The sequence below is a fragment of the Equus asinus genome, chromosome 4 (genome assembly GCF_041296235.1).
Source record: "Equus asinus isolate D_3611 breed Donkey chromosome 4, EquAss-T2T_v2, whole genome shotgun sequence".
NCBI lineage: Eukaryota > Metazoa > Chordata > Mammalia > Perissodactyla > Equidae > Equus > Equus asinus.
This window is the reverse complement of record NC_091793.1, coordinates 3,292,026-3,364,114: the sequence shown is the minus strand read 5'-3', so window position 1 is coordinate 3,364,114 and position 72,089 is coordinate 3,292,026.

Sequence of the window (72,089 nt, the reverse complement as noted above, 5' to 3'; positions counted from 1 at the left end):
TCCAATGACATTCTCTCCCTTCACCTCTTGCTGTAGAAGGATTATTAATTATGTGTTTTGACACCATATGTAAGGACGTTGGCTGAAAATTAGAACATTACAATTCTGTTTCAAGAAAAATAAAGAAGCCAGGGCTGAGGATGTAAGGCAAACAAAGTTCACTCCCTATAGAAATAAAGTAAGCCCGTATCTAGACGGAATCTAGGGGAACGTTCAAGGATCAGGAGTCAAGTTTGAAACTTCCCAAATCCAGAAAATGAGAGAAAAATATCTTCTCTGGAGAGAGGAATTCATATTTGTCTAATTTGTCTGGGAAACATTATGTTCATGAAGGGTGTTGGCCGGACCCCCGTGAAATTTGGAGTTTCTCATCTCAGGATGTCAAAAAAACCCAGATGACCACTTGTTTCTGGGCTTAGTTTGACCAAGGCTAGAATAGCAAAGATTCCTACGAGTGACCAGTGCAAATACAAAGACAACAACCAAGAATCACGAAAGGACTCACACCTCGCCCTAGAGAACATAAGGTGACTACAGAAATGCAAAATTAAAGACTTGGAATGAAGGAGAACCCACTGATAAGCATGTCTAAGGGAGATAGCTGAGAAAGGCCATGACGATTATACTATGGAAAAGAAAAAAAGGTCCCAGAAAATGGAAGACGAACAGAAATCACACCTGAATAATCCACAATGAAAGATGTGCGCCTTTAGACAGACTGTGCTTGAACGTTTGAAAGTTAGAGAAATTCACAAGCCAAAAAACGGCAGTGAATGTCAAACCTGGGCCAACTGGCAAGCGTGAGTCATGAGACTGCTCCAAGCCGGCTCTGAAACCCTGTGTCCATGGAGCTTGCTGGGACAGCAGAGACACAATTATGACAAATCCTCTGACATCACAGTGGACCCGATAAACAACCTGGGCTCATCTATACAGAGCCACAGTTGGGCTCAAGCAGCACATTCAAGTCCCATTGCACTCAACTGCCGGTGGCCAACGGAACATGAAAGGGGCCGGCCGGTGGTGTAGCTGTGAGGTCCGCACCTTCTGGGTCGGGGTCACCTGGTGAGCCGGTTGGAGGCATGTGGGTGAGCCCCCTCACCACTGCTTAAGTCATTGTAGGGCAGGAGCCCGAGGTATTGTAGAGAAAGATGGGAAGGGACCTTAGACAGGGCCAGACTTCCACAGCAAATACTGTAGCATTTCCAGCAGATGTGGGCATAGCACTGTACTTCTGCTGAAACAAAACCAATTCAAAGTTGCAAAGAATAGAAAAACTCAAGATAAAAAAAAGAAAAAATACAGCTTGCCAGTACGAAGAATAACATCTCTATGAAGAACCTTAGCAAAACAGGTGAAAGCTATGTTAATTCAAAAACTAGCAAACGTTTGGGGAAAGAAATTCAAGAAGACACAAGGAGAAAGAAGGATGTTCCAGGATCTAGGAATGCAAGAATTAACACAGTTGAAACGCCCATACCTGAGTAAAGGAATCTCTGGGTTGCATGCAATCCCAGTCAAAGTTGCAGCAATACTTGCCACAGAGATAGAAGAGAGAATCCTAATGTTTCTAGCCAGCAACAAGAGACCCTGAATAGGCAAAGGAATCCTCAGGAAAACGAAAAGCAGGACGTATCACACTTTCTGAATTCAACATATAGGACGAAGCGCTAGGTAATGAAACGGCACAGTCTGGGCCCAAAAACACGCACACAGACCCATGCAACAGAATCGAGAACCCAGAGCCCAACTCAAACGTACATGGACAGCCCATTTTCGGCCAGGGAGCCAAGAGGAGACAGTGGAGAAAGCAGAGTGTCGAAAGTAAATGGTGCTGGGAAGGCTACACAGCCACATGGAACACAACGAGAGTAGACCATGATGTTACACCTGGCACACACACCACCTCGAAATAGATTAAAGCCCTGAATGGCAGACTTGAAACCGTGAACCTTGTAGGAGAAGACCTAGGCAGAGAGCTCTTTGCCATGAGTCTGAGCCGCCTATTTGGAAGAAGCATGTCTGACTGGGCAAGGGCAACAAAGGAAACAAGAAACAAACGGGACCACATCAAATGCACACGCTTCTGCCCACTCAAGGAAACCTTCCACTCAATGCGAAGACAACACAACAACTGGGAGAGGATGTTTGCAAACCACACATCAGACACGGGGTGGAAACCCCAAAGATGCAATCAACTCGCACGTCTCCACTAGAAAAAAACAAGAAGCCAATGAAAACCTGCTTAAAAGATGGAAACAGAGATTTCTCCCAAGAAGATCGAAAGAGTGCCAGGAGGTGCATGAAAACTTGTTCACCATCATTAAATCTCAGGCCATGCAAATCCAAACTGGAATGACAAAGCAGCTCACTGTGCTGAGAATGGTTATAAGGAACCAGACGGAAAACAGCAAGTGTCAGAGGGGAGATGGCAGAAGGGAAGCCTCCTGTACTGCCGGTGGGAGTGTAATCCGCTGCAACCACTACGCCAAGAGGTGTGGTGCTGCCTCAGAAGTTTAAGAATAGATGTGACATATGATCCAGCTATTCCTCTGCGGCCTGTTTATCCTAAGAACTCGGAAACACTACAACATAAAGACATGTGCACCGCTGGGTTCAGCCTAGCCTGACTCCCGCTATCCAAGACTAGGTAGCCGCCCTGGTGCCCAGCAAGGGACGAAGGCAGAAGGAAGATGGGCTATAGCCACACAATGGCATACCACTCAACCACAACAAAAGATGCAATCCAGCCATTTGTGATCACCTGTATAGCTGTGAGGGTTTTCGGGGAAGTGAAAGAAGCCCCAGGGAGAATGTCAGATACCATAGGATCTCATTTACAAGGAGAAGAAAAAGCAAGCAGTAACCAACAGGTGACAAGGGACATTTGATTGGACATTCCCAGAGACAAAGCGCGGTGGTGTGGGAGGGTGAAAGAGATGATTAGGGACAAGAGTGCAGTTAGGGCCTGCCATTAGGCTTATGCTGCTGAAGATGAGGTAACCTACACAGAAGTCTAAATAGATGAGGATGCAAATCCGAAAGATATAGGATGTTCTAATGCAGGGTTATGGCAATAAACTCACCTAAAATCAAAAATCCAAAAAGAGGTCCAGAATGACGGCATAAAGCTTTGGAGGCTGAAGAGATTACAGAAGGAGAACTTCCAAGGATGGAAAATCACCTCAAAATGCTTACTGATGCTACAGAAAGGTAGATCATTCAAAAGAGTTGAAGAGGAATACTACCGAGAGAACATGATCAGTCCTAAAACCATGAACCAAGGGAAAATGTTACCGTCCATGTTGTTACTAGTAATCACCTTCATGAATAATCCAAACAGGCCAACTACTTCCGAAGTTCAGGCAAAAGGTTGGTCCAAAAGAACAATTCAGGGCCGGCCCTGTGGTGGATCGGGTAAGTGCCCACGTTCCCCTTGGGCCCCGGGCCTCACTGTTTCACATCACGGGTGCAGATCACATTAGCAGTGTTAGGAAATATATATTTCATGGTACACTGCAGACAGGGATCATAAAATAAGTTGCAATTCTGACGATAGGTTATCAATATGCACCAGAAACAGAACCGTGAGGCTTTTACAATCCATGAACGCATCTGGTACACTTCCCCAAAGGAAGAAGGAAGGAAAACATGGGACCTGCTAAGGTGGAATTGGCAGAGGGCTAGGAGATGACACGATCATTGCCCATCAGAGGATTTCCCGGGCAACTTCAACTTGGGAGGGAGTCCAGGACTTTCTCTGGGGAACGTCCACCCACTTGGCCATCTACATAAAATGTAAGGGATAAAACCCAGGATAATCTTACAGGAAAGAAACCAGTGTCTAGAGAGAATGTAGCAGGCCTTACAAAGTTCGAGTAGAAAGTCAGAAACTGACAAGAAATCGAGAAAGAGGAAAACTATACTACCTGGAAAGGGTGAGGAGTCACACTGGCCTGTGATGGCTCTGAAACTCTGTGTGCACGCAGGTTGTCAGGACAACTTCGAATTTTGAGGTTGTTTATGACATCACGATGAACATGTCCGCCAAGATGGCCGCACGGTTACAGACTGAGGATTGGCCTAGGCTAGGCTATTAAAGGGAGGGATACCCAGAAACAGCTTTGAAAAACAGAAAGCGGACACAGAAACTGGAAGACATAAAACAGACGCTGATTCAAGGGGTAAGAAAGGAATCCTTGGCAAGAAGCGAGAATAGAGGGACAAGCACTGAGAGGAGAACGTTGTCATCTATTCAAGTCTATGGGGAGGCCATGCTGATTCAAGCTTGCAACTTGATTGGAAGCAAGAGGCCGGACTTGGGCCTTATCAGACCTACGTTGTCCTTCTGCCGTAAGCATGATCCAAAGTCAAGAATGATGTCTTGAGGACGTTGAAGAGAAGAATCGATTCCTCGTTTCCTAAGCCCCTGGCATTCTTTGCAGATCAGTCTCACTTTCCATAGCTCTGGCGTCACGGGACCCACTGGCTGCATGCTAATGTGTCCCAAGAGATTTCTTGGAAGCCTTGAAGGAATGGACCCCTGTCATGCTTGCGGTATGTCTCTTTGTTTGGAAGGGCTCTACAAGGGTGCTGAAAAGCACCCTTTTCCACAGGGCTTCGTTCCTTCGTGAAGGCTGCCCTCCCAGGCTAGAGTGCTCAGTTTGCCTCCAATGAAATTCTCTCCCCCACCTCTTGCCGTAGACGGATCATTGATTATGTGTTTTGACACCATATGTAAGGAAGTGGGCTGAAAATGAGAACATTACAATTCTGTTTCAAGAAAAATAAACAGGCCAGGGCTGAGGATGTAAGGCAAACAAATGGCACAGCCTATAGAAATAAAGTAAGCCCGTATCTAGACGGAATCTAGGGGAACGTTCCAGGATCAGGGGTGAAGTTCGAAACTTCCCAAATCCGGAAAAGAGACAGGAAAATATCTTTCCTGGAGAGAGGAATTCTTCAGATTTGTCTAATTTGTCTTGGAAACATTGTGTCCATGATGAGGGATGCTAGGACTACCTGGAATTTGGAGTTTCTGATCTCAGGATGTCAAACCAAAACAGATGACCACGTGTTCTCAGTGCTTAGTTTGACCTAGGTTAGGACAGCAAAGACTCCTTCAAGTGACCGGTGCAAGTTCAAAGACAACAATCAAGAGACACGAAAGCACTCACACCTCGGCCTAGAGAACATACGGTGATTCAAGAAATGCAAAATGAATCGCTTGGAATGAAGGAGAACGGACTGATAAGCATGTCTAAGAGAGATAGCTGAGAAGTACCATGACGATTATACTATGGAAAAGAGAAAATGTTCCCAGAAAATGGAAGGCGAACGGAAATCACACCTGGATAATCCACAATGGAAGATGATGTCCGTCTTTAGACAGACTCTGCTGGAACGTTTGAAAGTCAGAGAAATTCACAAGCCAAAAGACGGCAGCGAAGGTCAAGGCTGGGCTAAGTGGGAATGGTGAGTTATGAGGCTGCTCCAAGCGGGCCATGGAACCGTGTGTCCATGAAGCTTGCCGGGACAGCAGAGACACGATTATGACAAATCCTCTGACATCACAGTGGACCCGAAAAACAACCTGGCCTCATCTACACAGTGCCAGAGTTGGGCTCAAGTAGCATATTGAAGTCCCATTGCCCTCAACTGCAGGTTGCCAATGGAACATGAAAGGGGCCGGCCGGTGGTGCAGCGGTGAGGTCCGCACCTTCTTGGTCGGTGGCCCGGGGTGGGCCGGGTGGACCCTCGGGTGAGCCTGCTCACCACTGCTTCAGTCATTCTGGGGCAGGCGTCTGAGGTCGTGTAGAGGCAGATGGGAAGGGACGTTAGACAGGGCCAGACTTCCACAGCAAATACAGGAGCATTGCCAGCAGATGTGAGCTCAGCGATGCACTTCTGCCAATACAAAACCGATTCAGAGTTGCAAAGAATAGAAAAACTGAAGCTGAAAATAAAAAATGAAAAACTGCATGCCAGTGAGAAGAATAAGATCTCTATGAAGAAACTTAGCAAAACAGGTGAAAGCCATGTCAATCGAAATGTAACAAACGTTGGGGGAAAGAAATTCAAGAAGACACAAGGAGAAAGAAGGAGATTCCAAGATCTAGGAATGGAAGCATCAACACACTTGAAACGTCCATACCAGAGAAAGGAATCTCTGGATTCCATGCAATCCCAGTGAAAGTTGTAGCAATGTTTCCCACAAAGACAGAAGAGAGAATCCGAAAGTTTCTAGCCAGCAGACAGAGACTCTGAATAGGCAAACGAATCCTCAGGAAAACGAACAAAGCAGCACGTATCACACTTTCTGAATAAAACCTATAGGACAAGTCACTAGGTACCGAAATGGCACAGTCTGGGACCAAACACAGGCACACAGACCCATGCAACAGAATCGAGAGCCCAGAGCCCAACTCAAATGTACATGGACAGCCCATTTTCTGCCAGGAAGCCAAGAGGAGACAGTGGAGAAAGCAGAGTGTCTAAAATAAATGGTGCTGAGAAGCCTGCACAGCCACATGGAATACAATGAGAGTAGACCATGATGTTACACTTGGCACACACACCACCTAGAAATGGATTAAAGCCCTGAATGGCAGATTTGAAGCCATGAAACTTGCAGGAGAACACCTAGGCTGAGTGCTCTTTGCCATCTGTCTGAGCCACCTATTTGGATGCAGCATGTCTGACTGGGCAAGGGCAACAAAGGAAACAAGAAACAAACGGGACCACATCAAATGCACACGCTTCTGCCCAGTCAAGGAAACCAGTGACTCAATGCCAAGACAGCACAACAACTGGGAGAGGATGTTTGCAAACCACACATCGGACAAGCGGTGAAAAGCCCAAAGATACATTCAACTCACACGTCTCCACAAGAAAAACAAGCCAATGAAAACCTGGGTAAAAGATGGAAACAGAGATTTCTCCCAAGAAGATCAAACGAGGGCCAACAGGTGCATGAAAACTTGTTCACCATCAGTAAGTCTCAGGCCAATGCAAATCCAAACTGCGAGGACACAGCAGCTCACTCTGGTCAGAATGGCTATAAGGAAGCAGAAAGGAAACAAGTGTCAGAGAGTATGTGGAGAGAACGAAGCCTCCTCTACTGCTGGTGGGAGTGTAAACCGGTGCAGTCAGTACTCCAACCGCTGTGGAACTGCCTCAGAAATTGAAGAATCCATGTACCATAAGATCCAGCTATTCCTGTGTGGCGTGTTTATCCAAAGAACTCGGAAACACTACTGCATAAAGACATGTGCACCACTGAGTTCACCACAGCCTTCCTCCCTCTATCCAAGACTTGGAATCCGCCCTGGTGACCCAGAAAAGGAGGAATTCAGAAGGAAGATGGCCTATACCCACACAATGGCATTCCTGTTAGCCGGAACAAATGATGTAATCCAGCCATTAGTGACCACCAGAATGGCTGTGAAGGTTTTAGGGGAAGTGAAACAAGCCCCAGGGAGAAAGTCAAATACTGTAGGATCTCACTTACAAGGAGAAGAAAAGACAAGCAGTAACCAACTATTGGCACGGGACATTTGATTAAGGGTTACCAGAGGCAAAGCGGGGAGGAGGGGTAGGGTGAAACAGATGATTAGGCACAAGTGTGTGGTAAGGGCCTGTGATTCAGCTTACTCTGGTGAAGATGATGTAACCTACACAGAAATCTAAACCGATGAGGATGCAAATCTGAAAGATATAGGATGTTCTATCGCAGCGTTATGGCAATAAATTCACCTAAAATCAAAAATCCAGAAAGGGGTTCAGAATGAAGGCATAGAGCTTTGGGGGCTGAAAGAGATTAGAGAAGGTGAACTTCCAAGGATGGAAAATCACCTCAAAATGCTTACTGATGTTACAGAAAAGAAGACCATTCCAAAAAGAGGAAGAGGAATACTTACAAGAGAACATGATCCGTCCTAAACCCATGAACCAACGGAAAATGCTACCATCCATGATGTTACTACTAATCACCTTCGCGCATAATCCAAACAGGCCCACGTCTTCCCAAGTTCAGGCAAAGGGTTTGTCCAAAAGTCAAATTCAGGGCTGTCACTGTGGTGGAGCGGGTAAGTGCCAACGTTCCGCTTGGGCGGCCAGGCCCTCACTGTTTCACATCACGGGTGCACATCACATTAGCAGTGGTAGGAAATATAGATTTCATGGTACAGTGCGGACAGAGGTCATAAATAAGTAGCAATTGTGAGGATACCTTATCAATACGCACCAGAAAAAGAACCATGAGAATATTACAATCTATGAAGGCATCTGGTACACTTCCCCAAAGGCAGAAGGAAGGAAAACTTGTGACCTGCCAAGGTGGAATTGGCAGAGTGCTAGGAGGTGACACGATCATTGTGCATCACAGGATTGCCTGGGCAACTTCAACTTTGGAGGGAGTCCAGGACTTTCTCTGGGGAACGTCCACCCACTTGGCCATCTACCCAAGATATAAGAGAAACAACCCAGGATAATCTTACAGGAAAGAAACCAGTGTCTAGAGAGAATGTAGCAGGCCTTTCAAAGTTCGAGGAGAAAGTGAGAAACCGACAAGAAATCCAGAGAAAGGAAAACTATCGTACCTGGAAAGGGCGAGGAGTCGGACTGGCCTGAGATGGCTCTGAAAGTCTGTGTGCATGGAGGTTGTCAGGACAACTTAGAATTTTGAGGTTGTTTATGACAACACGGTGAATATGTCCCCCATGATAGCCGCATGGTTACAGTCTAAGGATTGGCCTACGCTAGGCTATTAAAGGGAGAGATACCCAGAAACAGCTTTGACAAACAGAAAGCAGGCACAGAAACTGGAAGAGATGAAACAGACTGTGAATCAAGGGATAAGAAAGGAATCCTTGGCAAGAAGCGAGAATAGAGGGACAAGCACTGAGAGGAGAACGTTGTCATCTATTCAAGTCTATGGGGAGGCCATGCTGATTCAAGCTTGCAACTTGATTGGAAGCAAGAGGCCGGACTTGGGCCTTATCAGACCTACGTGGTCCTTCTGCCTTAAGAATAAGCCAAAGTCAAGAATGATGTCTTGAGGACATTGAAGAGAAGAATCGATTCCTCGTTTCCTAAGCCCCTGGCATTCTTTGCAGATCAGTCTCACTTTCCATAGCTCTGGCGTCACGTGGGCCCACTGGGTACATGCTAATGTGTCCCAAGAGATGTCTTGGAGGCCTTGAAGGAATGGACCCCTGTCACGCTTGGGGCATGTCTCTTTGTTTGGAAGGGCTCTACAAGTGTGCTGAAAAGCACCCTTTTCCAGGGGGTTCGTTCCTTTGTGAAGGCTGCCACCCAGACTGGAGTGCTCAGTTTGGCTCCAATGAAATTCTCTCCCTGTACCTCTTGCCCTAGAAGGATTATTGAATATGTATTTTGACACCATATGTAAGGAAGTGGGCTGAAAATTAGAACATTACAATTCTCTTTCAAGAAAAATAAACAGGCCAGGGCTGAGGATGTAAGACAAAGAAATGGCAAGCCTATAGAAATGAGGCAAGCCCGTATCTAGATGGAATCTAGGGGAACGTTCCAGGATCAGGGGTGAAGTTCGAAACTTCCCTAATCCAGAGAAGCGACAGAAAAATATCTTTCCTGGAGAGAGGAATTCATCTGATTTGTCTAATTGGTGTCAGACACATTGTGTCCCTGAAGGGAGATGCCAGGACCACCTCGAATTTGGAGTTTCTGATCTCAGGATGTCAAACAAACCCAGATGACCACGTGTTCTCAGTGCTTAGTTTGACCTAGGCTAGGATAGCAAAGATTCCTACAAGTGACCGGTGTAAATTCAAAGACAACATCCAAGAGTCACGAAAGCATTCACGCCTTGGCCTAGAGAACATACGGTGATTCAAGAAATGCAGAATTAATCACTTCGAATGAAGGAGAACACACTGATAAGCATGTCTAAGGGAGACAGCTGAGAAAGACCATGATGATTATACTCTGGAAAAATAAAAAAAAGGTCCCAGAAAATGGAAGGCGAACAGAAATCACACCTGAATAATCCACAATGAACGATGATGTCAGTCTTTAGACAGACTCTGGTTGATCATTTGAAAGTCAGAGAAATTCACTACCCAAAACACGGCAGTGAATGTCAAACCTGGGCTAACTGGGAAGGGTGAGTTATGAGACTGCTCCAAGCGGGCTCTGAAACCCTGTGTCTATGAAGCTTGCCGGCACAGCAGAGACACAATTATGACGAATCCTCTGACAGCACAGTGGACCCGAAAAACAACCTGGCCTCATCTACACAGTGTCAGAGTTGGGCTCAAGTAGCATATTCAAGTCCCATTGAACTCAACTGCAGGTTGCCAATGGAACAGGAGAGGGGCTGACCGGTGGTGCAGCGGTGAGGTCCGCAGCTTTTGTGTCAGTGGCCCGAAGTGGGCCGGGTGGAATGATGGGGCTGAGCCTCCTCACCACTGCTTCAGTCATTGTGCGGCAGCCGTCTGAGGTAGTGTAGAGGCAGATAGGAAGGGACGTTAGACAGGGCCAGACTTCCACAGCAAACACAGGAGCATTGTCAGCAGATGTGAGGACAGCAATGCAATTCTGCCAAAACAAAACCAATTGAATGTTGCAAAGAATAGAAAAACTGAAGCTAAACAAAAAAAAAAAACAGCTTGCCAGTGAGAAGAATAAGATCTTTATGAAGAACCTTAGCAAAACAGGTGAAAGCTATGTCAATCGAAAACTAGCAAATGTGTGAGGAAAGAAATTCAACAAGACACAAGGAGAAAGAAGGATATTCCAGGTTCTAGGAATGGAAGAATTAACACACTTGAAACGTCCATACCAGAGAAAGGAATCTCTGGATTCCATGCAATCCCAATCAAAGTTGCAGCAATATTGACCACAGAGACAGAAGAGGGAATCTGAAAGTTTCCAGCCAGCAACAAGAGACCCTGACTAGGCAAAGGAATCTTCAGGAAACAGAACAAAGCAGGACGTGTCACACTTTCTGATTTCAACATATAGAATGAAGCGATAGGTACCGAAACGTCACAGTCTGGGCCCAAAAACAGGCACGCAGACCCATGCAACAGAGTCGACAGCCCAGAGCCCAAGTGAAACGTACATGGACAGCCCATTTTGTACCAGGGAGCCAAGAGGAGACAGCGGAGAAAGGAGAGTCTCTACAATAAACGGTGCTTGGAAGCCTGCACAGCCACATGGAACACAACGAGAGTACAACATGATGTTACACCTGGCACACACACCACCTCGAAAAGGATTAAAGCCTAGAATGGCAGACTTGAAACCGTGAACCTTGTAGGAGAAGACCTAGGCAGAGTGCTCTTTGCCATCTGTCTGAGCCGCCTGTTTGGAAGAAGCAAGTCTGACTGGGCAAGGGCAACAAAGGAAACAAGAAACAAACGGGACCACACCAAATGCACACGCTTCTGCCCAGTCAAGGAAACCATCAACTCAATGCCAAGACAGCACAACAACTAGGAGAGGATGTTTGCAATGCACACATCGGACCAGGGGTGAAAAGCCCAAAGATACAATCAACTCACACGTCTCCACAAGAAACACAACAAGCCAATGAAAACCTGGGCAAAAGATGGAGACAGAGATTTCTCCCCAGAAGATCGAAAGAGGGCCAACAGGTGCATGAAAACTTGTTCACCATCTTTAAGTCTCAGGCCAATGCAAATCCAAACTGCAAGGACATGGTAGCTCACTGTGGTCAGAATGGCTATAAGGAAGCAGACAGGAAACAAGTGTCAGAGAGGTGGTGGAGAGAAGTGAACCCTCCTGCACTGATGGTGGGAGTGTAAACCGGTGCAGCCAGTACTCCAAGCGGTGTGGAACTGCCTCAGAAATTGAAGAATCCATGTCCCATATGATCCAGCTATTCCTCTGTGGCGTGTTTATCCAAAGAACTTGGAAACACTAACGCATAAAGACATTTGCACCGCTGAGTTCAGCACAGCCTTACTGCCGCTGTCCAAGACTTGGAAGCCGCCCTGGTGCCCAGCAAGGGACTAATGGAGAAGGATGATGGGCTGTAGCCACACAATGGCATACCAGTCAGCCACAACAAGTTATGCAATCCAGCCATTTGTGACCACCAGAATGGCTGTGAGGGTTTTAGGGGAAGTGAAACAAGTCCTAGGGAGAAAGTCAAAGGGGTACGATCTCACTGACAAGGAGAAGGAAAAGCAAGCACTACCCAACAAGTGGCACAGGACATTTGATTGGGGGTTCCCAGAGGCAAAGCGGGGCGGTGGGGGAGGATGAAAGAGATGATGAGGCACAAGTGTGTGCTGAGGACCTGTGATTCGGCTTAGGTTGTTGAAGATGATGTAAGCTATGCAGAAGTCTAAATCGATGAGGATGCAAAGCGGAAAGATATGGGATGTTCTAATGCAGGGTTATGGCAATAAATTCACCTAAAATCAAAAATCCAAAAAGGGGTCCAGCATGACGGCATAAAGCTTTGGGGCTGAAAGAGATTAGAGAAGGTGAACTTCCAAGGATGGAAAATCACCTCAAAATGCCTACTCATGCTACAGGAATGTAGACCATTCCAAACAGATGAAGAAGAATACTACCAAGAGAACATGATCCGTCCTAAACCCATGAACCAGCGGAAAATGTTACCGTCCATGATGTTACTAGTAATCATCTTCATGAATAATCCAAACAGGCCCACGTCTTCCCAAGTTCAGGCAAAAGGTTGGTCCAAAAGTCCAATTCAGGGCCGGCCCTGTGGTGAAGCAGATAAGTTTCCACCTTCCGCTTCAGCACCCCGGCCTCACTCTTTCACATCACGGGTGCAGATCACATTAGCAGTGTTAGGAAATATAGATTTCATGGTACTATGTGGACAAGGATCATAAATAAGTTGCAATTGTGAGGATAAGTTATGAAAACTCACCAGAAAAAGAGCCATTAGAATATTACAATCTATGAACGCATCTGGTACACTTCCCCAAAGGAAGAAGAAAGGAATACATGTGACCTGCCAAGGTGGAATTGGCAGAGTGCTAGGAGATGACACAATCATTGCACATCGGAGGATTGCCTGGGTAACTTCAACTTGGGAGGGAGTCCAGGGTTTTCTCAGGGGAAGGTCCACCCACTTGGCCATCTACACAAGGTATAAGAGATACAACCCAGGATAATCTTACAGGAAAGAAACCAGTGTCTAGAGAGAATGTAGCAGGCCTTTCAAAGTTTGAGGAGAAAGTTAGAAACCGACAAGAAATCTGGAAAAAGGAAAACTATCCTACCTGGAAAGGCTGAGGAGTCAGACTGGTCTGAGATGGCTCTGAAACTCTGTGTGCATAGAGGTTGTCTGGACAACTTAGAATTTTGAAGTTGTTTATGACATCACAGTGAACATGTCCACCAAGATGTCCGGATGGTTACAGTCTGAGGCTTGTCCTTGGCTAGACTATTAAAGGCAGAGACACCCAAAAACAGCTTTGATAAACAGAAAGTGGACACCAACACTGGAGGAGATAGAACAGACTCTGATTCAAGTGGTAAGAAAGGAATCCTTGGCAAGAAGCGAGAATAGGGGACAAGAACTGACAAGAGATCATTTTCATGTATTCAAGTCTATGGGGAGGCCATGTGGATAGAAGCTTGAAACTTGATTGGAAACAAGAGGCCAGACTTGGGGCTCATCTGATCTACTTTGTCCTTTTGCCTTAAGCACAATCCAAAGTCAAGAATGATGTCTTGAGGACATTGAAGTGAATAACCGATACCTGCTTTCCTAGGCCCAGGGCTTTCTTTGATGATCAGTCTGACTTTCCCTACCTCTGGTGGCACGGGGGCCGACTGGGTACACGCTAATGTGTTCCAAGAGATTTCTTGGAAACCTTGAAGGAATGGACCCCTGTCATGCTTAGGGTATGTCTCTTTGTTTGGAAGGACTCTACAAGGGTGCTGAAAAGCACCCTTTAGCAGAGAACTTAGTTCCTTTGTGAAGGCTGCTCTCCCAGTCTGGAGTGCTCACTTTGGCTCCAATGAAATTCTCTCCCCCTACCTCTTGCCACATAAGGATTATTGACTATGTGTTTTGACACCATATGTAAGGAAGTGGGCTGAAAATTAGAACATTACAATTGTGTTTCAAGAAAAATAAACAGGCAAGGTCTGACGATTTAAGTCAAACAGATGGCACAGCCTATAGAAATAAGGTGAGCCCGTATCTAGACGGAATCTAGGCGAACGTTCAAGGATTGGGGGTCAAGTTCGAAACTTCCCAAATCCAGAAAATAGACAGAAAAATATCTTTCCTGGAGAGAATAATTCATCAGATTTCTCTAATTTGTCTCGGAAACATTGTGTTCATGAAAGGGGTTGCCAGGACCACCTCGAAGTTGGAGTTTCTGATCTCAGGATGTCAAACAAACCCAGATGACCACGTGTTCTCAGTGCTTATTTTGACCTCGGCTAGGATAGCAAAGATTCCTACAAGTTACCAGTGCAAATTCAAAGAAAACAAGCAAGAGTCACGAAAGCACTCACACCTCAGCCTAGAACACATGAGGTCATTAAAAAAATACAAAATTAATCACTTGGAATGAAGGAGAACGAACTGATTAGCATGTCTAAGGGAGACAGCTGAGAAAGACCATGACGAGTATACTATGGAAAAGAAAAAAAGGTCCCAGAAAATGGAAGGCCAACAGAAATCACATCTGAATAATCCACAATGAAAGATCACGTCCGTCTTTAGACAGACTCTGCTTGAACGTTTCAAAGTCAGAAAAATTCACAAGCCACAAAACAGCAGCGAAGGTCAAACCTGGGCTAACTGGGAAGGGTGAGTTATGAGACTGCTCCAAGCAGGCTCTGAAACCCTGTGTCCATGAAGCTTGCCAGGACAGCAGAGACACAATTATGACAAATCCTCTGAAATCACAGTGTAGACGAAAATCAACCTGGCCTTATCTACAGTGCCAGAGTTGGGCTCAAGTAGCATATTCAAGTCCCATTGCACTCAACTGCATCTTGCCAGTGGAACAAGAAAGGTGCCGGCCGGTGGTGCAGTGGTGAGGTCTGCACCTTCTGGTTTAGTGGCCCGGGTTCGGCCGATTGGAATACTGGGGGTGAGACTGCTCACCACTGCTTCAGTCATTATGGGGCATACGTCCGAGGTAGTTCAGAGGCAGATGGGAAGGGACGTTAGACAGGGCCAGACTTCCACAGCAAATACAGGAGCATTGTCAGCAGGTGTGATCTCAGTGATGCACTTCTGCCAAAACAGAACCAGTTAAAATTTGCAAAGAATAGAAAAACTGAAGCTAAAAAAAAAACCCCAGCTTGCTAGTGAGAAGAATAAGATCTTTATGAAGAACCTTAGTAAAACAGGTGAAAGCTATGTCAATCGAAAACTAGCATACGTTTGGGGAAAGAAATTCAAGGAGACACACGGAGAAAGAAGGATATTACTGGATCTGGGAATGGAAGAATTAACACACTTTAAACGTCCATACTGGAGAAAGGAATCTCTGGATTCCATGAAATCCAAGTCAAAGTTGCAGCAATATTGGCCACAGAGATAAAAGAGAGAATCCGAAAGTTTCTAGCCAGCAACAAGAGACCCTGAGTAGGCAAAGGAATCCTCAGGAAAACGAAAAAGGCAGGATGTGTCACACTTTATGATTTCAACATATAGGACGAAGCGCTAGGTACCGAAACGGCACGGTCTGGGCCCAAAAACAGGCACGCAGATCCATGCAACAGAATCGACAGCCCACAGCCCAACTCAAACGCATATGTACATCCCATTTTGGTCCAGAGAGTCAAGAGGAGACAGTGGAGAAAGGAGAGTCTGTACAGTAAACGGTGCTGGGAAGCCTGCACAGCCACATGGACACAACGAGAGTAGACCATGATCTTACACCTGGCACACACACCACCTCGAAATGGATTAAAGCCTAGAATGGCAAACTTGAAACCGTGAACCTCGTAGAAGAAGACCTAGGCAGAGTCTACTTTTCCATCTGTCTGAGCCCCCTATTTGGAAGAAGCATGTCGGACCGGGCAAGGGCAACAAAGCAAACAAGAAACAAATGGGACCACATCAAATGCACACGCTTCTGCCCACTCAAGGAAACGATCGACTCAATGCAAAGAGAGCACAACAACCATGGGAGGCTGTCTGCAAAGCACACATAGGACAACGGTGGAAAAGCCCAAAGATATAATCAACTCGCATGTCTCCACAAGAAAAAAAACAACAAGCCAATGACAACCTGGGCAAAAGATGGAAACAGAGATTGCTCCCAAGAAGATTGAAAGAGGGCCAACAGCTGCATGAAAACTTGTTCACCATCATTAAGTCTCAGGCCAATGCAAATCCAAACTGGAAGGACATAGCAGCTCACTGTGGTCAGAATGGCTATAAGGAAGCAGACAGGAAACAAGTGTCAGAGAGGAGGTGGAGAGAGTGGAAGCCTCCTGCACTGCTGGTGTGAGTGTAAACCGGTGCAGCCACTACTCCAAGCGGTGTGGAACTGCCTCAAAATTTAAGAATCCGTGTCTCATATGATCGAGCCATTCCTCTGTGGTGTGTTTATCCAAAGAACCCGGAAACACTACTGCATAAAGACATGTGCACCGCTGAGTTCACCACTGCACTACTGCCACTATTGAAGACTTGGAAGCCGCCCTGGTGCCCAGCAAGGGACAAATGCAGAAGGAAAATATGCTATAGCCACACAATGGCATACCACTCAGCCAGAACAAAGGATGCAATAAAGCCATTTGTGACCACCAGAATGGCTATGAGGGTTTTAGGAGAGGTGAATCAAGCCCCAGGGAGAAAGTCAAATACCATAGGATCTCACTTACAAGGAGAAGAATAAGCAAGCACTAAATAACAGGTGGCACGGGACATTTAATTGGGGGTTCCACAGGCAAAGAGGGGCGGTGCGGGAGGGTGAAAGAGATGATGAGGCACAAGTGTGTGGTGAGGGCCTGTCATTAGGCTTACGCTGGTGCAGATGATGTAAGCTACGCAGAAGTCTAAATCGATGAGGATGCAAATCGGAAACATAAAGGATGTTCTAATTCAGGGTTATGGCAATAAATTCACCAAAACTCAAAAATCCAAAAAGGGGTCCAGAATGACGGCATAAATCTTTGGGGGCTGAAAGAGATTAGAGAAGGTGAACTACCAAGGATGGAAAATCACCTCAAAATGCGTACTGATGCTACAGAAAGGTAGACCATTCCAAACAGATGAAGAGCAATACTAACAAGAGAACATGATCCATCCTAAACCCATGAACCAACGGAAAATGTTACCGTCCATGATTTTACTACTAATCACCTTCATGAATAATGCAAACAGGCCCACGTCTTCCCAATTCAGGCAAAAGGTTGGTCCAAAATTACAATTCAGGGCCGTCTCTGTGATGGAGCGCGTAAGTGCCCACGTTCCTCTTGGGCGGCCCAGGCCTCACTGTTTGACATCACGGGTGCAGATCACATTAGCAGTGTTAGGAAATATAGATTTCATGGTAATATGCGGACAGGGATGATAAATAAGTTGCAATTGTGAGGATAGGTTATCAATATGCACCACAAAATGAACCATGAGAATATTACAATCTATGAACGAATCTGGTACACTTCCCCAAAGGAGAAAGGAAGGAAAACATGTGACCTGCCAAGGTGGAATATGCAGAGTTCTAGGAGATGACACGATCATTGCACATCACAGGATTGCCTGGGCAACTTCAACTTGGGAGGGAGTCCAGGGTTTTCTCAGGGGAAGGTCCACCCACTTGGCCATCTACATAAAATGTAAGAGGTAAAACCCAGGATAATCTTACAGGAGTGAAACCAGTGTCTAGAGAGAATGTAGCAGGCCTTCAAAGTTCGAGAAGAAAGTTAGAAACTGACAAGAAATCCAGAGAAAGGAAAACTATCCTACCTGTAAACGGTGAGGAGTCAGACTGGTCTGAGATGGCTCCGAAACTCTGTGTGCATGGAGGTTGTCAGGACAAGTTAGAATTTTGAGGTTTTTTATGGCATCACAGTGACCATGTCCCCGTCGTTTTGTAACTTTCTCTTCTAACTTTGAAAGGTCTACTACATTCTCTCTACACACAGGTATCTTTCCTTTAAGATTATTCTTGGTTTTATCTCTTATCTTTTGTGGATATGCTTAAACTGGTGGACTTTCCCCGGAGACAGTCATGGAGGCCATCCCAAGCTGAAGATGCCCATTCAATTGCCTGATGCACAATGATCATGTGATCTCCCAGCAGTCTGACAATTCCACCTTGGCAAGTCACATGCTTTCGTTCCTTCATTTGGGGAAGTGTACCTGATGCGTTCACAGATTGTAATATTCTCAAGGTTCTCTTTCTGGTGTGTATTGATAAGGTCTCCTCACCATTTCTACTTGTTTATGTTCTCTGTGCCCATCAGACCGTGTAATCTGGATTTCCTAATGCTTGTAATATGGTCTACACCCGTGATGCTAACCTTTGAAACCCGGTCAGCTCAAGCGGAACATGTGCACTTACCCGCTACACCACAGGGCTGGCCCTGAATTGGACTTTTGGATCAAACTTTGGCCTGAACTTCGGAATATGTTGGCCTGCTTCGATCATTTGTGAAGGGAATCAGTAGTAACATCATGGATGGTAACATTTTCCGTCGGGTCATGAGTTTGGCTCGGACAATGTTCTCTTGCTAGTATTCCTCTTCATCTCTTTGCAAAGGTCTACCTTTCAGTAGCATCATTAAGCATTTGGAGGTGATTGCCAATCCTTGGAAGCTCATCTTCTCTAATCTGTTTCAGCCTCCAAAGCTTTAGGCCGTAAATCTGCACCCCTCTTTGGAGTTTTGATTTTATGTGAATTGATTGTCATAACCCTACATTGTAAGATCCTATAGCTTTCAGATCTACATCCTCATAGATTTAGACTTCTGTGTAAGTTACATCATCTTCACCACCGTAAGCCTAATTACAGGCCCTCACCACACACTTGTGCCTAATCAGCTCTTTCTCCCTCCGGTGGCCGCCCCCATTTCCCTCTGGGAACTACCAATCCTATGTCATGTGCTACCTGTTTGTTGGTCCATTTTTCCTCTTCTCCTTGTGCATGAGATCCTGTGGTATTTGACCTTTCCCCAGGGCTTTTTTCAGTTCCCCTAATACCCTCAGGAGCCTTTCTGGTGTTCACAAATGGCGGCACTGCCTCCATTCCTACAACTGAGTGTTATGCCATTGTGTGGCTATAGCCCATCTTCCTTCTTCTTTCGTCACATGATGGGGACCAGGGCGGCCTCGAAGTCTTGGATATCGGGAGTAAGGCTGTGGTGAGCACAGTGGTGCACGGATCTCTATGCGTTAGTGTTTCCAAGTTCTTTGGATAAATATGCTGCCAAGGACTACCTGGATCTTATGGTAGATGGATTCTGACATTTCTGAGGCTGTTCCACACAGCTTTGCATAGTGGCTGCACCGGTTTACACTCCCACCATCAGTGCAGGAGGCTTCTCTTCTCTCCACCTCCTCTCCGAAACCTGTGGTTTCCTGTCTTCCTCCTTTTAACCCTCTGACCACTGTGAGCTGCTGTCTCATTGCCGTTCGGATTCACATTGACCAGAGACTTAATGATGATGAGCATGTTTTCATATAGCCTGTTGGCCATCTTTCTATCTTCCTGGGAGAAATGTCTGTTTTCCATCTTTTTAACAGGTTGTATTGGGCTCGTTGTTTTTTTTTCCTCTGGAGACGTATGAGTTCATTGGATCTTTTGGCTATTCACCTCTTCTCCGATGTGTGGTTTGCAAACATCCTGTCACAGTTGTGCTGTCTTTGCATTGAGCCGATGGTGTTGTTGGCTGGGCAGAAGGTTCTGCGTTAGATGGAGTCCTGCTTGATTCTTGTTTCCTTTGTTGCCATTGCTCAGTCACACATGCTTCTTCCAAACAGGCAGCCAAGCCAGATGGCAAAGAGCAAGCTGCCTGCGTTTTCTCCTCGTAGTGTCACGGTTTCAAGTCTTCCATTCAAGGCCTGAATCCATTTCGAGGTGGTGTGTGTGCCTGGTGTAACATCATGGTCTACTCTCATTGTGTTACATGCGGCTGTGCAGTCTACCCAGCACCGTTTCTTGTCGAGACTCTACTTTCTCTGCTGTCTCCTCTTGGCTCCCTGGTCGTAAATGGGCTGTCCATGGATGTGTGAGTTGAGCTCTGGGGTCTCAATTCTGTTGCATGGGTCTGTGTGCCTATTTTGGAGTCCAGGCTGTGCTGTTTCGGGACCCAGCTCTTTGTTCTATATGTGGCAATCAGAAAGGGTGATAATTGCTGCTTTGTTCGTTTTCCTCAGGATTCCTGTGTCTATTCAGGGTCCTTTGTTGCTGGATAGAAACTTTAGGATTCTCTCTCCTATTTGTGTGGGACAGATTGCTGCAACTTTGACTGGGACTGCATGGAATCCAGACATTGCTTTGTCGTCAAAAATAATCCATAACCAATCTATAAATGAAACTTTGGGTGAGCTTACTCTGAGCTTAAATCTGAGGATTATAACCCGGGCATCAAACAAGTGGGGTGCACAGACTGGTTATATGCTCCCAGAGAGGATGTTTCACATAGGATTGAAATGTCCCATTTACAATAGTCACGAGACTACTCTGTTGGCACAGCGATTGATGGAAATAGCAGGTAGGTCTTCTGTCTCAGTGAACACAGCAGGGTGGCGGTCTGTTGCCTCCAGCTGACTGCTCACAGGTGGGCTGGGTGGTCAAAGGTGAGTGCAGCAATCTGTTCATAGCCTAGGACAAAATGCTTATCCCTAAGGAAATGTTAATGTTGGGGAAGTTTCACCTTTATCTTAAGGGCCATAGGAAATGTCTAAGCAGATATGCAATGCGTGCTAAATAGCCATAGTCAGGCCCTTTTGGAAAAAACAAAATCAGGCCGAATTAGGTCTATACCAAATGGCTTCCTCATATACTCCAATATATCCTATTGCTTCCCATTTTTATTTGTCAGCTTTCTGCCGTATGGACGTTTCAAGTGTGTCCGTTGTTCCATTCGAAGGACATGGAATAGCCTTGCATTGCCTTGTGACTTGTGGAATTTCTTTCCCCAAAACTTTGCTAGTTTTTGGTTTCCATCGCTTTCTCCTGTTTGGCAAAGGTTATTCGTAGATATAATTTTCTTCTCACTGGCATGGGTCTTTTTTATTTTGAAGTTCAGCTTTTCTATTCTTTGCAACTTTTAATTGGTTTTGTTTTGGCAGAAGTTTATGGCTGTGCTGAAATCTGCTGGCCATGCCGCTGTATTCTCTGAACAAGAGTGGTGCTCTCTAAAGTCGCTTCCCATCTGCCTCTACACTAGGTCACACGCCTGGCACAGAATGGCTGGACGATCATTGAGGAGGCTGACCCCCAGGATTCCACGTGGCTGACCATGGGCTATCGACCCAAATGAAGTGGACTCCACACTGCCCCACTGGCCAGCCCCTTTCATGTTCCATTGGCAACCTGCAGTTGAGTGGAATGGGACTTGAATATGCTACTTGAGCCCAAATCTGGCCCTGTGTAGATGCGGCCAGCCTGTTTATCTGGCACACTGTGATGTCGGAGGATTTGTCAGAATCGTGTCTCCTCTGTCCAGTCTAGCTTCGTGGACACAGGCTTCAGAGCCTGCGGGGAGCAGTCTCATAACTCACCCTTCCCAGTTAGACCAGGTTTGACCTTCGCTGTAATTTTTGGGGTTGTGACTTTCTCAGACTTTCAAGCGTTCAAGAAGAATCTGTCTAAAGACTGACGTCTATCACTGTGGATTATTCACTTGTGATTTCTGTTGGCCTTCCATTTGACAGGACCTTATTTTCTTTTCCATCGTCCAATCGTCATGGTCTTTCTGAGGTATCTCCCTTTGGTATGCTTATCAGTGCGTTCTCCTTCATTCCAAGTTATGAATTTTGCATTTCTTTAATCACCTTAGGTTCTGTAGGCCGAGGTGTGAGTCCTTTCGTGATTGTTGGGTGTTGTCTTGGAATTTTTATAGGTCACTTGTAGGAATCTTTGCTATCCTGGTCGAGTTGACACTGCACTCTGAGAACTTGTGGTCATCTTGGCTGGTTTGACATTCTGAGATCAGAAACTCCAGATTCGTGGGGGTCCTGGCAACCGCCTTCACGGACAGTATGTTTCTGAGACAAGTTTGCAAAATCTGATGAACTCCTCTCTCCAGGTAACAGATTTTTCTGTCTCTTTTCTGGATTTGGGAAATTTCGAACTTAACCACTGATCCTTGGGCTCTCCACCAGATTAGGTCTAGATACTGGCTTACTTTATTTCCACAGGGTTTTCTATTGGTTTGACTTACATCCTCAGCTCTGGCATGTGTAGTTGTCTTTAAATATAATGTAGTGTTCTAATTTTGAGCCAACCCTCTTCCATATGGTGTCAAAACATAGAGTCAGTACTCTTTCTACGGCAAGAGATAATGGGAGAGAATTTCATTGGAGTCCAACTGAGCACGCTAGCCTGTGGGGGCAGCCTTGACACAGGAACGAAGCCCTCTGGAAAAGGGTGCTTTTCAGCACACTTCCAGTGCCCTTCCAAACCAGCAGACATACTCAAAGAATGATCGGCGTGCATTTCTTCAAGTCTTCAAAGAGATGTCTTGGGACACATTAGCATGTACCCAGTGGGCCCCCATGACTCCAGAGCTGCGGAAAGGGAGACTTCTCTTCAAAGCATGCTAAGGGCGTAGGACAGAGCCTTCAATTCTTCTCTGCAATGTCCTCAAGAGATCATTCTTGACTTTGGATTACGAGTAAGGCAGAAGGCCAACATAGGACTGATAAGCGCCAAGTCCGGCCTCTTGTTTCAAATCAAGTTTCAAGGTTGAATCAGCATGGCCTCCCCATCTACTTGAGTAGATGACAATGTTCTCCTCTCAGTGCTTGTCCCTCTATTATCGCTTCTTCCCAGTGATTCCTTTCTTATCCCTTGAATCAGCGTCTCTTTGATCTCTTCAAGTTTCTGTTGAGAAAAGCTGTTTCTGGGTATCTCTCACTTCACTATCACAGCCTAGGCAAATACTCGCCCTGGAAACATGCGGCCATCTTTGGTGACATGTTCAGCGTGATGTCGTAAACACCCTCGGATTTTTCTAAGTTATCCTGACAACGTCCATGCACACAGTGTTTGAGAGCCATCTCATACCAGTCTGAAGACTCCATCTTTCCAGGTAGGATAGTTCTCCTTGTTCTGCATTTCTTATCAGTTTCTAAGATTCTCCTCCAACATTGAAAGGTCTACTACCTTCCCTCCAGAGACCGGTTTCTTTCCTTTAAGATTATCCTGGGTTTTACCTCTTACCTTTTGTGGATATGGCCAAATGGGTGGATTTTCCACAGAGAAAGTCCTGGAGTCCCTCCCAAGTTGAATTTGCCCAGGCAATCCTCTGACTCGTGTGATCACCTGGCAGTCTGACAATTCCACCTTGTTGGGTCACATGTCTTCCTTCCTTCATCATTTGGGGACGTGTACCTGATACGTTCATAGATTGTAATATTCTCATGGTTCCTTTTCTGGGGCGTATTGATAAGTTCTCCTCACAATTTCTACTTCTTTATGATCTCTGTGCCGACCAGACCATGAAATCTGGATTTCCCATTGCTATTAATCTGATCCCCACCCATGATGCTAGGCGGTGATGCCCGGGCCGCCCAAGAGGAATGAGGGCACTTACTTGCTACACCTCAGTGCCAGCCCTGAATTGGACTTTTGGAGCAATCTTTCGCTGAACTTGGGAAGAAGCTGGCCTTTTTCGATCATTCGTGAAGGTAATTAGTAGTGACCTCATAGAGGGTAACATTTTCCCTTGGTTCATGAGTTTAGCACGGAACACATTCTCTTTGTAGTATTCATCTTAATCTATTTGCAATGGTCGACCATTCTGTAGCATCATTAAGCATTTTGAGGAGCTTCACAATCCTTAGAAGTTCATCTCTCTAATCTCTTTCAGCATCAAAAGCTTTATGCCGCAAATATGCACGCCTTTTAGGATTTTTTCTTTCCCTCTGGGAACCACCAATCCAAAGGGAAGGCTGGTATCCAAAGCTAGAATGCTCAGTTTGGCAACAATGAAATTCTCTCCCCCATCCCTCGCCATAGAAGAGTATTGCTTATGTGCTTTGACACCATATGTGAGGAAGTTGACTGAAAATTAGAACATTACACTTATATTTAACGAAAAATAAACATGACAGAGATGACGATGTAAGTCGAACAACTAACGAATCCTACAGAAATAAAGTAAACCAGCATCCAGACGTAGTCTACTGAAATGATCAAGGATCCAGGGTCCACTTCGAGCGTCCCCATATTCAGAAAAGAGACATAAAAATATCTTACCTGGAGACAGGAATTCATCAGATTTCTCTAATTTGTCTTGGAAACATTATGTCCATACGGTGGTTGCCAGGACAACCTAGAATTTGGAGATTCTGATCTCAGAATGTCAAACCAACCAAGATGACCTCGTGTTCTCAGTGCTCCATTGGACCTAGGCTAGGATAACAAAGACTCGTTTAAGTGAACGATTGAAATTCAAAGACAATACCCAAAAATCACGAAAGCACACACACGTCGGCCTAGAGAACATATGGTGACTAAAGAAATACAAAATTAATAACTTGAATGAAGGACAAGGGACTGATAATCATATCTATGGGAGACAGCTGAGAAACACCATGACAATTGATGTGGATTAAGGCCGCCCAAGCTCGAAAAGCCCAAGGTTATGTGGTGTACATGCAGAACTATATGACCCGTTGAATTTCTTTTGGCATTAATTAGAGGTTCCCCAGTGAGAGAAGCCCAGGTCATGCTCACTTACATGCCTATCTATGGGGCCAGTTTTGTATCTAGTGTTATATGACCACACAATAAGAAGAACCCATCTGAACTGAAATCACTTAATGACGTTTACATCATATTTTCTTTTTCCAGTAAAAATAAGTCATGTACCCATGACTCATAAAATTAGCCCTTCCCCTCAACTCAGGGCAGCAGCAGGAGCTCTGACTGCCCATGGGTCCTTTCCGCATTCAGCAGCAGCAGCAGCTCTTCGCTGCCCATGGGTCCTGTCCCCATGCATGCAGCTCTACACTGCCCATATATCCTGTCCCCATGCAGCAACTCTTTACTGCCCATGGGTCCTGTCCCCATGTTATCCTGTAACGTTCTCTAAATAAAAGAGCACCACTACCAGACGTTGAGAGTCCAAGAAATCTTTCAACTCTTCAGCTCGCTGAGCCTGCATCATATCTTGTGTCCTGTATGGGGAACTTGCTTCGTCAGTTTTTGAGCTCGACTTCTGGTAAGTGCCCCTTTCTTCCTGGTGCCTCTCTCTTTTTTGAGGATGGATCTAAACTCACTTCTCCATCAGGAGCTTTCTTGGTTAGCTCTATGAATCGATGTTTGTTGCCCATGGCTACTCTATGGGGCAAATCATGGCATTCAGCTTGAAGAGAATCAGTAGCTTAAGCCTCAGGGTGACGTAACATGAATTAATCCATTCCTTCCTGAGTCTATCTCTAATATATAAATATTACCTGGGCATGCATAGGCCACTTAAGTCATTAGGATGGTTGGCAATCTGCAAGACTCCGGTGGAAGGTTTCTTCTCCTAAGGCTGGATTGGGATACCTCCCATGGCACCTGACCAGGCTCTGAACTGTGCAAATGTCCCAATCGGGAATCGAGTTCAAGGAAACTACCAAAGTCTAACCTTTGCTTGAGTATGGGAAACCCTTCTTCAGAGAATGACTCCAACACGCAATTGGGTAGAATGTCCCTCAGAGCGGCGGAAAATTCCTCACACTTTTTCTCCATTATGTTCTCTCTTAAACTTCTCCTTTTGTCTCGGGGACCATTCACCAGGCACCTATTACTGCCAGGCAGAATAGGAAAGTTGTTCACCAGGCACCTGTTACTGCAAGGCATCCGAGGGAAGGTATACAAGGGATGCAATGCTGGCAGACACCCCCGTCACCCCTTGCTATAGGAACCCCACAGTAGGAACAACAGGTGGGATGCTGCCGTAGGTTCAGGGGGCATTTTCAAGGTAATGGACGTGTCTCTTTCATCTTTGTTAGAGATACAATGGCCATTTTCATCTCCTTTTGAGCTTTGCAACCGGGAAACAAAGAAATCTTTCAAGAGTCAAGTCCTCCAACACTGGGAGCCCCAACTTTGGCTTTCTGGGCCTGATCACCCTGGCGAGCCCAAGTAGGGTGCCCTCTGTTGGCAGTTGACTCATTGAGTATTTTAGTCACCTACTGAGTTGGCTATGAGGGTAGGAAATCTGTGATTTTTTCTGTGAACAGTCGTGCTACAGTAGTGTGCCACAGCACGGGAACTGTTGTGTGACTGTTATCTTGAGAACCCTCTGAGCAGCCATGAGGGTGAGGTCTGGTGTCTTCTATTCCTTTCTTTGTTTTGGTCATCATCTCCTCTGTTGTCACCAAGTCGAGGTTAAGTTCAGGCTGGACCTGATCAGAACCTGCACACTTCTGTGAAATCGAAAACTTGAAAACATTTTCAAGGGACTTAACTCTCAACCTGGGTACTTGGAGCCACGGCCCCCAGTCAGTTCCAGGCCTTTGTAGGCACTCCACCCTTCTCCACTCCACTGTCAGTCACACACTGGCTTTACTGCCATGGGGAATGCCATAAGCATCCCCAGAGACTCACCACTCAGGGTCATTCCAACTAATTAGAAACACTTTCAATTGTCTGGGTTATGGCACAGAAACTGCAGCTTGGAGAAACTTTGTGAGGTTTCTCTGTGCCTTTATGGTGCAGTTGGACAGGTAGATCAACCTAGAATGTCCTTCAAGTTACAGTCCAGTTTCTGAGAAATCAAGAGCAACCGTCCTTAGAAAGTCCTTGCAAGACTGGAAAGACAGTTCTAGAGGCAGCTCAGTTTCGACCTAGTTCCTTTATCATGAAAAGGATTATCATCCCCCCTCTCCAGGAACTACTATCTAGCCAATCACTCAGTCTTAAGACTCAAAAAAAAAAAAAAAAAAGAAAGGAGGGGAAAGGATAAATGGCCATAAGTGTGTCATTGCAAAAAGTATAGCATCTAGAGAGTCTTCTCCATAAGCATTAATAAAAAGGCTCAAAACAAAGTTTGGATTCATAACTGGTGAGCTTTGTATTATTGTACCTGATTCACGGAAGTAGCTTTTAAAACAATAGTTTTACAGTCTCTGTGTATGTGTGTCTATGTGTACGTTATACATGTGATATTTTTACCCCTGGATGGTATGGCCAAAATAAAGATCTCTGTTTAGTTGGCTTAAATTAAGTGCTTTCATAAATTCTAAATGTAGTAGAAATTAACTCAGTGCCTTTCAAAGTTAACATCATGTGAATTAACCTTTGGTAAATGAAAGCTTCTTTAAGTTTGTTGCTTTGATTGAAAATAGTCTTGTTGTCAGAGTTGTCAGTATTTGCATAGGATGCAGGTATTCAGCCTCGGTTTACTAGTGATATAAGTTCACATTGTCTGTTAAATTTGTCAGCAAAATAGTATATTTAAATGATGACCAGTTTTGCCTAATGCCTCATGAGGTTTCCGTAGGTAATCTGAACATAATTGTTGGAAACAAATGGTTTAAATACATAAAACTCATGAAATTGAATACAGTAACATTTATGGTCTCTATACTTGGGGGAAAAAAACAGCTTCAAATTCTTTTGGTAACAATCTTGAATTTTGCCAAGTAAAGTTAAATAATAAATATCTGAATATCTGGATCATTTTTGGATAGGATGAAACACTGAATCATTAATAAACACATCTAAGTTATTTACTTTTGGCTTCTTATGGAAGAGGCTAAAAGCGTGTGGGTGTATTAAAAAGCATGCCTTGTGTTTAGTTGTAAAGCGGCGTGTTTCTAAACTTAGGAAGTGTTTAGAATGCTGATAGAAAAGACAATCCATAATTGTTTACCTTTTCAGTGTTTACTAGGTCTGTTAAGGGTTAAAGTTCTAATTACCTTATGGAATTAAACGTACTGCAAATTACTAAGGAAAAGAGCTTTGTATTCAAGGAGGCTAAAATGGAGGCTTTCAGTAAAAAAGGTATAAAGAATGGAAGTATTTTTGTTTGATGGGTTAAGAAACATAAATTTGTCGTGATATACTAGAAAGGAAAAAACAAAGACTTTGGGTCAAATTCTGAAAACAGAAAAGAAAGTTGTAGAAGGTTTGTGAAGGAGAAATTCTGAAAGGAGTTTTATGCCTGGTCAAGTAGACTAACGTAAGTTCAATTAAGTGCATGAGTTTGAATGTTCAAATAAGTAGGTGCAGAAATTCAAGTTTGGTTTTCTCTAAAAGGATACATTTTCTTGAACTTTTGATCTGCTCTTGGTAAAGAGGTCATAAAAGCTATTCCTTTGAGTAAGTCTACGTAAGAGACAAATCTGTTTTGTGAAAATAATGACTGAGGTCACTCTTAAGATTTTTGACTCTGTTATCACTTTGAATAGATACCTGAGCATTGCTTCACAGGGAGTGTTGCTTTCTATTTGAACAAGCATTTGAAAAGCTTTTGATATGTTTTGACAAGCTTCTCCCTCAAAAATATTCAAATGCTGAATGAAGGCTTTCTTTTGACCTGGTAGGCAGAAGAAAAATTACTCTGAGGATTTTTAGAGGGCCCCTGAGACTTCTCGAAGACATTTGCTCTCTCTTCCTATAAGAAGGAAGATATTAAACTAATTAGGCTTACTTGGTCTATTAAATTACATGGGAAACATTGCGAAATAAGTGATGATAGACTTCCTTAGGTGGTATAAGATGGGTAAATGTTATTGATATAGGTGTCTTAAAATTATATAGCATTCCTAAGAGTCTGATCTTTCCTGGTTAACAGTCATAAGTCCAATTATTATCAGCAAGTGTTATATGTCACTGAAGTAGCCAAGTTTCTTGGTCAATTGCCCTTTTGAGTCCTTTGTCCATTTCCAGGTAGTTGTTGTTTTACTTTGATGCTTTTTTCTTTTGTAAATATGCTTCATCTTCTGAGAAATTCCAGGAAAGGGTTCTGACACAAAGGTTCTAAACGACAGGCTTCTGATAAACTTTCAGATTGTAAAACTGAACAGAGTAAGAAATTACAGAATTATAACAGAAACTAAGCTCATCGATCTGCTAACAGAAAACTCAGCTCAAGAATTGATTATACAGGACTGTGTGCACTGATGAGGATGGTTGTAATTTTTTAGAACTTCTGTTTGAAATATTGTTGAGTTTTGATGTGTTGTTTTGTTTTCTCGTAATGAAGGAAAGCTTTTTCTCTTTTCCCTTATGCTAACAATGACCTACAGCCATTTGGTGAAATTATACCTTCATGAGCAAAACTGAAACATTTATCTTTTTCTCCCTACATTATCCCTAAGGAATTTGGAAACCCCTTGTCACTGAGTATGGTTATTTAGTGGCAATATTTGCATAAGTTCCATAAGAATCTGTTCACCTTATAACAGGCCACATTGGTTATACTACCAAGGCTTTGACTGGAATGTCATATTTGAAACATACAGGCTCAGATATGACAAGACAGCATTTCAGGAACAAAGATTGGACTTTCTGGAATACAGTCCCTAGGAAACATGGGCCTGGTACCTTGTTTACAGAGATTCTGGCAATCTTGCCCGGTCGCTAAGGAAGCTTGCTTATCTGCCAGGTGCAAGGAACCTCCGAATATTTTGGTGGACCTCAAAGAGAACTGAACTCACATCTGTAGGTACTGCAGGCCAAATCTGATGGCAAGTCCTTGGCTTGGCTTTTCTGGCATCTAGAGGCCTTCACAGATCAATGTGAGATTACTCTCCCTGGGGCAGCCCCAATTCATACTAGAAAAATATCCACCAGGTCATGTAGTTTGGCTTGTAGGCCAGGTCACCTTGGGCTTCTCTAGCTTGGGCAGCATTAATCCTCATCATAAACCACCCCTGAACCCATTATGACCGGAAATCTTTGGGGATATGAATGATGGTCAGTCTTCTGTAACTACTTCTGGCTGTACAAGGTCGTAGAGCTTCCCCAAAATGGGGCCATAGGTACAGGTAGGAAGTTCAGTGGACCAGAAGTCTTCACCGGTGGAGTTCAAGGATGACAAGTTGTACAGAGCCTCTGGAGACGAGAGAATCCTTTGACGAGAGGTGGTCCAGGAGGTGAAACATTTTTGACATGCTACAGACAAACAACGAAAGAGACAAAAAATTATAATAAATACAAGCAGTATGTTTACCCCAATGAATAAGATTTTGAAGTACTGCAGAAACCTGGTCCTGACTAGGAGTTCAACCAGTCGTTTACAGTTAGGGTTGGTCAGACATGGATTTAATTTGGTGGCTGGGATAGGAAGCCAGAAATATTTTGATGGTAGTCAGGAATATAGACACAACATTGTTTTTATAATGACGCTGGTGACCCCTTTTGCTGCTGTCAAGACATCCAGTGCCATTTGGATTTGGAGGACTGCCTTACACACTTGGGATACTTCTAAATTGAGCAGCGAAATGCTATGTTGTGTATCATTTAATGCCTTCATACTAAATTTGTTTAGGACTTCCATGTACAAGACGATATTTTCGATTCCTAATTGGGGAAGGAAAATTGAGGAAAGATGGTCATACCAGTGGAAGACAGAGCGGGTCCAGTGCTGTTGCAGGTTGGGTAGCTTAGCAGGAGGAGATATAGTAAATGTAGTTCTACGTTGCATCCAGACAAAGCCTAGGGTGCATCATCCAATCCATCCAGGTGGCAGCCAAGGTAAGAAATTGGAGCCACATATCCACTGAGCACCATTAGCATCTAAGCAATGCATTCTGGGCCATCTATCCCAGTCAGTCCCAAACTAACCTGTATTTTTTTTAAGGCTATGACATAAGAACACATATAAAAGGGATTTTTTCCCAAGGTCAGCTGCTATTAGGCCATGTATCACAGGTGTGGTTGGTTTCTTCCCAACAAAGAGTGGCCTTTTATTCAGTTGCCCACTAGTAGGAGTGAACCAAATATACTCATCCCAAATTAGATATGCTCCATCCTGTGTGTATCGATAAGTTGGGGACTTTACTGTTGGAACTTGTTTTGTTTGATACACCTGTGACAAGGCAAATCTAGTTAGTATTTGGACAGTAGTATTGAAGGAAAATGTTTGATTGTGGCCGGGGAAGTCCGAGGTGTCAGAGATAGATGGCCACAAGGAGACATTACGATTAGTAATAGATGAATCTTGTGGAAGAAAAGAGCTAGAATCTAGTATCCATGAATGGCTACTGTAGATTCTACAGAAGCGTAATTTTTTGCTCTCTTAAATCATCCTGATTTTTACAAAAGATAGCCAAATTATGATTAACACTTTTGCAAATAAAGTGTAGTTTCAATACAACTTGCTCCAATTATTTACCTAAGAGCAGAAAGAATCGGAATTGCTTATACAGGTTTTTAAAAATCTGCTTTGCTGGAATTTTTTCTGAGGAGTCTCAGATTGAACTGTGAAGGCCTCTAGAGGCCAGAAAAGCCAAGCCAAGGACTTGCCATCAGATTTGGCCTGCAGTACCTACAGATTTGAGTTGTGTTCTCTTTGAGGTCACCCAAAATATTTGGAGGTTCCCTGCACCTGCCAGATAAGCAAGATTCCGTAGTGACCAGGCAAGATTGCCAGAATCTCTGTAAACAAGGTACCAGGCCCATGTTTCCAAGTGGCTGTATTCCAGAAAGTCCAATCTTTGTTCCTGAAATGCTGTCTTGTCATATCTGAGCCTGTGTGTTACAAATATGACATTCCAGTCAAAGCCTTGGTAATATAACCAATGTGTCTTGTTATAAAGAGAACAGATTCTTATGGAACTTATGCAAATATTGCCACGAAATGACCATACCCAGTAACAAAGCGTTTGACAATTCCTTAGGGATAAGGTAGGGAGAAAAAGGTAAATGTTTCAGTTTTGCTGATGAAGGTATAATTTCACTAAATGGCTGTAAGTCATAGTTAGCATAAGAGAAAAGAGAAAAAGCTTTCCTTCATTACGAGAAAACAAAACAACACATCAAAACTCAACAATATTTCAAATAGAAGTCCTAAAAAATTACAATCGTCCTTATCAGTTCACACAGCCCTGCATAATCAGATCTGGGGTTGAATCTTCTGTTAGTAGATTGATGAACTTAGTTTCTGTTAGAATTCTGTAATTTCTTACTCCATTCAGCTTTACAATCTGAAAGTTTATCAGAAGCCTGTCGTTTAGAACCTTTGTATCAGAACCCTTTCGTGGAATTTCTCAGAAGGTGAAGCATATTTGCAAAAGAAAACAGCATCAGAGTAAAACAACAACTACCTGGAAAAGGACAAAGGACTCAAAAGGGCAATTGAGAAAGAAACTTGGCTACTTCTGTGACATATTAAACATCCAGATAATAAGTGGACTTATGACTGATAACGAGGAGAGATCAGAATTTTAGGAATGCTATATAATTTTAAGACATCTATATTAATAACATTTACCCATCTAATAACACCTAAGAAAGTCCATCATTACTTATTTTACAATGATTCCCGTGCAATGTAATAGACCAAATAAGTCTAATTAGTTTAGTATTTTCCTCCTTTTGGAAGAGAGAGCAAATGTCTTTGAGAAGTCTCAAGGGCCCTCTGAAAAGCCTCAGATTAATTTTTCTTTTGTCTACCAGGTCAAAGGACAGCCTTCATTTAGGATTTGAATATTTTTGAGGGAGAATCTTGTCAAAACATATCAAAAGCTTTTCAAATGCTTGTTCAAATGTGAAACAACACTCACTGTGAAATATGCTCAGGTATCTATTCAAAGTGATAACAGAAAGAGTCAATAATCTTAATAGTGACCTAAGTCATTATATTCACAAAACAGGTTTGTCTCTTAGGTAGAGTTACTCGAAGTAATAGCTTTTATAACCTCTTTATCAAGAGCAGATCAAAAGTTCAAGAAAATGTATCCTTTTAGAGAAAACCAAATTTGAATTTCTGCACCTACTTATTTTTAACATTCAAACTCATTCACTTAATTGAACTTACTTTAGTCTTCTTGACCAGGCATAAAACTCCTTTCAGACTTTCTTCTTCACAAACGTTCTAAAACTTTCTTTTATGTTTTCAGAATTTCTCCCAAAGTCTTTGTTTTTTTCTTTCTAGTACATCAGGACGAATTTATCTTCCTTAACCAATCAAACAAAAATATTTCCATTATTTATACCTTTTTTACTGAAAACGTACATTTTAACTTCCTTGAATACAGAGCTCTTTTTCTTAGTAATTTCCTGTAGCTTTAATTACGTAGGTTAATTAGAACTTTTAACCCTTAACAGACCTACTAAACACTAAAAAGGAAAACAATTATGCATTGTCTTTTATATCAGTATTCTGAACACTTCATAAATTTAGAAACACGCCACTTTACAACAAAACACATGGCATGGTTTTTAATACACCCACACGCTTTTAGCCTCTTCAAAAAGAAGCCCAAAGTAGATAACTTAGATGTGTTTATTAATAATGTTTCAGTGTTTCGTCCTATCCAGAAATGACCCAGATATTCAGATTTTTATCATTTAACTTAACTTGACAAAACTCAAGATGGTTACCAAAAAGCATTTCGAAGCTGTTTTTCTTTCCCAAACTATACAGACCATAAAAGTTTTTGTACTCACTTTAATGAGTATTATCTATTTAAACCATTTGTTTCCATCAATTATGTTCAGATTACCTACTGAAACCTCATGAGGCCTTAGACAAAACTGGTCATCATTTAAAGCTATTACTTTGCTGACAAATTTAGCAGACAACGTGAACTTATATGACTAGTAAACCCAGGCTGAAGGCCTGCATCCCTATGCAAATACTGACATCCCTGACAACAAGACTATTTTCAATCAGACCAACAAACTTAAACAGTCTTTCATTTACCAAAGGTTAATTCACATGACATTAACTTTGAAAGGCACTGAGTTAATTTCTACTGCATTTAGCATTTATGTAAACACTTACTATAAGCCAACTAAACAGAGATCTTAATTTTGGTCATACCACCCAAGGCTGAAAATATCACATGTATAACCTACACATAGACACACATACACAGAGACTGTACAACTACTGTTTTAAAAGCTACTGCCGTGAATCGGTTACAATAATATAAAGCTCACCAGTTATGAAGGTAAACTTTGTTTTGAGCCTTTTTACAAATACTTATGGAGAAGACCCTCGAGATGCTAGACTCTTTCAATGGCACATTTATGGCCATTTCTCCTTTCCCCTCCTTTCTTTTTTTCAGTCTTAAGAGTGAGTGATGGGCTAGATAGTAGTTCCTGGAGAGGGGGGATGATAATCCTTTTCATGATAAAGGAACTAGGTGGAATCTGAACTGCCTCTAGTGCTGTCTCTCCAGTCTTGCAAGGATTTTCTAAGGACAGTTGCTCTTGATTTCTCAGAAACTGGACTGTAACTTGAAGGACGTTCTAGGTTGATCTACCTGTCCAACTGCACCATAAAGGCACAGAGAAACCTCGCAAATTTTCTCCCAGCTGGAGTCTGGGGCATAACCCATGCAATTGAAAGTGTTTCTAATTAGTTAGAAAGACCCTGAGTGGTGAGTCTCTGGGGATGCTTATGGCATTCCCCATGGCAGTAAAGCCAGTGTGTGACTGGCAGTGGACTGGAGAAGGGTGCAGTGGCTACAAACACCTGGAACTGGCTGCAGGCCTGGGCTCCCAGTACCGGGGTTGAGAGTTAAGGTCCTTGCCAAATATTTTCAAGTTGTTCGATTTTACAGAAGGTCCATGTTCTGGTCAGGTCCAGCCAGAACTTAACCTCGACTTGGTGACAACAGATGACATGATGAGCAAAACAGAGAAAGGAAAAGAAGACACCAGACCTCACCCTCATGGTTGCTCTCAGAGGGTTCTCAAGATAAGAGTCACACAACAGTTCCTGTGTTGTGGCACACTACCGTAGCATGGCAGTTCTCAGAATAAATCAAAGGTCTCCTACCCTCATAGCCAACTCAGTAGGTGACTAAAATACTCAATGAGTCAAGCGCCAAGAGAGGGCACCCTACTTAGGGTCGTTGGGGTGATCAGGCCCAGAAAGACAAAGTTGGGGCTCCACTGGTGGAGGCCTTGATCCTTGAAAGATTCCTTCGTTTCCCCAGTTGCAAAGTTCAAAAGGAGATGAAAATGGCCATTGTAACTCTAACAAAGTTGAAAGAGACATGCCCATTACCTTGAAGATCACCCCTGACCCTACGGCAGCATCCTACATGTGGTTCCTACTGTGGGGTTCCTATACCAAGGGGTGATGGGCGTGGCCCCCAGCATTGCATCCCTTGTGTACCTTCCGTGGTATGTCTGGCAGTAACAGCTGCCTGGTGAACATCTTTCCTATTCTGCCTGGCAGTAATAGGAGCCTGTTGAATGGTCCCCAAGAGAAAAGGAGAAGTTTAAGAGAGAACAGGATGGAGAAAAACAGTGTAGAATTTTCCACTGAGCTGGGGGACATTCTACCCAATTGCGTGTTGGAGCCATTCTTTGAAGAAGGGTTTCCCATATGCAACCAAAGGTTAGAGCGTGGTACTTCCCTTGAACTGTAGTCCCGATGGAGACATTCACACAGTTCAGAGCCTGGTCAGGTGCCATGGGAGGTATCCTAATCCAGCCTTAGGAAAAGAAACCTTCCAAGGGAGTCTTGCAGATTGCCGACCATCCTAAGGACTTAAGTGGCTGACCCGTGCCCACCTAAAATTTGTATATTAGAGATAGAGTCAGGAAGGAATGGAGTAATTCACTCTACATCGCCCTTAGGCTTAAGGTAGTGATTCTCTTCAAGCTGAATGCCATGATTTGCCCTATAGAGTAGCCATGGGCAGCAAACGTGGATTCAAGCAGCTATCCAAGAAAGTTCCTGATGGAGAGGTGAATTTAGATCCATCCTTGAAAAAGAGAGATGCACAATGAAGAAAAGGGCACTTACCAGAAGTCGAGCTCACAAACCTATGAAGCAAGTTTTTGATATGGGCCACAAGATATGATATGGGCTTGGTGAGCTGAAGAGTCAAAAGAAAGATTTCTTGGACTCTCAAATTCTGGAAGTGGTGCTCTTTTACTTATAGAATGGTACAGGACAACATGGCGACTGGACCCATGGGCAGTAAATAGTTGCTGCATGGGGACAGGACCTATGGGCAGTGAAGAGCTGCTGCTGCTGCTGCATTGGGAAAGGTTCCATGGGAAGTCAGAGGTCCTGCTGCTGCCCTGAGTTGAAGGTAAGGGCTAATTTTATAATGCATTGGTACGTGACATTTTTACTGGAAAAAGAAAAGATGATGCTAAAAGTCATTAAATGATTTCAGTTCAGATGGGGTCTGGTTATTGTGTGGTCATATAGCATTAAATACGAATCTGGCCATATAGATAGGCATGTAGGTGAGCATGAAATGGGCTTCTATAACTGGGACACCTCTAATTCATACCAAAAAAAAAAAACTCACTGGGTCATGTAGTTTGGTATGTAGGCCAGGTAACCTTGGGCTTTTCGACCTGGGGCAGCCTTAATCCACATCATCCGTCATGGTCTTTCACAGATATCTCCCATAGATATTCTTATCAGTCTTTTCTCCTCCATTCCAAGTTATGAATGTTGTATTTCCTTATTCACCATATGTTTTGTAGGGGTCTAGATTTACGGCCTAAAACTTTGGAGGCTGAAAAAGATTAGAGAAGATGAACTTACAAGGATTGGTAATCACCTCAAAATGCTTAATGATGCTATAGAAAGGAAGACCATTACAAAGAGATGAAAAGGAACATTACCAAGAGAACACGTTCCGTGCTAAACTCAGGAGCCAAAGGAAAAGGTTAAAGTCCACAATGTTACTACTAATTACCGTTACGAATAACCAAAGCAGGCCAACATCATCCCTAGTTCAGGCAAATGTTTGATCCAAAAGTCCATTTCAGTGCCGGCTCTGCGGTGTACTGGGTATGTGCCCACGTTCCGCCTGGGCGGCCAGGGCTTCATTGGTTAGCACCACGGGTGCGGATCAGATTAGTAGCATTAGCAAATATAGATTTCACGGTATGGTGTGGACAGACATCCTAAAGAAATCGAAATTTTGAAGAGACGTTATGAGTACACACCAGAAAAAGAACCATGGGAATATTACAATCTATGAACGCATCAGGAACACTTCCCCAAATAATGAAGGAAGGAAAACATGTGACCTGCCAAAGTGGAATTTTCAGACTGCTAGGAGATGACATGATCTTTGCGCATCAGAGGATTGCGTGGGAAAAGTCATCTTTGGAGGGCCTCCGGGACTTTCTCTTGGGAAAGTCCACCCATTTGGCCTCATCCACAAAAGATAAGAGAGAAAACCCAGATTAATCCGAAAGGAAAGAAACCAGTGTCTAGAAGGAAGGTAGCAGACCTTTTCAAGTTCGAGGAAAAAGTTAGAAACCAACAAGAAACACCTAACGACGAAAGCAATCCTACCTGGAAAGGGGGAGTAATCAGACTGGGATGAGATGGTTCTGAAGAACTGTGTGCATGGAGGTCTTCAGGACAACTTTGAATTCTGAGGGTGTTTATGACATCACGGTGAATATGTCACCCAAGATGGCCACAGGTTTCCAGCCCGAGGATTGGCATAGGCTAGGATATTCTAGTGAGGGATACTCAGAAACAGCTTTTTCCCACAGAAACAGGGTACAGTAACTTGAAGAGATCAAAGATACGCTAATTCAAGTGATAAGACAGGAATCATTGGGAAGAAGCCATAATAGAGGGACAAGCACTGAGAGGAGAACATTGCCATCTCCTCACGTCGAAGAGGAGGCCATTCTGATTCAAGCTTGAAACTTGATTTGAAACAAGAGGCAGGAACTATGAGACCTATGTTGTCCTTCTGCCTCACTCATAATGCAAAGTCAAGAATGATCTCTTGAGGTCATTGTAGAGAAGAATCAAGGCCGCCGTCCTAGGCCACTAGCATTTTTTAAAGAGAAGTCTCACTTTCCATAGCTCTGGCATCATGGGTGCCCACTGACTACATTCTAATGTGTCACAAGACACCTCTTTGAAGCCTGGAAGGAATGGACAACTGTCATGCTTGGGGTATGTCTCTTGGATTGGAAGGACTCTAGAAGTGGCTCAAAAGCACCCTTTTGCAGAGGGGGTCATTCCTTGGTGAATGCTGCACTCCAAGGCTAGAGTCCTAAGTTGGGATCAATGAGATTCTCTCCCCCTTCTCCTGCCGAGGAGGAGTATTGATTATGTGTTTCAACACCACATGTAACGATGTTGGCTGAAAATTAGAACATTATCATTATATTTAAAGAAAAATAAACATGCCACAGTTGAGGATGTAAATCAAACAAATAACAAACCCTGTGGAAAGAAAGTAAGCCAGTATCTAGACATAATCTAGCAGAGCATTCAAGGATCAGGGGTGAAGTTCGAACTTTCCAAATCCAGAAATAGAAGGATCTCTCACCTGGAAAGAGAAATTCATCAGATTCGTCTAATTTGTTGCAGAACCATTGTTTCCGTGAAGATGGTTGCCAGGACAACCTCAAATCTGGAGTTTCTGATCTCAGAATCTGTAACCAAGGAAGATGACCACATGTTCTCAGTGCTCAGTGTCACCTCGGCCAGGATAGCAGAGATTCCTTCAAGTGACCGAGGGAAATTCAAAGACAACACCCACCAATCACAAAACCACTCACACAACAGCCAACAGAACATATCGTGATCAAAGAAATGCAAAATTTATAACTTGGAATGAAAAGGGAACACACTGATAAGCATATCGAAGGGAGATAGCTTAGCAATACCATGATGATTAGCCTATGGAAAAGAAAAAAAGGTCCCAGAAAATGTAAGGCAAACAGAAATCACAACTGAATAATCCACAGTGAAAGACGGCCGTGTTTAGACAGATTCTGCTTAAACGTTTGAAAGTCAGAAAAGTCACAACCCCAAAACCTGCATTGAAGGTCAAACCTGGGCTAAATGGAATGGGAGAGTTCTGAGACTGCTCCAAGCGGGCTCTGAAACCTTGTGTCCATGAAGCTTGCTGGCACAGCACAGACACAATTCTCAGAAATCCTATGACATCACAGTGGACCAGGAAAACAACATGGCTTCATCTACACAGGGCCAGAGCTGGGCTCCAGTAGCATATTGAAGTCACATTCCAAAACAGCACGTTGCCAATGGAACATGAAAGGGGCTGGCCACTGCTGAAGCTGTGAAGTCCGTGCCTTCTGGGTCCGCAGCCCATGGTCGTCCATTTGTGCTCTTGGGGTTGAGCCTCCTCACCGCTGGTACAGCCATCCTGGGAGAGTCCTGGGAGGTAGTGTAGAGGCAGATGGGAAGTGACGTTAGACAGTGCCACTCTTGCTCAGCAAATACAGCAGCACGACCAGCAGATGTGAGCACTGCCATAAACTTCTGCCAAAACAGAACCAATTAAAAGTTGCAAAGAATAGAAAAACTGAGCCTCAAAAAAAGAAGCATGTCACTAGGAATAATAAGATATCTAGGACTAACCTTCACTAAACAGGTGGAAGCATTGTAAACCGATACTAGCAAAGCTTTGGCTAAAGAAATTCCAGAAGACACAACGAAACGGAAGAGTATTCCGTGCTGTTGGAATGGAAGAACTAACACACTTGAAACGTCCATAGCGGATAGAGGAATCTGTGGATTCCAAGCAGTCCCAGTCAAAGTTGCAGTGATCTTTCCCACAGAAATAGAAGAGAGAATAATAAAGTCTCTATCCAGAAGGAAAGGACTCTGAATACCCAAAGGAATCCTGAAGAAAATGAACAAAGCAGGACGTATTACACTTTCTGATTTCCACATATAGGACGAAGCGCTAGGAACCGAAACGGCACAGTCTGGGCCCAAAAACAGGCACACAATTCCATGGAACAGAATCGAGAGCCCAGAGGTCAACTCACGCATATATGCACATGCATACATGCGCAACACATTTTCAACCAGGGAACCAGGAGTACACAGCGTAGAAAGGAGAGTCTCGATAAGAAACGGTGGTGGGAAGACTGCACAGCCAAACGTAACACAATGAGAGTAGAGCATGATGTTAACCTAGTCACACAAACCACCTCGAAACGGATTAAAGACTTGAATGGAAGACTTGAAACCATGAGACTTCTAGGAGAAAACCTAGGCAGCATGCTCGTTGCCATCTGTCTTAGCAGCCTATTTGGAAGAAGTGTGTGTGACAGGAATGGGGAACAAAGGAAACAGGCAGATGGGAAGCGACGTTAGACTGGGCCAGTCTTCCTCAGCAAATACAGCAGCATTGCCAGCCGATGTGAGCACAGCAGTAAACATCTGCCTAAATAAAACCAATCAAAAGTTGCAAAGGATAGAAAAACTGAACCTCAAAAAAAAAAAAAAAGCATGCTAGTAGGAAGAACAAGGTATCTAGGAATAACCTGTGCCAAACTGGTGAAAGCTATGTAAACCGAGAAGTAGCAAAGCTTTGGGGAAAGAAATTCCACAAGATACAAGGAAACGGAAGGGCATCAGTGCGCATGGAATGGAAGAAAACGAAGGAAGAATGAAGTATCATCACAATGATACCTTTCTTATCCCTGGAATCAGCATCTCTTTGATCTCTTCAAGTTTCTGTGCCAGGTTTCTCTTTGGAAAAGCTGTTTCTGGGTATCTCTCACTTGAGTATCCCAGCCTAAGCCAATCCTGGTACTGTAAACATGCAGCCATCTGGGGTGACACGTTCACTGTGATGTCATAAACACTCTCAGAATTCAAAGTTGTCCTGACAACCTCCATGCACACAGTGTTTCAGAGCCGTCTCCTCCAAGCCTGACTACTCCCCCTGTCCAGGAAGCATAGATTTCCTTGTTCTGGATGTGTCGTCGGTTTTCAACTTTGTCCTTTAACTTGGAAAGGTCTACTACATTCCCTCTAGACACCGGTTTCTTTCCTTTAAGATTATCCTGGGTTTTATCGCATATCTTTTGTGGATATGACCAAAAGGGTGGACTTTCCCCATAGAAAGTCCTGGACTCCCTCCCAAGTTGACGTTGCCCAGGAAATCCTGTGATGCACAATGATCGTGTGATCTCATGGCAGTCTGACAATTCCACCTTGGTGGGTCACATATTTTCCTTCCTTCATGATTTGGGAAAGTGTACCAGATGCGTTCATAGACTCTAATATTCTCATGGTTCTTTTTCTGGTGAGTATTGATAAGGTCTCCTCACAATTACTACTTCTTTATGATCTCTGTGCCAACCATACCTTGAAATCTGGATTTCCTAATGCTAGAAATCTGATCGGTACCCATGATGCTAGCCCCTGAAGCCCGGGCCACGCAAGAGGAAGTTGGGCACTTACCTGCTGCACCACGGGGCCGGCAATGAATTAGACTTCTGCACCAACCTTTGGCCTGAACTTGGGAAGATGTTGGCCTGCTTCAATCATTCGTGAAGGGAATCAGTAGTAACATCATGGAAGGTATTATTTTCCATTGGTTCATGACTTTAGCACGGAACATGTTCTCTTGCTAGTATTCCGCTTCATCACTTTGTGAAGGTCTACCATTCTATAGCATCATTAAGCACTTTGAGGTGATTACCAATCCTTGGAAGTTCATCCTCTCTGATCTCTTTCAGCCTATAAAGCTTTAGGCCGTAAGTCTGCACCCCTTTTTGGAGTTTTGATTTTATGTGGATTGATTGCCGTAACCCTGCATTCTAACATGCTATAGCTTTCAGATCTACATCCTCATAGATTTAGACTTCTGAGTAGGTTACATCATCTTCACCACCGTAAGGCTAATTACAGGCTCTCACGATACTTGTGCCTAGTCAATTCTTTCTCCCTCTGGCCCTCGCCTACTTTTCCTCTGAGAACTACCAATCCAATGTCACATGCTACCTGTTTGTTTGTCCGTTTTTCCTCTTCTCCTGTACGTGAGATCCTGTGGTATTTGACCTTACCCCGTCGCTTGTTTCAGTTCCTCTAGTACCCTCAGGAGCCATTCTGGTGGTCACAAATGGCTGGACTGCATCCATTCCGACAGCTGAATGCTATGCCACTGTGTGGCTATAGCCTATGTTCCTTCTCCATTCGTCCCTTGATGGGCATCAGGGAGGCTTCCAAGTCTTGGATATCGGGAGTAAGGCTGTGGTGCTCACAGCAGTGCACGGATCTCTGTGCATTACTGTTTCCATGATCTTTGGATATATACGTCACGGAGGAATAGCTGGATCATATGCTAGGTGGATTCTGAAACATTCTGAATTTTCACTCCTTTGTGTAGTGTCTGCATCGGCTCAAACTCCCACCTGCAGTGCAGGAGGCTTCCCTTCTCTCCACCTCCTCTCTGAAACTTGTTGTTTCGTGTCTTCACCCTTATAGCCATTCTGACCACTGTGAGCTGCTATCTCATTGCACTTCGGATTTGCATTGGCCTCAGACTTAATGATGAGGAACATGTTTTCATACAGCCTGTTGGCCATCTTTCTATCTTCCTGGGAGAAATGTGTGTTTCCATCTTTTGCCCAGGTTTTGTTGGGCTCATGGTTTTTTTCCTGTGGAGATGTATGAGTTCACTGGATCTTATGGCTGTTCACCCCTTCTCCGATGTCTGTTCTGCAAACATCCTGTCGCAGTTGTTGTGCTGTCTTTGCATTGAGTCGATGGAGTCGTTGGCCGGGTAGAAGCTTCTGCGTTGGATGGAGTCACGCTTGTTTCTTGTTCCTTTTGTTGCCCTTACCCAGTCACACATGCTTCTTCCAAGTAGGCGGCTATGCCAGATGGCAAAGAGCAAGCTGCCTGCATTTTCCCACATAAGTTTCACGGTTTCAAGTCTTCCATTCAAAGCTTTAATCCATTTCAATGTGGTATGTATGCCTGGTGTAACATCATGGTCTAGTCTTATTGTGCCACTTGTGGCTCTGAAGTCTTCCCAGCACTGTTTCTTTTCGAGACTCTCCTTTCTCAGCTGTCTCCTCTTGGCTCCCGTGTCGAAAATGGGCTGCCCATATATGTGGCAGTTGACTGCTGGGCTCAATTCTCTTCCATGGGTCTGTGGGCGTAATTTGGGGGAAAGGATTTGCTGTACCGGTACCTAGCGCTTTGTCCTATATTTGGCAATCAGAAAGTGTGATACATGCTGCTTTGTTCGTTTTCCTCAGGATTCCTCTTCCTATTCAGGCTCCTTTGTTGCCACGTAGAAACTTTAGTATTCTCTCTTCTATTTCTGTGGGAAAGATTGCTGCAACTTTGACTGGGACGACATGGAATGCAGACATTGCTTTTTGCGGTATGGATGCTTAAAGTGTGTTCGTTCTTCCATTCAAAGAACATGGAATAGACTTCCATTTCCTTGTGTCTTGTGGAATTTCTTTGCCCAAAGCTTTGCTAGATTTCGGTAGACATAGCTTTCTCCTGTTTGGCCAATGTTATTCCTAGATGTTTTTTTTCTTTTTACTGGCATGCTTTCTTTTTTGCTGTTCCTTTTTTCTATTCTTAGCAACATTTAATTGGTGTGTTTTGGCAGAAGTTTATGGCTGTGCTCACATCTGCTGGCCATGCTGCTGTATTTGCTGAGCAAGAGTAGCGTGGTATAACGTTGCTTCCCATATGCCTCTACACTGGGTTGCACACCTGGCCCAGAACGGCTGGATGAGCGGTGAGGAGGCTCAGCCCCAGGATTCCATGTGGCCAACCCTGGGTTGCCGAGTCAGAACGCAGGGACTTCACGGCTGCCCCACTGGCTGGCCCCTTTCGTGTTCCATTGGCAACCTGCAGTTGAGTGGAATGTACTTTAACATGTTACTTGAGCCCAACTCTGGCCCTGTGTAGATGAGGCCAGCTTCTTTTTCTGGACCACTGTGATGTCGGAGTATTTGTCAGAATCGTGTCTCTTTTCCAACCAGGCTTCAGGGACACAGGGTTTCAGAGCCAGCGTGGAGCAGTCTCAGAACTCACCCTTCCCAGTTAGCACAAGTTTGACCTTCAATGCAAGTTTTGGGGTTGTGACTTTCTCCGACTTTCAAACGTTCAAGAAGACTCTAACTAAACACTGAAGTCAATCACTGTGGATTATTGAGGTGTGATTTCTGTTTGCCTTCCATTTTCTGGGAGCTTGCTTTCGTTTCCATAGTCTAATCGTCATGGTTCTGAGCTATCTCCCTTCGATATGCTTATCAGTGTGTTCTCCTTCATTTCAAGTTAGGAGTTTGGTATTTCTTTAATCACCATAGGTTCCGTAGGCTGATGTGTGAGTGCTTTCGTTACTGTTGGGTGTTGTCTTTGAATTTCCATCGGTCATTTGAAGGAATCTTTGCCATCCTAGCCTAGACCCAACTGAGCACTGAGTAAACGTGGTCATCCTGGTTGGTTCGATATTGTGAGATCAGAAACGCCATGTTTGAGGTTGTCCTGGAAACCACCTTCCCAGACACAATGGTTCCGAGACAAATTAGATGAATCTGATGGATTCCTCTCTCCAGCTGAGAGATCCTTCTGTCTCTTTTCTAGATTTGGAAAGTTCAGAACTTCACACCTGATCCTTGAACGCTCCACTAGATTACGTCTAGATACTGGCTTACTTTATTTCCACAGGTTTTGTTATTTGTTTAATTTACCTCCTCAGCTGTGGCATGTTTATATTCCTTTAAATAGAATGGTAATGTTCTAAGTTTCAGCAAACATCGTTATGTGCGGTGTCAAACACCTAATCAATACTCCTTCTACGGCAAGAGATGGGGGAGGGAATCTCATTGATCTCAACTGAGCACTCTAGCCTGGGAGGACAGCCTTCACACAGTAACGAAGCTTTCTGCAAAAGGGTGCTTTGGTGCACTCTTCCTGAGTCATTCCAAACCAAGAGACATACCCCAAGCATGACATGGGCCCATTCCTTCCAGGCTTCAAAGAGATGCCTAGTGACACATTACCATGTACCCAGTGGGTGCCTATGACGCCAGAGCTATGGAAAGTGAGACTTCTCTTCACAGAATACTAGGGACCTAGGACCGAGGCCTCTATTCTTCTCTTCAATGCCTTGAAGAGATCATTCTTGACTTTGGATTATGAGTGAGGCAGCAGGCCAACATAGGTCTGATAAGCCCAAGGTCCAGCCTCTTGTTTCAAGTCAAGTTTCAAGGTTGAATCAGCATGGCCTCCCCATCGACTTGAGGAGATGGCAATGTTCTCCTCTCAGTGCTTGTCCCTCTGTTATCACTTCTTCCCTATGATTCCTTTCTTATCCATTCAATTAGCGTCTCTTGCATCTCTTCACATTTCTGCGCCCAGATTCTGTTTGCAAAAGCTGTATCTGGGTATCTGTCACTTGAGTAGCCAAGCCTAGGCCAATCCTCGGGCTGGAGACCTGCGGCCATCTTGGGTGACATGTTTACCGTGATGTCATAAACACCCTCAGAATTCTAAGCTGTCCTGAAAACCTCCATGCACACAGTTCTTCACGACCATCTCATACCAGTCTGACTACTTCCCCTTTCCAGGTAGCATAGCTTTCCTTGTTCTGGATTCCGTGTCTGTTTATAACTTTATCCTCAAACTTTGAAAGGTCTACTACAATCCCGCTGGACACCAGTTTCTTTCCTTTCAGATTATCCTGGGTTTTATCTTTTCTCTTTTGTGGATGAGTCCAAATGGGTGGACTTTCCCCAGAGAAAGCCCTGGAGTCCCTCCCGAGATTGACTTTCCTCTTCAATCCTCTGATGTGTAATGATCGTGTCATCTCCATTTCCACCTGGCAGGTCACATGTTTTCCTTCCTTCATCATTGGCGAGGTGTTCCTGATGCGTTCATAGATTGTAATATTCTCACGGTTCTTACTCTGATGTGTATTCATAACGTCTCTTCACAATTTCGACTTCTTTAGGATGTCTGTCTGCACCATACCGTGAAATCTATATTTGCTAATGCTACTAATCTGATCTGCACCTGTGATGCTCGCCGATGAAGCCTGTACCACCCAAGTGGAATGTGGGAACTTACCCAGTATACCACAGGGCCGGCACTGAATTGGCTTCTTGGACCAACATTTTGTCTGAACTGGGGAAGATGTTGGCCTGCTTTGATTATTTGTAAAGGTAATTTGTAGTAACATCATGGACGGTAACCTTTTCCTTTGGATCCTGAGTTTAGCACGGAACATGTTCTGTTGGTAGAGTTGTTCTTCATCTCTTTGCCACTGTCTACCTCGCTGTAGCATTATTAAGCACTGGGAGGTGATTATCAATGCTTGGAAGTTCATCTTCTCTAATCTCTTTCAGCCTCCAAAGCTTTAGGCCATAAACCTGCTTGCCTTTTTGTAGTTTTGATTTTACATGAATTGATTGCCATAACCCTGCATTATAACACCCTATTGTTTTCAGATTTACAACCTCCTAGATTTAGATTTCTTTGTATGGTACATCATCTTCACCACCGTAAGCCCAATGACATGCCCATACCATACACTGGTGCCTAATCAACTCTTTCTTCCACTGTCTTCTGCCACCGATTCCCTCTGTGAACCACCAATCCCTTGTCATGTGCTACCTGTTTGTTTCTCCTTATTTTACATTTCTCCTTGTAAGTGAGATCCTACGGTATTTGACTTTCTCCCTGGGGCTTCTTTCAGTTCCCCTCATACCCTCAGGAGCCATTCTGTTGTCACAAATGGCTGGACTGCACCCTTTCTTGCAGCTGAGTGCTATCCCATTGTGCGGCTATAGCCAATCTTCCTTTTCCATTCGTCCCTTGATGGGCCCCAGGGCGATATCCAAGTCCTGGACATCAGGATTAAGGCTGTGGTAAACACAGCGGTGCAGGGATTCCTATGCGTTGGTGTTTCCAAGTTCTTCAGATAAATACGACGCAGAGGAATAGCTGGATCATATGGTAGATGGATTCTGAAATTTCTGCGGAAGTTCCACACCGCTTTGCATAGTTCCTGCACCGGCTTACACTCCCACCAACGGTGCAGGAGGCTTCCCTTCTCTCCACCTCCTCTCCGACACTTGTTTCCTGTCTTGTTCCTTATGGGCATTCTGACCACAATGTGCTGGTATCTCATTGCCATTTGGATTTGCATTGGCCTTAGACGTAATGATTATGAACATGTGTTCATACAGCTGTTGGCCATCTTTCTATCTTATTTGGTAAAACTCTGTTTCCATCTTTTGCCCAGGTTTTAATGGGCTTGTTGTTTTTTGTCTTGTGTTGGCATGTGCGGTCGTTGGCTCTTTTGGCTATTCAGTCCTTCTCCGATGTGTGGTTTGAAACATCCACTCGCAGTTGTTGTGCTGTCTTTGCATTGAGTGGATGGTTTCCTCGGCTGGGCAGAAGCTTCTGCGTTGGATGCAATCCCATTTGTTTCTTGTTTCGTGTGTTGCCCTTGCCCAGTCACACATGCTTCTTCCAAATAGGTGGCTATGCCACATGGCCATGAGCAAGGTGCCTGGTTTTCTACTAGAAGTTTCACGGTTTCAAGTCTTCCGTTCAATGCTTTAATCCATTTCGAGGTGGTGTGTGAGCCTGATGTAACATCATGGTCTACTCTCATTGCGTCACATATGGCTGTGCAGTTTTCCAGCACCTTTTCTTCTTGAGACTCTCCTTTCTCCACTGATCCTCTTGCCTTCCTCGTTGCAAATGGGCTGTCCATATATGTGTGAGTTGACCTCTGGGCTCTCGATTCTTTTCCGTTGATCTCTGTGTCTGTTTTTGAGACCAGACTGTGCCATTTCAGTACGTAGCACTTCGTCCTAAATGTTGAAATCAGTAAATGTGATATGTCCTGCTTTGTTCGTTTTCCTCAGGATTCCTTTGGGTATTCATGGTCCCTTGTTGCTGGATAGAGACTTAAGGATTCTCTCTTATATTTCTGTAGGAAAGATTCTGCAACTTTGACTGGGATTGCATGGAATCCAGAGATTGCTTTATCCGTTATGGAGGTTTCAAGTATTTTAGATCCTACATTCCTATAGCACGGAATACCCTTCCATTTGCTTGTGTCTTCTGGAATTTCTTTCCCCAAAGTTTTGCTAGTTTTCGATTTCCATAGCTTGCACCTGTTTGGCTAAGCTTATTTCTAGAGATCTTATTCTTTTTTTCCTGAGGTTCGGTTTTTCTGTTCTTTTCAAGTTTTCATTAGTTTTGTTTCGGCTGATGTTTATGGCTGTGCTCAGATCTGCTGTCGATGTTGCTGTATTTGCTGAGGAATACTGACGCTGTCTGACGTTGCTTCCCAGCTGCCTCTACACTACCTCCCATGCCTCCCCGAGAATGGCTGGACCAGCGGAGAGGAGGTTCACCCCCAGGATTGTGCATGGCCAGCCCCGGGCTGCCGACCCAGAACGTGCAGACTTCACCACTGCACCATGGGCCGGCACCTTTCATGTTCCATCGGCAACCTGCAGTTGAGTGGAATGGGACTTGAATATGCTACTTGAGCCCAAGTCGGGCACTGTGTAGATGAGGCCAGGTTGTTTTTCGGGTCCACTGTGATGTCAGAGGATTTCTCAGAATTGTGTCTCTGCTGTCCCTGCAAACTTCATAGACACAGGCTTTCAGATCTTGATTTTAGCAGTCTCATAACTCACCCTTACCAGTTAGCCTAGGTTTGACCTTCACTTGGGTTTTTGGGATTGTGACTTACTCCGACTTTCAAACGTTCAGAGTATGTCTAAAACTGACATCTTTCTTTTTGTATTATTCATGTGTGATTTCTGTGTGCCTTCCATTTTCTGGGACCGTTTTTTATTTTCCATGGTAGAATCATTGATATGGGCTCAGCGAGCTGAAGACTCAAATGAAAGATTGCTTGGACTCTCAAGATCCTGCATTGGTGTTCTTTTATTGAGAGAACAGTACAGGATAGCATGGGGACAGGACACATTAGCAGTGAAGAGCTACTGCTGCTGCTGCCTGGGGACAGGACCCATGGCTGGTCAGAGCTATTGCTGCTGCCCTGACTAGAGGGTTAGGGCTAATTTCATAAGGCATGGGTATATGACTTATTTTTACTCGAAAAAGAAATAATGATGTAAAATGTCTTTCAATGATTTCAGTACAGATGGGGTCTGGACATTGTGTTGTCATATTTTTAGATACAAATCTGGCCATATAGATCAGCATGTATTTGAGAATGCCCTGGGCTTCTCGCCCTGGGGCAGCCCTAATTCATACCATAAAAAAATCCACTGGGTCCTATAGTTTGACATGTACTCCAGGTCACCTTCAGCTTCCCTAGCTGGGGCAGCCCTGATCCACATCATAAAACCTCCCTGAACCTATTTGGACTGGAAATCTTTGGGGATATGGATGATGGTCAGTCTTCTGTGACTACTTCTGGCTGTACAGGTTCGTAGAGCTGTCCCTAAATGGGGCCATAAGTACACTTAGGCAGTTTAGTGGACCAGAAGGCTTGCCCCATTGAGTTCAAGCCTGACAAGTTATACAGCTCCTCTGGAGATGAGAGAGTCATTGACAAGAGGTGGTCCAGGAAGTGAAACATTTTTGACATGCATAAGACAAACAATGAAACAGACAACAAAATATCATAAGAAATACAAACAGCATGTTTAACCCAATGAATAAGGTTTTGAAGTAGTGCAGAAACTTTGTCCTGACTAGGAGTTCAACCAATCATTTAGATTTAGGGTTGGTCAGACATGGATTTAATTTGATGGCTGGGATACCAAGTCAGAAATATTTTGATGGTAGTCAGGAATATAGACACAACATTCAGTTTTTATAATGGCACAGGTGCCCCCTTGTGCTGCTGTGAAGACATCCAGAGCCATTTGGATTTGGAGGACTGCCTTACACTCTTGGGATACTTCTAAATTGAGCAGTGAAATGCTATGTTGCGTATCATTTAATGCCTTCATAGTAAATTTGTCTAGGACTTCCATGTGCAAGACTTGAATATGCTACAAAAGTCGATTCCTAATTGGTGAAAGAAAATTGTGGAAAGATGGTCATACCAGTGGAAGACAGGGCTGGTCAAGTGCTGTTGCAAGTTGGGTAGGTTAGCAGGAGGAGATATAGTAAATGTAGTTCCACCTTGCATCCAGACAAAGCTTAGAGTGCATCGTCCAATCCATGCAGGTGGTAGCCAAGGTAATAAATTGGAGCCACATATCCATGAGCACCGTTAGGGGCTAACCAATGCATTCTGATCCGTCTATCCCAGTCAGTCCCAAACTAGCCTGTATTTTTTTTTAAGACTATGACATAAGAACACATATAACAGGGATTTTTTCCCATAGGTCGAGTGCTATAAGGCCATGTATCACAGGGGTGATATTTTTTCCCCAAAAGAAAGTGGCCTTTTACTGAGTTGCCCACTAGTAGGAGTGAACCAAATATATTCATCCCAAATTTTGTATTGTCAATCCTGTGTGTATTAATAAGTTGAGGACATTACCTTTGGAACTTGTTCTGTATGATCCAAGTGTGACAAGGCAAATCTAGTTAGTATTTGGACAGTAGTATTGAAGGAAAATGTTTGATTGTGGCCAGGGAACTTCCAGGTGTCAGAGGTAGATGGCCACAAGGAGACATTACTATTAATAATACATGAAAATTGCGGAAGAAAAGAGCTAGAATCTAATATCCATGAATGCCTACTATAGATTCTACATAAACATAATTTTTTCTCTCTTAAATTACTCTCATTTTTACAAAAGATAGCCAAATCAGGATTAACGGGTTTACAAATCAAGTGTAGTTTCAATACAACTTGCTCCAATTATTTACATAAGAGCAGCAAGAATAGTAATTGTTCATACAGGCTTTTTTAAATGTGCTTCGCTGGATCTTTTCCTGCGGAACCTCAGATTGAACTGTGAAGGCCTCTAGAGGCCAGAAAAGCCAAGCCAAGGACTTGCCATCAGATATGGCCTGCAGTACCTACAGATTTGAGTGGTGTTCTCTTTGAGGTCTCCCCAAATATTCGGAGGTTCCTTGCACCTGCCAGATAAGCAAGCTTCCTTACTTACCGGGTAAGATTGCCAAAATCTCAGTAAACAAGGTACGAGGCCTGTGTTTCCGAGTGGCTGTATTCCAGAGAGTCCAATCTTTGTTCCTGAAACGCTGTCTTGTCATGTCAGAGACTGTGTGTTTCAAATATGACATTCCAGTCCAAGCCTTGGTAATATAACCAATGTGTCCTGTTATAAGGAGAACAGATTCTTATGGATCTTATGCAAATATTGCCACGAAATGACCATACTCAGTCACAAAGGGTTTCCAAATTCAGGAGGGATAAGGTAGGCAGAAAAAGATAAATGTTTCAGTTTTGCTCATAACGGTATAATTTCACCAAATGGCTGTAAGTTATAGTTAGCATAAGAGAAAAGAGAAAAAGGTTTCCTTCATTATGAGAAAACAAAACAACACATCAAAACTCAACAATAATTCAAACAGAAGTCCTAAAAATTTATAATCGTCCTAATCAGTGCACACAGTCCTGTATAATCAATTCTTGAGATGAATCTTCTGTTAGTAGATCGATGAGCATAGTTTCTGTTAGAATTCTGTCATTTCTTACCTCCGTTCAGTTTTACAATCTGATGGTTTATCAGAAACCTGTCGTTTAGACTCTTTGTGTCAGAATCCTTTCCAGGAATTTCTCGGAAGTTGAAACATATTTGCAAAAGGAAAAAGCATCAGAGTAAAACAACAACTATCTGCAAATGGACAAAGAACTCAAAAGGGCAATTGGCAAAGAAACTTGACTACTTCTGTGACATATAACACTGCCAGATAATAAGTGAACTTATCACTGATAACCAGGGCAGATCAGAATTTTAGGAATGCTATCTAATTTTGAGATGTCTATATTAATAACATTTACCCATCAAATACCAGCTAAGAAAGTCTATTGTCACTTATTTCACAATGTTTCCCATTTAATTTAATAGATCAAATAAGCCAAATGATTTTAGCATTTTCCTCCTTGTAGGAAGAGAGAGCAAATTTTTTGAGAAGTCTCAGGGACCCTCTGAAAATCCTCAGAGTAATCATTCTTCTGTCTACCAGGTCTAAAGAACGCCTTCATTCAGGATTTGAATATTTCTGAGGGGGAAGCTTGTCACAACATATCAAAAGTTTTTAAAATGTTGTTCAAATAGCACACAACACTCACTGTGAAACAATGCTCAGGTATCCATTCAAAGTGATAACCTAAAGAGTCAAAAATATTAAGAGTAACCTCAGCCATTATTTTGACAAAACAGATTCGTCTCTTAGGTAGACGTACTCAAAAGAACAGCTCTTACATCCTTTTACCAAGAGCAGATAAAAGGTTCAAGAAAATGTATCCTTTTAGAGAAAACTAAATTTGAATTTCTCCACCTACTTATGTTTCACATTCAAACTCATTCACTTAATTGAACTTACTTTAGTCTACTTGAGCAGGTATAAAACTCATTTCAGAATTCCTCCTTCACAAACCTTCTACATCTTTCTTTTTCATTTTCAGTACTTGTCCCAAAGTCTTTCTTTTTTGCTTTCTACTATACCAGGAGCAATTTATCTTTCTTAACCCATCAAACAAAAATATTTCCACTATTTATACCTTTTTTACTGAAAACATACATTTTAACTTCCTTGAATACAAAGCTCTTTTGCTTAGTAATTTCCAGTAGCTTTAATTCCATAGGTTAGTTAGAACCTTTAACGCTTAACGGACCTAGTAAACACTAAAAAGGTAAACAATTATGAAATGTCTTTTATATCAGCATTCTAAACACTTCACAACTTAAGAAACATGCCACTTCGCAATAAAGCACAAGGCATGCTTTTTGATACACCCAAACGCTTTTAGCCTCTTCAATAAGAAGCCAAAAGTAGATAACATAGATATGTTTAACAATAATGTGTGAGTGTTCCGTTCTATCAAAAAGTGACTCGCATATTCATCTTTTTATCATTTAACTTAACTTGGCAAAACTCAAGATTGTTACCAAAAAGGATTTCGAAGCTGTTTTTTTCCCCAAGTATACAGACCATAAAAGTTATTGTACTCACTTTTATGAGTTTTATGTATGTAAACCATTTGTTTCCAACAATTATGTTCAGATTACTACGGAAACCTCATGAGGCATTAGACAAAACTGGTCATTATTTAAAGCTCTTATTTTGCTGACAAATTTAACAGACAACGTTCACTTATATGACTAGTAAACCGAGGCTGAATGCCTGCAACCTATGCAAATACTGACAACTCTGACAAGAAGACAATTTTCAATGAAACCAACAAACTTAAAGAAGCTTTCATTTACCAAAGGTTAATTCACGTCACGTTAACTTTGAAAGTCACTCTGTTATTTTCGACTACATTTAGAATTTAAGAAAGCCCTTGCTTTAAGCCAACTAAACAGAGATCTTAATTTTGGCCAGACCATCCAGGGGTTAAAATATCACATGTATAATGTACACATAGACACATATACACAGAGACTGTACAACTATTGTTTTAAAAACTACTGCCATGAATCAGGTACGGTAATATAAAGCTCACCAGTTACAAATCAAAACTTTGTTTTGAGCCTTTTTACTAATACTTATGGAGAAGACCCTCAAGATGCTAGACTTTATGCAAGGGCACACTTATGGCCATTTATCCTTTCCCCTCCTTTTTTTTTTTTCAGTCTTAAGAATGAGTGATATGCCAGATAGCAGTTCCTGGAGAGAGGGGAAGATAATCCTTTTCATGGTAAAGGAACAAGGTGGAATCTGAACTTCCTCTAGAACTGTATTTCCAGTCTTGCAAGGATTTTCTAAGGACGGTTGCTCTTGATTTCTCAGAAACTGGACTGTAACTTGAAGGACGTTCTAGGTTGATCTACCTGTCCAACTGCACCAGAAAGGCAGAGAGAAACATCACACATTTTCTCCCAGCTGGAGTTTCTGGGGCATAACCCATACAATTGAAAGTGTTTCTAATTAGTTAGAATGACCCTGAGTGATGAGTCTTAAGGGATGCTTATCTCATTCCCCACAGCAGTAAAGCCAGTGTCCAACTGACAGTGAAGTGGAGAAGGGTGGAGTGCATACAAAGGGCTTGAACTGGCTGGAGGCCAGGGCTCCCAGTACCCGGGTAGAGAATGAAGTTCCTTGCAAAAGGTGTTCAAGTTTTCCGATTTTACAGAAGTTCCAGGTTCTGGTCAGGTCCAGCCTGAACTTAACCAAGACTTGGTGACAACAGAGGACATGATGAGCAAAACAAAGAAAGGAAATGAAGACATCAGACCTCACCCTCATGGCCGCTCAAAGAGGGTTATCAAGAGAAGACTCACTCAACAGTTCCCGTGCTGGGGCACACTACTGTAGCATGACAGCTCACAGAATAAATCCCAGGTCTGCCACCCTCATGGCCAACTCAGTAGGTGACTAAAACACTCAATGAGTCAACCCCCAAGAGAGGGCACCCTACTGGGGCTTTCCGGGGTGATCAGGCCCAGAAAAGCCAAGTTTGGGGTCCCAGGGGTGGAGGCCATGACTGTTGACAGATTTCTTTGCTTGCCTGTTGCAAAGCTCAAATGGAGACGAAAATCGCCATTCCAACTCTAAGAAAGATGAAAGAGACAGGTCCATTACCTTGAAAATCCCCCCTGAACCTGGGGCAGCATCCTACCTGTCATTCCTACTGTGGGATTCCTATAACAAGGGGTGATGGGGGTGTCCCCCAGCATTGCATCCATTGCATATCTTCCCTGGTATACCTGGAAGTTACAGGTGCCTGGTGAACATCATTCCTATTCTACCTGTCAGTAATAGGTGCCTGATGAATGGTCCCCAAGACAAAGGGAGAAGTTCAAGAGAGAACAGGATGGAGAAAATTAGTGAGGCATTTTCTGCCGCTCTGGGGGACATTCTACCCAATTGCGTGTTGGAGGCATTCTCCGAGAAGGGCTTCCCATACGCAACCAAAGGTTAGACTTTGGTACTTTCCTTGAACTGGAGTCCCAATTGGGACATTCACACAGTTCAGAGCATGGTCAGGTGCCATGGGAGGCATCCTAATCCAACCTTAGGAAAAGAAACCTTACAGGGGAGTCTTGCAGATTGCTGACCATGCTAATGACTTAAGTGGCCGACCCGTGCCCACCTAAAATTTGTATATTAGAGATAGAGTCAGGAAGGAATGGAGTGATTCACTCTACATCGCCCTTATGCTTAAGGTACTGATTCTCTTCAAGCTGAATGCCATGATTTGCCCCATAGAGTAGCCATGGGCAGCAAACGTGGATTCATACAGCTATCCAAGACAGTTCCTGATGGAGAAGTGAATTGTGATTCATCCTCGAAGCTGATGAGTCGGAAGAAAGATTTCATGGTCTCTCAAGGCCTGGCAGAGGTGCTCTTTAATTTAGAGAATGGTACAGGATAACATAGGGACAGGACCCATGGGGAGTAAAGAGTTGCTCCATGGGGAGAGGACCTATGGGTAGTGAAGAGCTGCAGGCATGGGAACTTGGTGCACGGGCAGTGAATAGCTGCTGCTGCTGCATCGGGAAAGGAGCCATGGCCAGTCAGATGTCCTGCTGCTGCCCTGAGTTGAGGGTAAGAGCAAATGTTATAAGGCATGTGTACGTGACATTTTTACTGGAAAAAGAAAAGATGATGTAAAAAGCCATTAAATGACTTCAGTACAGATGGAGTCTGGTTATTGTGTGGTCGTATAACATTAGATACGAATTTGGCCATATAGATAGGCATGTAGGTGAGCATCGCCTGGGCTTCTCTCACTGGGGCACCTCTAATTCATACCAAAAAAACTTCACCGGGTCGTATGCTTTAACATGTAGGCCAGGTAACCTTGGGCTTTTCGAGCTGGGGCAGCCTTAATCCACATCAATCGTCATTGTCTTTCTCAGCTATCTCCCATAGATACGCTTATCAGTCCGTTCTCCTTCATTCCAAGTTATGAATTTTGTGTTTCTTTAATCACCATGTGTTCTCTAGGCTGATGTGTGAGTGTTTTCATGATTGTTGGGCATTGCCTTCGAATTTCCATCGTTCACTTGAAGGAATCTTTGCTATCCTAGCCTAGGTCCAACTGAGCACTGAGAACAGGAGGTCATCTTGGTTGGTTTGACATTCTGAGATCAGAAACTCCAAATTCTAGGTTGTCCAGGCAACCACCTTATGGACATAATGTTTCTGAGACAAATTAGAGAAATGTGATGAATTCCTGTCTCCAGGTAAGATATTTTTATGTCTCTTTTCTAAATTTGGGAAGGCTGGAACTTGACCCTGGATGAATGGTCCTCCTAGTAGATTACGTCTAGATACGGCTTTACTTTATTTCTGTAGGGTTTGTAAGTTGTTTGATTTACACCCTAAGCTCTGGCATGTTTATTTTTCATTAAATATAAGTGTAATGTTCTAATTTTCAGCCAACTTCCTCACATATGCTGTCAAAACACATAGTCAATAATCTTCTACGGCCAGAGATGGGAGAGAATTTCACTGGTGCCAAACTGAGCACTCTAGCTTTGGATGTCAGCCTTCACTTTGGATTGGTGATTCCCAGAGGGAATGAAAAACTCCAAAAAGGCGTGCTGATTTGGGGCATAAAGGATTTGAGGCTGAAAGAGATTAGAGAAGATGAACTTCCAAGGACTGTGAATCTCCTCCAAATGCTTAATGATGCTACAGAAAGTAGACCATTGCAAATAGATTATGGGGAATACTATGAAGAGAATGTGTTCCGTGCTAAACAGATGAACCAAGGGAAAATGTTACCATCTATGATGTTACGAGTAATTACATTCACGAATAATCACAGCAGGCCATCTTCTTCCCAAGTTCAGGAAAAATATTGGTCCACAAGTAAAATTCAGGGCCAGCCATGTGTTCAGGAGTGTAAGTGCCCACATTCCTATTGGGTGGCCTGGGATTCATGGATTCGCATCACTGGTGCTGATCAGATTAGTAACGTTGGGAAAGATAGATTTCATGGTATGGTGTGTACAGAGATCACAAAGAATTTGTGAGCATACATCAGAGATAGGCAATAGGAAAAAAACATGAAAATATTGCAATCTATGACACATCTGGTACACTTCCCTAAATACAGACTGAAGGAAGTGATGTGACCTGCATAGGTAGAATTGGCGGACTGCATGAGATGACACGATCATTGCACATCAGAGGCTTGAGTGGGCAACTTCAACTTTGGATGGACTCCAGGACTTTCACTGGGGAAAGTCTACACATTCGGCCATATTCACAAAATGTAACAGATAAAACCCAGGATAAACTTAAAGTAAAGAAACCATGTCTAGAGAGAATGTAGTAGACATTTAAAAGTTCAAGGATAAAGTTAGAAACCCATAAGAAATCCAGGAAATGGAAAACTATTCAAGCTGGAAAGGGAGAGTAGTCGTGTGCATAGAAGATGCTGGGACAACTTAGAAGTTTGAGGGAGTTTATGACATCACAGTGAACATGTCACCCAAGATGGCCTCCCTCATGGTTATAGTCTGAGGATTGTCCTAGGCTACGATACTCAAGTTAGAGATACCCAGAAGAGAATTTAAAAACAAAACCAGGCACTGAAACTTGAAGAGAGAGAATACACGCTGATTAAAGGGGTAAGAAAGAAGTCATTGTGAGGAAGCAATAATAGGGGACAAGCGCTGAGTGGAGAACATTGTAATCTACTCAAGTGTATGGGGAGGCCATGCTGATGCAAGCTTGAAACTTGATTTGAAACCAGAGGCTGGACTTGGGGCTTATCAGACCTACATTGTCCTTATGCCTTAATCATAATCCAAAATTAAGAATGATCTCCTGAGGACACTGTAGACAATGATTGATGCTTCCTTTCCTATGCCCCTAGCACTCATTGAAGAGAAGTCTCACTTTCCATAGCTCTGGCATTACAGAGGCCCATTGGGTACATGCTAATGTGTCACAAGATATCTCTTTGAACACTTGAAGGAATGGACCCACATCATGCTTCGTGTATGTCCCATTGTTTGACAGGGCTCCAGAATTGTGCTGAGAAGCACCCTATTCCAGACGGCTTCGTTGCTTTTGAGGGCTGCCCTAACAGGCTAGTATGCTTGGTTTGGCTTCAATGAAATTCTCTCCCCATATCTCTTGAAGTAGAATGATTATTAATATCGTGTATTGACAGCATATGTAAGGAGGTTGGCTCAAAATTAGAACATTACAATTATGTTTATAGAAAAATAAACATGCCAGAGCTGAGGATGTAAATCGAACAAGTAAAACACTCTATAGAAATATAGTAAGCCAGTATCTAGACATAAGCTAGTGGAACACTCAAGGATCGGGAGTAAAGTTCGAAACTTCCCAAATCCAGAAATGAGACAGAAAAGTATCTTACCTGGAGCGGAGTTCATCAGATTTCTCTAATATGTCTCGGAAACATAACGTCCGTGAAGGCGGTTGCCAGCACAACCTCGAATCTGGAGTTTCTGATCTCAGAATGTCAAAGCAACCAAGACGACCACGTGTTCTCAGGGCTCAGTGTCACCTCGGCCAGGATAGCAGTTTCCTACAGGTGACCGATGGAAATTCCAAGACAACACGCAACAATCACGAAAAGACTCAGACCTCGGCATACAGAACATATGGTGATTACAGAAATACAAAAGTCATAGCTTGCAATGGAGGAGAACGGACTGATAAGCATATTGAAGAGAGATAGGTCAGAAAGACCGTAACGATTAGACTTTGGAAAAGAGAAAAATATCCCTGAAAATGGAAGGTCAATAGAAATCACATCTGAATAATCCACAGTGAAAGACTTCAGTCATTAGACAGACTCTGACTGGACGTTTGAAAGTCCGAGAAAGTCACAACGCCAAAAACTGCAGCGAAGGTCAAACCTGGACTAACTGGGAAGAGTGAGTTATGGGACTGCTCCACGCGGGCTCTGAAAGCCTGCATCCAGGAAGCTAGACAGGACAGCAGCCACACGATTCTGACAAATCCTCCGACATCACAGAGGGCCAGAAAAAGAAGCTGGCCTCATCTACACAGGGCCAGAGGTGGGCTCAAGTAGCATATTCAAGTCACGTCCCACTCAACTGCAGGTTGCCAATGGAACACGAAAGGGGCCAGCCAGTGGGGAAGTGGTGAAGTCCGCGCATTCTGGTTCGGGAGCCCAGCTTCGGCCACATGGAATCCTGCAGGTGAGCATCCTCACAGCTCGTCCAGACATTCTGGGGCAGATGTGTGAGGTAGTGTGGACGTAGATGGGAAGAGACATTAGACTTCTCCACTCTTCCACAGCAAATACAGCAGCATGGCCCACAGATGTGAGCGCAGCCATAAACTTCTGCCAAAACAAAGCCAAGCGAAAGTTGCAAAAAATTGAAAAATTGAACCTCACATAAGAAAGCATGCCAGTAAGAAGTAAAAGGTATCTAGCAATAACCTTGGCCAAACAGGAGAAAGCTATGGAAACCGAAATCCAGCAAAGATTCTGGGGAAGAAACTCCAGAAGACAAAAGGAGACGGAAGGCTATTCCGTGTTCTTCGAATGGAAGAACTAACACACTTGAAGCGTCCATACTGCATAAAGCCATCTCTGGATTCCATGCAGTCCCAGTCAAAGTTGCAGCACTATTTCCCACAGAAATGGAAGAGAGAATCCTAGAGTTTCTATCCAGCAACAAAGGACACTGAATAGCCAAAGGAATACTGAGGAAAACGGACAAAGCAGCAGGCATCGCACTTATTGATTTCCAGATATAGGACGAAGTGCTAGGTACGGAAACAGCACAGCCTGGCGCCCAAAAGAGGCACACAGACCCATGGAACAGAATCGAGAGCCCAGAGGTCAACTGAAACACATATTTACAGCCCATTTTCGACCAGGGAGCCAAGAGGAGACAGCAGAGAAAGGAGAGTCTCGACAAGAAATGGTGCTGGGAAGACAGCACAGCCAAAGGGAACACCGTGAGAGTAGAGCGTGATGTTACACCAGGGACACACACCACCTCGAAATGGATTAAAGCCTTGAACGGAAGACTTGAAAACGTGCAGCTTGTAGGAGAAAACGCAGGCAGCTTGCTCTTTGCAATCTGGCTTAGCCACCTGTTTGGAAGAAGCATGTGTGACCGGGCAAGGGAAACAAAGGAAACAAGAAACAAGCGGGACTCCATCCAATGCAGAAGCTTCTGCCCAGACAAAGACACCATCGACTGACTGCAAAGACTGTGCAACAACTGACAGCAGATGTTTGCAAACCGCACATCGGAGAAGGGGTGAACAGCCATAAGATTCAATGAACTCATACGTATTCACAGGAAAAAAAACAGCGAGCCCAATAAAACCAAGGCAAAAGATGGAAACAGACAGCTCTCCCAGGATGATAGAAAGATGGACAACAGGCTGTATGAAAACATGCTCGTCATTGTTAAGTCTCTGCTCAATGCAAATACGAACGACACTGAGATAGCAGCTCACAGTTGTCAGAATGGCTATAAGGATGAAGACAGGAACCAACAAGTTTCAGAGAGGAGGTGGAGAGAAGGGAAGCCTCCTGCACTGCTGGTGGGAGTGTAAACCTGTGCAGCCACTACGCAAAGTGGTGTGGAATTGCCTCAGAATTTTCAGAATCCATCTACCACATGATCCAGGTATTCCTCTGTGGCGTATATATCCAAAGATCTTGGAAATACTAATGCAGAGAGATCCGTGCATCGCTGTATTCCCCACAGCCTTACTCCTGATATGCAACATTTGGAAGCCTCCCTGGTGCCCATCAAGGGACGAATGGAGAAGGAAGATGGGCTATAGCCACACAATGGCATAGCACTCAGCTATAGGGACACATGCAGTGCAGCCATTTGTGACCACCTGAATGGCTCCTGAGGGTATCAGGGGAACTGAAACAAGCACTGGGGTAAGGTCAAATACCACAGGATCTCACATACAAGGAGAAGAGGAAAAATGGACCAAGAAACAGGTAGCACGTGACATAGGATTGGCAGTTCCCAGAGAGAAAGGGGGGTGGGGGACGGAGGGACAAAGAGTTGATTAGGCACAAGTGTGTGGTGAGGGCCTGTAATGAGTCTTACGCTGGTGAAGATGATGTAGCCTACACAGAAGTCTAAATCTATGAGGATGTAGATTTGTAAGCTATAGTATGTTAGAATGCAGGGTTACGGAAATCAATTCACATAAAATCAAAACTCCAAAAAGGGGTGCAGATTTGCAGCCTAAAGATTTGGAGGCTGAAACAGATTAGAGAAGATGAACATCCAAGGATTAGCATTCACCTCCAAATGCTTAATGATGATACAGAAAGGTAGACCTTTGCAAAGAGATGAAGAGGAATACTACCAAGCCAAATCATGAATCAACGGAAAATGTTACCGACCCTGATGTTACTACCGCTTCCCTTCATGAATGATCGAAGCAGGCCAACATCTTCCCAAATTCAGGCCAAAGGTTGGTCCAAAAGCCCAATTTGGGGCCGGGCTGTGGTGTAGCAGGTAAGTGCCCACATCCGCTTGAGCGGCCTGGGCTTCACCGTCTAGCATCACGCTTGGGGATCAGATTTCTAGCATTAGGAAATACAGATTTCAAGGTCTGGTGGTCACAGAGATCATAAAGAAGTAGAAATGGTGAGGAGACCTTATCAGTACGCACCAGAAAAGGATCCACGAGAATATTACAATCTATGAATGCATAAGGAACACTTCCCCAAATGATGAAGGAAGGAAAACATGTGACCTGCCAAGCTGGAATTGTCAGACTGCTAGGAGATCACACGATCAGTGTGCATCAGGGGAATGCCTGGGCAACTTCAACATGAGAGGGCCTCCTGGACGTTCTCCCATTTGGCCATATCCACAAAAGATAAGAGATAAAACCCTGGATAAGCTTAAAGGAAAGAAACCGGTGTCTAGAGGGAACATAGGAGACCCTTCAAGTCCTTGGAGAAAGTTAGAAACCGACAAGAAATCCAGAGCAAGGAAAACTATCCTACCTGGAAAGGGGGACTAGTCAGATTGGGATGAGACGGCTCTGAAACACTGTGTGCATTGAGGTTGTCAGGACAACTTAGAATCTGAGGGTGTTTATGACATCACGGTGAACATGTCACCCAAGATGGCCGCATGTTTACAGTCCGAGGATTGGCCTAGTCTAGGACACTCAAGTGAGAGATACCCAGAAACAGCTTTTCCAAACAAAAACTTGAAAGGATCAAACAGACTGATTCAAGGGAGAAGAAAGGAATCATTGGGAACAAGCGATAATAGATGGACAAGCACAGAGAGGAGAACATTGTCACCTGCTCAAGTAGATGGTGAGGTAGTGCAGATTCAATCTTGGAACTTGATTTGAAACAAGAGGCCAGACTTGGGGCTTATCAGACCTACATTGTCCTTCTGCCTTACTCATAATCCAAAGTACAGAATGATCTCTTGGGGACGTTGAAGAGAAGAATCGAGGACTCCTTTCGTAGGCCCCTAACATCCTTTGAAGAGAACTCTACCTTTGCATAGCTCTGGCCTCACGGGGGCCCACTGGCTACATGCTAAGGTTTCCCAAGAGATCTCTTTGAAGCCTTGAAGGCATGGACGCCTGTCATGCTTAGGGTATGTGGCTTGGTTTGAAGGGCTCTAGAAGTGTGCTGAAAAGCACCCTTTTCCAGAGGGCTTCATTCCTGTGTGAAGGCTGCCCTCCCAGGCTACAGTGCTCAGTTGGGCTCCAATGAAATTAACTCCCCCATCTCTTGCCGTAGAAGGGGTACTGATTCTGTGTTTTGACACCATATGGAAGGAGGTTGACTGAAAACTAGAACATTACCATGATATTTAAAGAAAAATACACACGCCAGAGCTGAGGATGTCAATCAAACAGTAACAGACTCTGTAGAAATAAAGTAAGCCAGTATCTAGATGTAATCTAGGGGAGCGTTCAAGGTTCAGGGCTGAACGTCGAAACTTCCCAAATCCAGGGAAAGAGACGGAAGGATTTCTCACCTGGAGAGAGGAATTCATCAGACTCATCGAATTTGTCTCGGAACCATTGTGTCCGTGAAGGTGGTTGCCAGGACAACGTGTAACCTGGAGTTTCTCATCTCACAATGTCAAATGAACCAAGATGGACACGTGTCCTCAGTTCTCAGTTGGACGTAAGCTAGGATAGCAAAGATTCCTTCAACTGACAGATGGAAATTCAAAGACAACATCCAGCAATCACCAAAGCACCCACATGTCGGCCTACAGAACATATGGTGATTAAAAAAATACAGAATTCCTAACCTAGAATGAAGGAGAACCCACTGATAAGTATATCGAAGGGAGAGAGATCAGAAAGACCACTACGATTAGACTAAGGAAAGAAAACAAGCTCCCAGAAAATGGAAGGCAACAGAAATCACACCTGAATACTCCACAGTGAATGAAGTCAGTGTTTACAAAGAGTCTGCTTGAACGTTTGAAAGTCCGAGAAAGTCACAACCCCAAAATTTGCGGTGAATGTCAAACCTGGGCTAACTGGGAAGGGTGAGTTCTCAGACTGCTCCAAGCTGGCTCTGAAACCCTGTGTCCATGATGCTTGCTGGGACAGCAGAGACCCAATTCTGACAAATCCCAGTGGACCGGAAAAACAACCTGGCCTCATCTACACTGGACCAGATTTGGGCTCAAGTAGCATATTCAAGGCACATTCCACTCAACTGCAGGTTGCCAATGGAACACGAAAGGGGCCGGCCAGTGTTGCATAGGTGACGTCTGCGTGTTCTGTGTAGGCAGCGTGTGGTTGGCCGCGTGGAATTCTGGGGGTGAGCCTCCTCACCGCTCGTGCAGCCTTTCTGGGGCAGGCGTCCGAGGTAGTGTAGAGGCAGATGGGAAGCGACATTAGACAGGGCCAGTCAGTCTTCCTCAGCAAATATGGCAGCATTGCCAGCAGATATGAGCACAGCAGTAAACATCTGCCTAAACAAAACCAATTAAAAGTTGCAAATGATAGAAAAACTGAACCTCAAAAAACAAAAAAGCATGCTAGAAAGAAAAACAAGTAATCTAGGGATAACCTGCACAAAACAGGTGAAAGCTATGTAAACCGAGAAATAGCAAACCTTTGGGAAAGAAATTCCAGAGGACACAAGGAAACGGAAGGGAATTCAGTGCTCTTGGAATGGAAGAAAACGAAGAAAGCATGAGGTATCATCACAATGATTCCTTTCTCATGCCTTGGATCAGCGTCTCTTTGGTCTCTTCAAGTTTCTGTGCCCGGTTTCTGTTTGGAAAAGCTGTTTCTGGGTATCTCTCCTTGATTCTCCTAGCCTAGGCCAATCCTTGGACTGTAAACATGTGGCCATCTTGGGTGACATGTTCATCGTGATATCATAAACACCCTCCGAATTCTAAGTTGTACTGACAACCTCCATGCACACAGTGTTTCAGAGCCATCTCATACCAGTCTGACTACTCCCGTTTTCCAAGTAGGATAGTTTTCCCAGTTCTGGATTTCTTGTTGGTTTCTAACTTTCTCCTCAAACTTTGAAAGTTCTACAACATTCCCTCTAGACACGGGTTTCTTTCCATGAAGTGTATCCCCAGTATTCTCCCTTATCTTTTGTGGATGTGGTCAAACGGGTGGACCTTCCCCAGAGAAATTCCTGGAGCTCCTCCCAAGTTGAATTTGCCCAGGCAATTCTCTGATGCACAATGAGCGTGCCATCTCCTAGGAGTCTGACAATTCCACCTGGGCAGGTCACATGTTTTCCTTCCTTCATCATTTGGGAAATTGTACCTTATGCATTCATAGGTTGTAATAATCTCAGCCTTCATTTTCCGGTGTGTATTGAAAATGCCTCCTCAGAATTTCTACTTCTTTATGATCTCTGTGCCTACCATACTGTGAAATCTGTATTTCCTAATGCTAGCAATCTGATCTGCAACCCTGATGATAGCAGGTGAAGCCCGGGCCGCCCAATCAGAACTTGGGCACTTACCTGCTACACCACAGGGCCGACCCTGAATTGGGCTTTTGGACAAACCTTTGGCCTGATCTTGGGAAGATGTTGGCCTGCTTCGATCATTCGTGAAGGCAGTTAGTAACATCATGGACGGTAGCATTTTCCGCTGGTTCACGAGTTTAGCATGGAACACGTTCTCTTGGTAGTGTTCCTCTTCGTCTCCTTGCAATGGTCTACCTTTCTGTAGCGTCATTAAGCATTTTGAGGTGATTACCAATCCTTCGAAGTTCATCTTCTCTAATTTCTTACAGACTCCAAAGCTTTAAGCCGTGAACCTTAACGTCTTTTGGGAGTTTTGATTTTACGTGAATTGTTTGCCATAACCCAGCATTATAACATCCTATACCTTTCAGATCTACATCCTCATAGATTTAGACTTCTGTGTACGTTACATCATCTTCACCACCGTAAGTCTAATTAGAGGCCCTCACCACACAATTGTGTCAAATCAACTATTTCTCCCTCTGGGCCCCGCCACCTTTCCCTCTGGGAACCAGAAATCCCATGTCACGTGCTACCTGTTTCTTGGTCCTTTTTTTCCTCTTCTCCTTGTAAGAGAGACCCTATGGTATTTGACCTTCCCTCTGGGGCTTGTTTCCATGCCCCTAAAACCCTCAGGAGCCATTCTGTTGGTCACAAATGGCTGGAAGGCATCTGTTCCTGCAGCTGAGTGCTATGCCGTTGTGTGGCTATAGCCCATCTTTCTTGTCCCTTGATGGGCACCAGGGAGGCTTCCCTGTCTTCGATATCGGGAGTAAGGCTGTGGTGAGCACAGCAGTGCACGGATATCTGTGCATTAGCATTTGCATGTACTTTGGATATATACGCCACTAGGGGTACCTGGATCATGTGGTAGATGGATTCTGAAAATTCTGAGGCAATTCCACACCACTTTGCGTAGTGGCTGCACCGGTTTACACTCCCACCAGCAGTGCAGGAGGCTTCCCTTCTCTCCACCTCCTCTCTGAAACTTGTTGGTTCCTGTCTTCATCCTTATAGCCATTCTGACCACTGTGAGCTGCTATCTCAGTGCCGTTCGTATTTGCATTGATCAGAGACTTAATGATGATGAGCATGTTTTCATACAGCCTGTTGTCCATCTTTCTGTCTTCCTGGGAGAGCTGTCTGTTTCCATCTTTTGCCCAGGATTTATTTGGCTCTTTGATTTTTCTCCTGTGGAGACGTATGACTTCATTGGATCTTATGGCTATTCACCCCTTCTCTGATGTGTGGTTTGCAAACCTGCTGTCGCAGTTGTGACGTCTTTGCACTGAGTCGATTGTGTCGTTGGCTTGGCAGAAGCTTCTGTGTTGAATGGAGTCCCGCTTGTTTCTTGTTTCCATTGTTGCCCTTGCCCAGTCACACATGCTTCTTCCAAATAGGCGGCCAAGCCAGATGGCAAAGAGCAAGCTGCCTGCATTTTCTCCTAGAAGTGTCACAGTTTCAAGTCTTCCATTCAAGGCTTTAATCCATTTCGAGGTGGTGTTTGTGCCTGGTGTAACATCACGGTCTACTCTCATTGTGTTACATCTGGCTGTGCAGTCTTTCCAGCACCATTTCCTGTCTAGAGTCTCTTTTCTCCGCTTTCTCCTCTTGGCTCCCTGGTCGAAAATGGGCTGTCCATAGGTGTGTGAGTTGATTTCTGGGCTCTTGATTCTGTTCCATGCATCTGTGTGCCTCCTTTGCAGACCAGGCTGTGCTGTTTTGGTACCTAGCTCTTCGTCCTATATGTGGCAGTAAGAAAGTGTGATAATTGCTGCTGTGTTCGTTTTCCCCAGGATTCCTTTTGCTATTCAGGGTTCTTTGATGCTGGATAGAAACTTTAGGATTCTCTCTTCTATTTCTGTGGGAAAGATTGCTGCAACTTTGACTGGGACTGCATGGAATCCAGACATTGCTTTGTCGACAAAAGTAATCCGTAACCAATCTGTAAATGAAAATTTGGGGGAGTTTATTCTGAGCTTCAATCTGAGGATTATAACCCGAGGCCTTTCTACCCAAAGGAAGAAAGAGTATCAGAGAAGTGGGGTGCACAGACTGGTTGTATTCCCCTCATAGAGGATGTTTCACATAGGATTGAAATGTCGCATTTACAATAGTCGCGAGACTGCTCTGTTGGCACAGCGATTGATGGAAATAGCAGGTAGGTCTTCTGTCTCAGTGAACACAGTAGGCTGGCAGTCTGTGGTCTCCAGCTGACTGGTCACAGGTGAGCTGGTTGGTCAAAGGTGAGTGCAGCAATCAGTTCCTAGACTAGGGAGAAATGCTTGTCCCTAAAGAGATGCTAATGTGGGGGGAAGTGGCACCTTTACCTCAAGGGCCATAGGAAATGTCTAAGCAGATATGCAATGTGTGCTAAATAGCCATAGTCAGGCCCTTTTGGAAAAAACAAAATCAGGCCGAATTAGGTCTATACCAAATGGCTTCCTCATATAGTCCAATATATCCAATTGCTTCCCATTTTTATTTGTCAGCTTTATGCCATATGGACGTTTGAAGTGTGTCCGTTGTTGCATTCGAAGGGCACGGAATAGCCTTGCATTTCCTTGTGTCTTGTGGCATTTCTTTCCCCAAAACTTTGCTAATTTTTGGTTTCGATCACTTTCTCCTGTTTGTCCAAGGTTATTCGCAGATATCATTTTCTTCTCACTGGCATGGGTTTTTTTTGAGGTTCAGCTTTTCTATTCTTTGCAACTTTTAATTGGTTTTGTTTGGCAGAAGTTTATGGCTGTGCTCAAATCTGCTGGCCGTGCTGCCCTCTTTGCCGAGGAAGAGTGGCGCTGTCTAAAATCGCTTCCCATCTGCCTCTACACTAGCTCGCACACCCGGCCTAGAATGGCTGGACGAGCGTTGAGGAGGCTCACCCCCAGGATTACACGTGGCTGACCCTGGCCTGCTGACCCAGAACACGTGGACTTCACCGCTGGCCCACTGGCTGGACCCTTTCGTGCTGCATTGGCAACCTGCGGTTGAGTGGAATTTGACTTGAATATGCTACTTGAACCCAACTCTGGCCCTGTGTAGATGAGGCCAGGTTGTTTCTGTGGCACACTGTGATGTCGGAGGATTTTTCAGAATCGTGTCTCCTCTGTAAAGTCTAGCTTGGTGGACACAGGGTTTCAGAGCACACGTGGAGCAGTCTCATAACACACCCTTCCCAGTTAGGCCAGGGTAGACCTTCCCTGCAGTTTTTGGGGTTGTGACTTTCCCGGACTTTCAATCGTTCAAGCAGAGTCTGTCTAAAGACTGACATCTTTCACTGTGGATTATTGAGGTGTGATTTCTGTTGGCCTTCCATTTTATGGGACCCTGTTTGCTTTTCCATGGTCTAATCGTCATGTTCTTCATGAGCTTGTCCTTTGACATGCTTATCAGTGCATTCTCCTTCACTCCATTTTAGGAATTTTGTATTTCTTTAATCAGCATATGTTCTGTAGGCCAAGGTGTGACTCCTTTCGTGATTGTTGGGTGTTGTCCTGGAATTTTCCTCGTTCACTTGAGGGAATCTTTGCTATCCTAGCCTAGATCCAACTGAGCACTGACTACACGTGGTCATCTTGGTTCGTTTGACATTGTGGGATGATAAACTTCAGGTTCGAGGTTATCCTGGCAACCACTTTCATGGGCCCAATGGTTCCGACACAAATTAGATGAATCTGATGAATTCCTCTCTGCAGGTGACAGACCTTCTGTCCCTTTTCTGGATTTGGGAAGTTTTGAGCTTGACCACTGATCCTTCAACTTTCCACTAGATTACGTCTAGATACTGGCTTACTTTATTTCCACAGGGTTTGTTATTTGTTTGATTTACATCCTCAGCTGTGGCATGTTTATTTTTCTTTAAGTATAATGGTAATGTTCTACTTTTCTGCCATCCTCTCTACGTGTGGTTTTGAAACACATAATCAATACTCCTTCTACGGTAAGAGATATGGGGAAAGAATCTCACTGATCCCACTGAGCCCTGTAACCTGGGAGGCCAGCCTTCACAAAGGATGGCAGCCCTCTGCAAAAGGGTACTTTTCAGCACACTTCTAGAGCCCTTCCAAACCAAGAGACATACCCAAGCATGGCAGGGGTCCATTCCTTCAAGGCATCAATGAGCTCTCTTTTGACATATTGGCATATACTCAGTGGGACCCGTGACTTGAGAGCTGTGGAAAGTGAGAATTCTCTTCAAGAATGCTAGGGGCATAGGAAAGGAGGCCTCGATTCTTCTCTTCAATGTCCTCAATTGATCATTCTTGACTTTGTATTATGGGTAAGGCAGAAGGACAACGTAGGTCTGATAAGCCCCGGGTCCGGCCTCGTTTTTCAGAACACATTTCCAGCTTGAATCAGCATGGCCTCCCTAGACTTCCGTAGATGACAATGTTTTCCTCTGAGTACTTGACCCTCTATTGTCTCTTCTTCCCAATGATTCCTTTCTCATCCCTTGAATTAGCGTCTCTTTGATGTCTTCAAGTTTCTGTCCCTGGTTTGTGTTTGGAAAAGCTGTTTCTGTGTACCTCTCACTTGAATATCCTAGCCCAGGCCAATCTTCGAGCTGGAAACCTATGGCCAACTTTGGTGACATGGTCACCGTGATGTCATAAACACGCTCAGAATTCTAAGTTGTCCTGACAACCTCCATGCACACAGTGTTTCAGAGCCATCTCATACCATTCTGACGACTCCCCCTTTCCAGGTGCGATAGTTTTCCATTTTCTGGACTTCTTGTCGGTTTCTAACTTTATCCTAGAACCTTGAGAGTTCTACTACATTCCTTCTAGACAGTGGTTTCTTTCCTTTAAGATAGTCCTGGGATTTATCTCTTATCTTTTGTGGATGTGGCCAAATGTGTGGACTTTCCCCACAGAAAGTCCTGGAGTCCCTGCGAAGCTGAAGTTACCCAAGCAATCCGCTAATGAGCAATGATCATGTCAACTCATAGCAGACTGGTGTTTCCACCTTGGCAGGTCAGATGTTTTCCTTCCTTCATCATTTGGGGAAGTGTACCTGATGTGTTCATACATTGTAATATTGTCATGGTTCATTTCCTGGTGTGTATTCATAAGGTATCCTCACAATTTCTACTTCTTCATGATCTTTGTCGGCACCATACCTTGAAATCTATATTTCCTAATGCTCCTAATCGGATCTGCACCTGAGATGCCAGCCTGCCAGTCCCAGGCAGCCCAAGTGGAACATGGACACTTACCCACTACACCAGAGGGCTATCCCTGAATTGGTCTTTTGGACCAACCTTTGGCTTGAACTTGGGAAGATGTTGGTCTGCATTGATTATTCGTAAAGGTAATTACCAGTAACATCGTGGACAGCAGCATTTTCAGTTGGCTCAGGGGTATAGCACGGGTGAGGTTCTGTTGGTAGTGTTCCTCTGCATCTCTTTGCAATGGTCTACCTTTATGTTGCATCATTAAGCATTTTGAGGTGATTATCAATCCTTTGAAGTTCATAATCTCTAAACTCTTTCAGCCTGCAAACTTTATCCCTTAAACCTGCTTGCCTTTATGGAGTTTTGATTTTAGGTGAATTGATTTCCATAACCTAGCATTAGAAAATCCTATAGCTTTCAGATTTACATCCTCATAGATTTAGACTTCTGTGTATGCTACATCTTCTTCCCCACAGTAAGCCTAATTACAGGCCCACACCCCACACTTGTGCCTAATCAACTCTTTCTCCCACTGTCCACTGCCACCCGTTCCCTCTGGGAACCACCAATCCCATATCACGTTCTACCTGTTTGTTGGTCCTTATTTTAATCTTCTGCTCATAAGTGAGATGCGATGGTATTTGATTTCTCCCTTGGGCTTGTTTCAGTTCCCCTCCCACCCTCAGGAGTGATTCTGCTGTCACAAATCGCTGGACTGCACTGTTTCTTACAGCTGAGTGTTTTGCCTTTGTGTGGATATAGCCCAACTTCCTTCTCCATTGGTCCTTTGATGGGCACCAGGGCGGCTTCCAAGTCTTGGATATCGGGAGTAAGGCTGTGGTGAACACAGCGGGGCACGGATCTGTGTGCATTAGTGTTTCGCAGTTCTTTGGATAAACACGCTGGAGAGGAATAGCTGGATCATATGGTAGATGGATTTGGAAATTTCTGAGGCAATTTCACATGGCTATGCCTAGTGCCCTCACCGGTTTGCACTCCCACCAGAGGTGCAGGACTCTTCCCTTCTCTCCACCTTCTCTCTGACACTTGTTGTTTCCTGTCTTGTTCCTTATAGCCATTCTGAACACAGGGAGCTGTCATCTCATTGCCATGAGGATTTGCGTTGGCCTTATACTTAATGGTGTTGAACATGTGTTCATACAGCTGTTGGCCACCTTTCTGTCTTCTTGGGGTAAATCTCTGTTTCCATCTTCTGCCCAGGTTTTAATGGGCTTGTTGTTTTTTCTCTTGTGGAGACGTGTGTGGTCATTGGGTCTTTTGGCTATTCAGCCCTTCTCAGATGTGTGGTTTGAAACATCCTCTCCCTGTTGTTGTGCTGTCTTTGCATTGAGGGGACGGTTTCCCCAGCTGGACAGAAGCTTCTACATTGGATGGAGTCCTGCTTCTTTCTTCTTTTCTTTGTTGCCCTTGCCCAGTCACACATGCTTCTTCCAAATAGGCGGTTACCCCAGATGGCAAAGAGCAAGCTGCCTGTGTTTTCTCCTAGAAGTTTCACTGTTTCAAGACTTCCGTGAAGGCTTTAATCCTTTTCGAGGTGGTGTGTGTGCCTGGTGTAACATCATGATCTACTCTTATTGTGTTACATATGGCTTTGCAGTCTTCCCAGCACCATTTATTTTAGAGACTCTCCTTTCTCCACTGTCTCCTCTTGCCGTCCTCATTGCAAATGCGCTCTCCATATATGTGTGAGTTGACCCTTGGGTTCTGCATTCTGTTCCATTGGTCTTTCTGCCTGTTTTTGGGACCAGGCTGTGCAGGTTCGGTACCAAGAGCTTCGTCCTACATGTTGAAATCAAAGTG